Source organism: Numenius arquata, chromosome 4 (assembly GCF_964106895.1).
Source record: "Numenius arquata chromosome 4, bNumArq3.hap1.1, whole genome shotgun sequence".
NCBI classification, from domain to species: domain Eukaryota; kingdom Metazoa; phylum Chordata; class Aves; order Charadriiformes; family Scolopacidae; genus Numenius; species Numenius arquata.
The window spans coordinates 18,677,614-18,749,702 of NC_133579.1; positions in this window are offsets into that span (position 1 = coordinate 18,677,614).

Genomic DNA, 72,089 nt, shown 5'->3' on the forward strand with positions numbered 1-72,089 from the left:
ATAAGTTGCATTAAAAATGTTACAGCTAACATGAAATGCACTTTACCATCACTCTCTCTGGGCAATCCTGCCCCAAGGACTGTGTGTCACTTGGCTCTGTCTGAGCTCCTCGTCACATTTCAAAGGAACATTTTCATTAGTTCCTGGGTGACTCAGGAACCCAATTCATGTTTTAAAAGCAACTTGGGAACTAAAACTTCAGCTAAAGTCCCAGGAAATTGACTCTCAGTCACTTTGACACTTTTCCATGCATTCCCCCATGGTTTTGTTCTTAATTTGCTTGGAATATAATAGAAGCAAATCAGGCACTAAGGAATTGTGCCTTATAGAGACGCTTACATTCTAATGGAGCCTATGTAAAAACAAAACAGGCTTCAAATTCTACATTCCTCTAGGAAAAATGTCTGGGTGTCATTTTAGACTTGACCTAAGAAAGCCAGTGTCTTTTTCCAAGACTGGACCTATGCACACCAGCGCATGCCTTGGATCCACATCTGGACAAGGCGCACACAGGCAGTTTCCCTTTCTCCCTTTTAATGGTAGGGAAAGCCTGGGACTTGGGCCAAAAGGGAGCCCCAAAACACCCAATCAGCCCTCCATTACAGCTAACATCCCCTCAGAAGCATAGATACAGATTTGGCAAATGCAGGACAGAATTGATTTTACAATTATGAGGCCAATCACATCTTTCTCCTCTTTATAACTTGTCTTATTTGAACCTCAGAGTAAATCTTGCCCTTGTCAGCCATATTTTAAAAACACAAAAAATACCTTTCCATGTTTTTCAGCCTATTCTGTTCTTTGTTAATTCTACCATCTGAATATCTCATTGTTAAAAAAAAATCATATCTAAAGAAAAACACATACAAAAAATCTCAACCTGAAATGTTCCTTCTTCCTATCTCTATTTAATGCATGGCGGCTAACAAACTCATTTTCTCTTCTCTTTTCTTTTTGGTAATTAGCAGAACATGCGTGAACTGCTCCAAAGGCTACTGAAGTCAGTGGAATTTTTTTGCACCAACTTTGATGGGTTCAGATCAGCCTCAGAGCACTTAAATTCATGTTGTATTTTCAATTCTCTCCTGCCCAGGCTGCTTCTCATGTGGAGATGAGCAGAAATAGAAGTAAGCCCATTAACTATTCTTCTTCCAGACCTCCTCAATACAGTCAGAACTTTGTCATGATTTTAAATACCACGTTTGTGGCCCTGATCTACTTTTTTTTTTTTATTACTTAACCTTTTGGATGTGCCTGAGTTCACACAGTCAGGGACCTGCTCTTCAAAGATAAACAAATTGTTGGAGAACTAAGCAATACAGGAAATTCACGTGCTTTGCTACTGAATTAAAGGGTGGTAGGCCGAAAAAGTCATTAGTTTTAGTGACCACAGTGGGTTTTATATAGAAGAAAGGTTTCATTCCCTAAATTGGCTCACAAGTTATTGCTAATGAATGTCTAACAAAGATTCTTCTCTATAAAATGTGATCATTTTACACAGGAGATTTATCAGTCGAGTTCTTGGAGAGATTGAGGCATTGGAGTCTTTTAAAAGTCCATTTTTTAAGTCTCTACTCCACATATTGCTTTTATGACCTAAAAAGCAAAGGGACTCCACATGCTGTAGGGTTCAATTGAAATTATTGTTGGAACATAGGAATACAACAGTAGGACTGTATTCATCACAAGAGTTACACTTTTTGTTGCTAGAGCTCAAGAAAAGTCCGTAAGGATCAGAGTTGCAAGCCAGCTCTTTCATTTGCTCGTTCTTTGTGCCGCACTTTGTCTCTCCCTCTCCGGCGGTAAGAGGGTCACTTGGTGCAGGCAGCGCTCATGCCCGCTCACCTTGCTGAAAGTTTTCTGGCAATTTGTTCAAAGGTTTCCCTGTCTTGTTAAAATGCTAACGCGCGTACGGCCAGGCTGGTGTTCGTAAGCAGGGGCTCGGAGGGCGACGAGGTGCGGGCTCTTGCGTCCGTGGGGAAGGAGGGGCTCGCATCACCCACTTCTGGCATTTAGGGCAGGTGTAGGTTGGAGCTCCTGCAGTCAGCAGAGAGAGATGGGCATCTCTGAAGGGCGATTCACAGCATCTACATCAGGTAAGTCAGGCAAGGCAACTATTTCTTTAGCAAAAAGAAAGCACGGGAAATCTTTTCCTTGACTGAAGACCAAATAAGCCTTTCAAAACCCCCTTGGCAGGCCACATTACTACGAAGTTTAACATTATCCAACAATAATAAACACACACATAAGAGAGAGACCATGTGGCCACAAGCCGTATGAAATGAAGCAGTAGACCATAGCAGACCTCCTGCTGTATCCTCTGTATTGAGGCAGGAGAGGTATAAATACCTTACTCTTCATGCAGTGTATTACAGCACTCTAGCAAAGGAGTCTTGGGTATTAACAAAAGGGTTGTGCTACCATCGATAATAGCAGCAGAGTGAGAAAAGAGGAAAAATAGTAGACAAAAGAAATCATACTTGGATGCCAAGAAATTTGTAGTTGTGCTCACTCAGGACTAGCACCTCTATACCTTCAAAGCTACTCTGGGGAAGGCAGCAGTTTGCAATTGCCAAAGTTATTAGGCAAAAGGCATTGGGGCATAGGGTTTCTGTTCCATGGGACTGAGATTTAAGTCTGAATGCACACGTAGTCTTTAACAACAACCCCATCAACTGCCCAGCATCCCAACACACAAGTCTCAACACACGCAGAAATAGTGCAATTGTGTGGAAGTGAAGGGGGCACTGACTACGTGCTGCAAAGGGGTGGCCAGGCAATCTGCAGGCACATAGAATTAATATGGGACCAGCACAGCCTCAGTTACCTGAGAGCACAAGAGATTTGCCTGTAAGTGTCTTCCAGCAGTGCTCTAGTGGATCTGAGCTGTTACCGAGGGGCAGCAGCTCCCACCTTTTGTGCTTTTAGCTGCAGCTGGGCTCCTCCATGTCTTACTTGCTCCACAACCCCGGTAAGGTACCGATCATGCATAGGATGCCCAGCTGCATTCACCACATAAAAGGAGATTGGGAGGGGACACAGCTCTACAAACATGAAACCCCAGGTACATAAGGAGCTAGCTAGAGAAGCATAAGCAAGGTGGCATGCACGAGACTTTCTAGATGGGCATAACCTATGTTTCTGCTTTTATTTCATTTAAGGGTGTTATTGGTATTGTTATCCTCCCCCTCTACTCTGCCCTGGTGAGGCCCCATCTGGAGTACTGTGTCCAGTTCTGGGCTCCCCAGTTCAAGAAGGACAGGCAACTGCTGGAGAGAGTCCAGTGGAGGGCTACAAAGATGATTAGGGGCCTGGAGCATCTCTCTTACAAGGAAAGGCTGATGGGCTTGGGTCTTTTTAGTCTGGAGAAGAGAAGACTGAGGGGGATCTGATCAACACCCATAAATACTTAAAGGGAGGGTATCAAGAGGATGGGGCTGGTCTTTTTTCAGTAGTGCCTAGTGACAGGACAAGAGCAAGTGGGCACAAACTTGAATATAAGAAGTTCCATCAAAACATGAGGAGGAACTTCTTTACTTCGAGGATGGCAGAGCCCTGGAACAGGCTACCCAGAGAGATGGTGGAGTCTCTGTCTCTGGAGACATTCAAAACCTGACAGACGTGTTCCTGTGTGACCTGCTCTAGAGGGACCTGCTTTGGCAGGGGGGTTGGTCTGTTCCAGCCCCATATTATTCTGTGATTCTGTGACTGGTATTTGTGCTTTGCACAAACAAACTGCAAGACATTTAGAATAATTTACTGTATTTGTATAATGTACTGTTATTGTGTCAATCCTCAGTTATATCACTGTTGACAGAAACAAGCTGAGGACTGCTCTGTGGCACGTAGGCACAGCAGCACAAGCCAGCCTGTCTCTTTTCACCCTCCAGGGTAGCAGGGCCCTCTGCAAGCTGACTCCAAGGAACTGCTTCTACACTGTGCTGGCTCCCAAACTGTGACCAGCTACTGTTCAGGAACCTGACACAGGCCAAAACTGCGCCAGACCTTCCTGACTTAGCAGGATGGATGGTAAGAGGCCTGGGAAGATTCTGCAATGCTGACCAGTTTATTGGCACAGACATCTCCTTGACACTTGCATTTCCTGAAATTTTTTCCTCAATAATAGTACTTTTAGCACTACTTTTTTTTTTTTGTTTGTTTTGGCAGACACTACAACCAACCATGTGTAACCATCATAAGCAAACCAACAGTCTTCACCAAAACAATAGTCCATTCTGCTTCTTAGCCTGCTGCTGTTTGCCTTGTAAGTTTTGTTGGATACCATTAACGAGTCTTTGGATTACAGGAAGAGAGGCTAAGAGCAGAAGGCAGTTTGGAGACCTGTTCCAGACTGTATCCATTAAGGCCATAAGACAGGAGAGAAAAGGGGCTGTTACTCATGAACATATTCTAAACACTTTGCTTTTTTGAAACAACTTACTTTGTAATCATTATCTTGGCTCTGGCCCTCTCATTTAACCTCATCTGCCTGACTTTAAATTCATGGAACAGACTCGTACTGCCTTGGACTCCATGCAACTGGCTGCTGTAAGACTCTTGGACTTCTTTTTTTTATAAAAACATTTGATACCATTAATCATATTGCCATATGTAATAAATTGGCTGCCTGTGGTACATTGCCTCAAACTGTCACATGGTTCCAATCACAATTCTGCCAACTGAAAGTGGTTGTTGGAAACTCTGACTCTTCCTCTCCGGCGCCCCGATTGCGAGGTCCGCGGGGCTCTGTCCTGCTTGTACTGTACATTAATGACCTGCTGGCTGCCTCGCGGCACAAAGGCCAGGAGTTACAAGTATGCACATGTTTGTAAGTGCCGCTATACATAAGCGATAATCTGTTTGATATCAAAGTCACATCATTACAGAGTCAGCTTTTTGACAGCATTTGTGAGGTTTGAAGGCTAATTCAGTACATCTCTAATTTGCAGCTTAAATATCTGCCAGAGTGAAAGGTGGGGAAGTGGGGGGAAAGTATTAAATTTAGCTGTGTAAAATAATTCAGGGAACAAGAACACTGCTCCTGCGATTCGGCTTTTGCAACTGTCAGGGCTCTTGTCAAGTCACAGCTGGAATGCTGCAGATTTATAAGAACAATAGAGTTACTTGGGGGAGGAGGTGGGGAGAAAGGAATAAAATGCTATTTGTAGCACTTCAGCTAACACTTTGACACAGGTTCTTTGGATCTTTCTAAGTAGGCACAGACAGACTGGTTTAAATAAAAAAAAACCCACACACCACAGAAACCACAACTCCTGATCCTTTACCAAAGTTTGCCTTGAATCTTTTCTCAGAGCAGTGAAAGCAGCCTATTGACTTCAGAGCTGGGCCCAGAAAAACAGCACTGGTTTTGAATGTTGTGAAGTGTCTTTCTACGTGGCAGCTGGACTTTGGGAAAGGAAAGGTGGTTACTGTAATGAAATAATTAATGATCATTTGTATTATATTAGAGCCCTAGTCATGGATCAAGGCCCCATTGCATTAATTATGGTGGAAAGGCAAAATAAAACAGCTCCCACATTCAGATGGTCTTAGTCTGGTCTCCAAGCTCACTGACTTTGTTCTCCTTTTTTAAACCTTCTAATTCCTGCTGGCTCTTACTTGAAGAAAATACATAGATACTTCTGCGGATGTAGGCAAGGAGTAAAAGAGCATGGGGACACCTGCTGTCATGGATCCTTGGTCAGACCAAGAAAAGGAAGCCCTGTAAACCTGCAGGGAGAAGAGAGAAATAAAATACTTGCAGGGAGTCAACAGCCCTCTTTGGTATGCAGATACTCAAAACCTCTTGGCTGGACAAAGGAAGGGTGCCAGCAGCAGTGAAGATGCAGTGATATAAGAGTTTGCATGTGCCAGTAGACAGAACATATACATAGGACCCCAATGCATTCATGTATCAAGGGCTAGCCTTCTTTGTGCTACTTTGACTTTTCATATTATTCATCCTAGCTCGATTAATAGATACAAAAAACTTGCCATTTTATTGCTGTGCTCATGTAATGAGTTCAGGAGATATTATAACCCCCACACTGAAAGAAACTGGTGGTTTAAAGCTCAACAACATGAGAAACCCCAGACTCATGGGAGCTGCTATTCCAGCACTGGACTTTGGCCCTGGAGTCCTTGACTTCACTCATATATACAAACAGGCCCATAGCTGTAAGTCAAACTGGAAAAAAAATAAAATAATTACCTCCTCTGATCCACTTTCTTCAAGAGATAGCCAATTTGTTTTTCCAAATTGTTCCTCAGCTTTGCTTGATCTATTTTTCTTAGAAGATATTCTTTCCTAGGAAGTTACTCTGAGAGGATTTTTTTCCTCAGAGGTCTTGATCTTTCAGACCTTTATACCTGTGTTTAACTCAACATGTGATAAAAATCCCAGTTGTAGGATCATTTGTGAGAAAGAGACAAGCATGCACAAAAATGCTTACAGGATCTCAGATTCACAAGGAAAAACTGTATAGTTGTCAAGTTGAAAATGCACAATACTGAATCATGCTGTCAAAAAGCTGACACCTCTACAATGCTTGGTATCTTACTACCTACTGGTGACATTTCTGGGGGGGTTTGTTTTATAAAAAAAAAAAAAAAAACAAACAAAAAAACCAAAACCACCACACAAATGTTTCACAAGCCTTTCTCTGAAAACAAAAGCTCTTGGAAGACTACATGAAGCATTGCCAGGCTGACTTTAATGAACACATCACTTTCTGAAATGTATATAATCAAGGGCATAATTTTAGAGGTGTCTGTAGATGCCTTACAGTATTCCAGCTATAATAACCAAATAATGGTTTTAACTCTGCATCACACCCTTTAGTACCTCCACAGAGCACGCTTGTCAAGTGAATTGAGCTATATATGCTTACAATACTGTTTTGATGTAACAGACCAAATAGAAGACAGTATTAGTTTCAGCTGAGAAAAAGCTTCCATTTTTTGGTGTAGACTCATAAGCCTTAAGGGATTTGAGTGCAGAAGCTCTGAGCATTGCTGGAAACCCCTAATTACCAAACACTACACATCAGGAAGGAGTAAGCAACTAAAGCTACACCAGGTAGTCCCAATTTTTTTTTTTTTTTTTTTTTGCCAAACACCCTATTACTGCTATACCAGGTAGTCAGAAATATTTGCCAAACAGGTTACTAACTGGGACAAACAAAAGTCTCACTTGAGTTCAATGAATAGTCTTTAAAAAACAAACGCACACACAGAAAACAACCCCATACAACCGAAAGTTTTATGTCAATGCTCTAGAAAGCTGATCAGCTATCACTCAAAAGAATGAAACTTAATTTGGGGATCAGGGAAGAAAGAGTAATTCACATTCACTATTCCTGGGTACAAATACATAGAATTAACATTCGTCTTTGAGTATTTTGACAGATCTCTGGAGAAAAAAAAAAAAATATCAAGAAGCCACAAACCAAAAAAAAAAAAAAAAAAACAAACACCAAACAACTTTAATTTGCAGACTCTAAGATCTGACTAAAGCAGCAGCCCATTCTTGACTTGGACACTTGCTTAAACTAAAGCAAAAATTGCCTGATCCACTCCAGTAACTTTACACAGCATGTAAAAGTTTATCATATATATAGGGCCTTCATTGTGCAAGGAGAACACTGACTCCACAAATAAGATTAAGTATACACTTAAAATTAAGCTCATGGGCGGGTTAAGTGAAGTCAACAAGCCTTCTTTAAAGGTTAAGCATATTGTTTATTGGTATGTTGGATCAGAACGCAAGCATTTGCAGTATCTTGATGACAATGACCATCTTTTTCCTGCAACAACACAGCTCCTAGAAGAATAAGGCAGTCTGCCCAGTCCTGGGTGATGGACAGGACAGAGACAGCGACCCCTTGCCTTTTTATGCAGCTATTATCCAAAAAGGAAGACTCACTTTTTGCCTGCAGAAGTTTAACCATGTAAAAGCAATACACTGCAAATATGTGACTTCATTAAAAAGGGTTATAGCAGAAGCTACACAAGCCAAATGAGCAATAATAAAGAGAGAAAACTTACATTATTCTCTACCTACCAAGGTACAGAAAGAAAATCCACTACCAAAATCTTGCTTCAAAAGTCTATTTTTTAATTATCTCCAATATTTCAAGCCTGTTCATTGTAAGCAGAGCCACCTTTGAGCCATAGCCACACCTTGTCAATAGGATGCATTTATAAATAACAGCAAAAGACAGGTTCCTGAGGGATACCTGTTTTCCAGTAACCACACACTGTAGTTTTACTGTTAAGCTAAGTTATATTTCTAAAGTCTACCCATTGGCTAAACAAAGGAAAAATTTCTCAGCTGATTTCTAAGCTGAGAAATCCAGATCATGATTTTCAGCTACATGCTACATCACAAGAACAGATAAATTCAATAAAGTCCTGAGAACAAAAAAAAAATTTTTGTGTTTTTAATTCATATGTCAAGATCACCACAGCTAGAGAGTGTGGGTTTCCCTTTGTTTTTTTTTTTTTTTTTAGGATGTGCTCTAGCTGTCTCACATTATCGTATATAGCTGTTTATATATGAATAATCAAATATATGCAGTGGGGTAGAATTTTTAGATGCAGATCAAGAAGAAAGCACACAGAAAACCACTAAACCCTCTAGGCCTCTACAGAGTAAATTAAAGCACTTAGTGAAAGGAAATACTGGCATATATGAGGGCTTTGAATTTCAAATATCCTTCACGAAGTTATTAAAAAGAGACTCTACTGCTGAGAAAGAGACAAAATACAGCCATATTTCTTGGTATATCCCTTACAATTGCAAAAGAAACAGTCATTACGTTAGCTTAGACTCAAAGTCATTTTTCCATTTTTAATGCCTTATTATTATTGCAGATTTTTAAACTCCCAAAGAAGGCAGCAACTCATATAAAGGAGCTATTTGCATTCCAGTTTTGTCTTTCTAGCTGTCTGTCAATCTAAGAGCCATAGACTGGGCTTTACCCCATTTGAACCTTCATGGCTTTATTGCAGACTTCAGCCTGTATTGCTATAAACTGTGCACATGAAGACTGGCATTTGCCTCTCCAAGTGATTTGGCTCCCAAATTCCAAACAGATGTCTTGAAGCTCAGAGCCGTTTAAAATAGTTTTCTACTTGCTGGTCAAAACTCTGAGCACAATATTTCTTTCTTGTACTTAAGGGAGCCAATGAATACTCCTCCACAAAACTCCTGGGAGCATCATCACTTATAACATCTGCCTGGGAGTGGGCTGTCCCAGTGTCTCTGATGGTGCCGTTATTGCCTTCATCTGTTGAGAATAATTGCTCTCTTATCAGATAGAATAAGCTGTCTTCCTCACCTAGGAGTTGATGTTGCAACAGATGTCTCCTAGAAGGATGACCTGCTACTGAGCAAGCCAGCCCAGTACAGTCTCTGACCCAACATCGAGCAGGTTCTTGCTGCACCCAATAGCTGGCAGACCAAGCCAGCATTTCCACAATCTTTCCATCCTTCGTTGGTGTAGGAATCCTAGAGAGTCCCAAGGAGCCTTCAACATTGCAGTGCACACTGGTAGGTGGGGCACGACTCCTAAACCTGTAGACTGCAGAAAAACAGCAACAAAAATAGACCAAACAAAACAAACAAACGATCCAAAGCCCAGAAAAAACTGTCTTCTACAATGCCTAATCACTAAATACTTTACAGATCTCTCATAGCATTTCCTGCCCCCCCTTTACCATAAGCCATCAAAGAGGTAAATTGGTCATGACAAAACTCATGTAATTTGTCCAAGGTCAGAAAGTCAAATCTTTAAGGAACTAAATGTTACATTGCACTCAATTTTGGTGGCCTCTACTTTTGTGAAAATAACCCTTCCTGTCTTTCTAGTAGAGGTAGAGAAATCTCATGCTCTGGGAAGCTAGGCCTGGAACTAAACTCAGGGACCATGGTCAAAATGCTCTTTGGATTTCAACATTTTCCTGACTTTATCCAAACCACTACAACAGTCCTGCAATCGACCTACCTTGATAACTTTAACTGGGTCTGAAAACAGAAGACTAGAGCCATAAAAAAAAGAAAAGTATTTGAGAAAGGTAAAACCTAACTACAAATCTTTCTTGAGCCTCAATACTTTATTTTGCCTTCCATTCAAGAGCTCAACACATTTGATTTACTCCTGACTTTTCACGCCCTCTACCTCCCCACCTCCATACTATAACAATTCTTGGTTTCTATTTCTTTATGGTCTCTCTTCTCAGTACTCCCTTTCCCTAGTTCTGATCTTGAAGTATTCCCAGACAATCTTTACATACCCCTTATCAAGTGCCCAGCTGTGACCTTTGAAAGGTGTTTGTGTTACACGAGGAAGCCGGCTCCAGGGCTGTGGGAGCTCCCACTGCCCTGGACAACAAGCACAGAAGGGTGGTTAGAGCCCTCCATGAGTTGACCAGGATGATTACCACCTTGTGAGAGGAGCTCCATGCATATAAAACACCTCTGCACTTCAGAAGGAGGCTTCCTGCACATCTAAGCTGGCTGCAGGCTCTGGAAACTTGCTGCCTACCAGCTAGAATAAAGGCATCTTGCAGCATTCTTGCCTTGCAGTTCTGCTACAGAGAAGTCTTTGGGCTCCTCAGGATAAGAAACACCAGATCAGGAGAAAAACTACTGTGTTGCTTCTTTTATAATTCCAAGCCACACCAGATAGGTACAAACCCAATAGATGCTGCATGCCATTTTTTCTTGGCAAGCTGCAGAGCTGATCTGCACAGTGGAAGGATGACATTCCTGAGGCTGGGAAGAAAATCCGTTCAAAGCATAGGGAACCAGCTTTATCTCCAAGCACTAGTGTTGTATAAAGAGTGCCTTGACTTAAGTTTCAGAGCCAGACATATTTCACAGAAAAGAAGGAATTCGAGAACTAGTACTCTAAGATCATATATTTCTGTCTACTTCATAAATAAGTAGGAGGTTTTAGACCTTGGAGAAGAGAGCCACAGCAAGCAATGCAAAGACAAGACAACACTTTATGCAGGTCAGAACATAGCAGCTCTAAAGATGAATTAACAGGACAGCCATAGGGGTGTCACCTGGAACTCTTTTACCTTTAAGCCCTTATTTCAAGGGAGATGCATACGTGCACATAAACAAGCCACTAAGGAATTCAGTTTTAGTAGCACCCATCTGCAACTGAAATCAAGTTAAACTCACCCTCCTCCTGACCCAATACTACTACCCCCTTCTTGCTGATCACCTTGCAATGTCCTGGCTTGGCCTCTTCTTTGCCACTCTGAAGTTGTCCGTCTACACCTTCTTCTCCAAGATCTAGCTAGCCATGGTCTAGCACGCTGCTGGTTTTGGCTGCCTATTCCAACATCCACTTCCCCAGGGGAATTGGAAGCTCTTGAGTTGTTCTGATGAACCATTTTATTAGAGTCCACCTAAAGCTAAGAGTAAAGGTTAATGAACAGGGGACCCGTCAGGAAGCTTCTAGTCTCACAGGGCAATAGGAAACAGGTTCTAAAAAAGCTATAAAAGCCAGATTTACCTCATACCTTACAGAGTAAAAGGGAAACTACAGTGCTAAGTCAACACCAACAAACCTTCCCAGGCATGATAAGAACTTACCTTACAGTTTACCCCTACCTCTTTGTGAGAAGGCCTGCTTTCCTTATTCCTAGGCAGGAACACAAAGGTAACCCTACTGATACAGGGAAGTAGAGGGCACTAGGACTATAAGAAGTAAACAAACCACTGGAGGAGGAGCTAACACAGCATCTTTTCATTTGTAATCAGCAAAGCCTTTCCAGGCCTAATGAAATGAGAAGACAGCCCACAAAAGCTGTGCATGAGGTTTGGGTCTCAAAGCATAGCAACATTTCTTTGGTCCTCAAAGAAGCAAAGGTGAAGGAAGGGTGAATCTTTCTCTTGGCTGAGATATGCTCAGCACAGGGATAAGAGAAGGGCAGAATAAATAGTTTTTACTTCTTTTTAATATATGAGCATATTTTATTACACTATTTTTTAAGGTTTTCTTTCAGTCTTTTTCTGTGCAAGTGTCTGCTGCAGAAACTGGAGTAGGTACTTTTTCCTCTCTTCCTAATAGTACTATTTCCCAGATTTTGTGAAAATACAGTCTTCCTTCTGGACTATCTGACCCTTGTATAGTCTCCCTTAGGACCAACTAGCTTGTAGATTTGCACTAGCTTAAGTGTTTTTTAAGCTTCTTCTAGCACTTTGCGAATTCCTCTGAGACTCTTTCACAACTCTTTGAGGACCATGACACATAACCAAAAAAACCACTCTGGGCCTACAGTGGAGGCAAATGATTTTTTGCACTGCCTCCTACATCCTAGGTGCTGTACAAAGAAAAAAGGCAGCTCTGAAAGAAAGGATCATCTGATTATTTTTTTTTGTTAAACAAATGTCACTTTGTGTTTGAAAGAGCAAAATCGCTAATGTCTGTGAATGACTGCCTGTCTGTCCACAAACCCACAGACTAGGAGATAGTCCAAAGTGTATGTGTGTGAGTATGCTTCCTGAAAGTACTGAAAGCTTGATAAACTTCTTGTAGACATGGGCTGTTTTGATATTTATGCTTATAATCATCACCTCAAAACAAAACAATGCCAAACCCTGGGTTAGAAATGCAACTGCACTGGCAAATCTTGTCATATTTCAAGTAGCTAATTAAATGCAGACTTACTAAATGACTAGCACCAGACTACAGTAAGCTCGCTCAGTTTCTGGGCTCTGCTATGTACGTGTTCAGCAATAAAATGCTTCTTTCCCTCCCGATCTGTCAAAGGCAAGGGCAACGTATCATGAGTTACCGCTGGGGGAGGCGGGGGTGGGCAAGGAATGGTGGCCCAGAAGTTGAGGTGGGCAAACGTTTGATGATCCGGCTCATATGACCTAATAGACTGTGTCACTGCCTTTGGGAAATGCAAACCTCCTGACACATGCCCTTGGCTGGAAGGTCAGAATAGAAAAGACCAAGCTCAGAAAATGAAGCCCTCCAGCTGAGAAAAATAATCCAACCATGGACTGGTTAAAGCTTTATTTTTCCCCCCAACTTCTTTTTTTAAAAATTTTCCAACTTGATGTGTTGCTGTAGTGCGCTTCACATCTGATTAAATTAGTCACATTGCATTATGCCATATCAAATGTGACATGTTGCAATGGAATGTGAACAGCTTATAAAGATGCAGTGGCACCGCAGAGCTGCTACCTGCTTCCGACTCACATCGGTGTGTTAGGTATGTGTTAGCTCTTATGGGGCTCTGCAAGGAATTAAAGCTACTACACCCATATAGAGCACAAAGAAAGCATTAATATGATACTCCACCTTTCTTGGGGTAAACACCCACCCCCATGCATATGTTAGGTAAGGGAGGCATGCAAGGTCCAAATTCTTCCTTGTTATTAAGTCATGCTTTTGCAGCTGGTCAGTAGTTTCTTGCATGGTTACCTAGCTTTGCATCAAATTTGTAATCAGCTACTCCAAGAAACTCTAAACTACCTCTCCTGCAAGCCCCCCACACCTGCTTGTGATAATACCAGAGAACTATCTGATGAGGATTCAGCCCATCCCTTAAAAGCCCACTAAACACACTAACTAAAAGAAGATTAGCAAGATGCAGAGCATATAGATAATTGCAACCTATGGAGAATAGTATAGAGGCTTCATGTTATAGCTTATGTACACACAGTGAGTATTATTCTTGGGGCTGCAGAAATCATACCATCAGGAAGCCCTAAATTGTAGCTCACTTACTAAGCACCTCCTGTTCATCTTTTATCAGTGCAGGTCTTATGGGGCTCTGCAAGCAATTACAGTTACTACACCCATATAGAGCATAGAGAAAGCATTAATATGATACTCCACCTTTCTTGGGGTAAATGCCCACCCCCACACATAACAACATAGATGGATGGATTAGAGGAAATCAATGCTAAGTCGATCTGGACTAGACTGCTACAAATGCACAGCCTGATTTGTACTTGCTGTGGACTTGATGTTTCACCTGGGATTCTTGTAGGGTAGCTTCAAAGAGACAAGAACTGTTTCAGGAAGAAGGTCTGTTGAACTATCTACTTGCCAAAGAGCCTCTAGCTCATTGCCATTTTTCTTCCATGTGCCCTAGATGTCGATACCAGTATCCTAGATAGCAAATGAGTGAGCTTTCCTATGAAAGGAATACCTAAGCAGTTAGTAAAGCCATATGGTTGAATAATCCACACTAAAGGACCAGAAAGGGGAAGCGTAGAGGAGGCAAGAATATCCGTATTATTGTCTCCTTCATAACCTGGACTAGAAGCTAAGAGAAGGTAGTCAAGTTAATTACATTAAACCTTCTCGTACCCTCCTGGCTACACAGCTTATTCTATGTAACATAGTTTTTGTATGTATATAACGAAATATATTTTGCAAACTATGGAGAGTTCCCTTTGCATTAATCATCTGAGGATGTAAGTTTTTTATGTTATAATTATAAATCATAACCTTTTTCTTTTAAACGATACTGTGGGTTTTTTATGGTCCCTGACTCAGGACTTTTGGGGAGCTATAGCACAGCAGAAAGCTCTCCCTACTTGGACAAGGTTCCTGTGACCAAAGGAGTTTAACTAGATGGATGCAATGGGTACTCCCACAACCCAAGACCATGAGGTACTACACGAAGCTGAAGAAGTAGGTTGGCACAGCTGGGAGGCTTCAGTAACTCAGTCTTGGTGAGTCTGGTTGTAATGCACTTGCTCACTACCTTGTGTTCCTGGGGGAAGTTGTGTCTTTTCCTGTGCTGCTTTCACAGCATTCGTCTTTCTTGTCCTGGAAAGGGAATTGACAGGTTTTGACAACTTTTGTGGTGTGTCTGTTGCAGTGGAAGTCCTGTTGCCAAGGGTATCTGGGCACTACGTTGTCAGATAAGTACACAGTTACAATATATCTGTGAGAAGAATAGTATGTAGGCTATAATAACGAAAGTTGTATTCAATCTCTTAAGCACAACTTACTTTATGTTGTCTGATTTTCAGACACTTCATACCTGAAAGCATTCAGTCCAAACATGAATCCAAATTCATGTTCTGAATTTCCTGATGACATTGTTCAGAATCTTTTTTCTCCTAGTTTTCAGTGCTAACTGAGGCCAGGTATCCCCAGTAAGGAGAAGGGCAGGAAGTCATGGTGCTTAATGAAAAATTTGTTGGACTAATTAAAATTTGAGTTTGGCTCAAGAGCATGGCTGTATAGTTAAGAAGCAGCTAATATACCAGAGTGCCTAAACTGACAGACCTTACTTGGGAAAAACCCCAGTGTAGGGGTTCTCCAAGGAGCTGAGCCCACTAAACAATTCTAGGACCTGCTCTCCTTTGAAAGCTTTACAGAAAAAGCTGTAGCTGACAGGGGATATATTCCTCTTTACTTCTCGCACTCCCTGCAATTGGCTAGTTTTGAATCTTTTCCAGTGTGTGGTCCAGAAAGGGAGGACACGTCCCATGCACAGTTTGTCCTGGTTTCCCTTTTCTGTTTGTCTTTCTATGGTTCCTCTTTCTTCTCATTGAAATTCATACATATTTAGCAGATGAAATGAATAGTAAAATGAATAGTGAAAAGAAACTCTGTTGTAATTAATGCACATATGTAAAACCAATGCCTGCATAGCTGACCTTTCCATTTGTCTAAATTTGGCTGGGTATAAAAGAAACTGACAACACAATTTTCCATTGGTAATGATGTGTTTATGACTGTACTGAACTGTAACACCTTGTATTTTCTGATGGACAAATAGAGTAAGGAGGATAGTGATCACCAAACCAGCTCTGGATCTGAGGTAACCCAGTGCAGTACATCTCCAGAGGTCTGAATCTGTTCCAGGAAAACCAAGTTGTGCTCTCAACACGCCCTGGATTCAGCTTCTTGAGTAGTCCCTATTCTGGACTTTGAAAGAAATGCATCAAATACTTGGTCATATACTTGCACCTGCAGCATGTCTCATGGGGAGCAAAGAGCTGATGCTCTGAGCAGGCTGACGAGGACATGTTTCCAAAAGAGAATCCTTGGAGGAGAAGAGAGATGTCATATAACAATGTTTGCAGTTTTAGAAAATACTGTAATCAGCACCCTGTGAAGGGCAAGGCACAGTTTAAGACAGATGCCAAGGAAGCACTCTGGAGCTGCAGAGCACTGCTTCTGTACCCTGCTCTCCAGCTCGGACACGAGCTTCCTCCAAACCACGCAGAGCTTGTGCTGAAGCTGTGCATAGCATAAAAGGCACCACAAACTGGAAAGTGTATCTCATGTTGATCCTGAATTAGAAACACTGTTGCCTTCCTCCTAGGCCATGGAAGAACATACTTGCCATATGGCATCATCAAAATGGAGCGCCTCCCTTCTTACAGCCTTACTAGGTGACTACGTCCTATATAACAACGTGGGCAGACCTTTCCTGAGGCTTAGGAGGTAAGATAGTACATGGGTGGATGACCCGGACTTTGGCTGGTTGTGGCTCCACAGGAACGTGGCACTTCAGCAGCTGCAGCCTGGTTTGGGATTGCTGTGATCTACAACAGAGACGATGCTGGCTCCAGGCCAGGCAAGGATCTATGAGGAGCACAGCCTCCCACAACAGCCTCCCTGATTCTCCTGGCTCATGAGACGCATCCATACTCACTGGCCAGCCAGTAAAGATGGGGAAATTTGACACTGCACCAGCAGTAAAGCTAGGATTTTAACTGTCATTCAACCATTTGATTTGCCTAGAGACCTGGCATGCATATCTCAGCACCAGGGAAAATAGAGGAAATACAATTTAATACTGAAGTCACTGGATTGGAAAAGCTGTGACGTCTCTCTCCCTCTCCACCCACTTGGTTTAGTCTGAGAAGCAAAGCGGTCCCAAAGTGCTTCCAGAAATGCACGCGTGCATGCAGATGTGACGATGGCAGCATGGCCATTGCCACAACTGGAGATGTGTGAGCGTTTCCAGCCACCAACACAGCTTGCGCTGCAGAGGCACATACAGGAAGGCACACTGGGGAGCAGGAGCCGCTGCCCTTGTAGGAAGAATGGGAAGTTTAAAAAAAAATCCTATGCATTTTGACTACTGTTGCTGCTATAAAAAGATATGGAAACTAATGTTTGGTTGTTCCTGAGCTCAGAGAGCATGGCTGCCACTGGAGTGCTGGGCTGAACGGGGAGGAGGAGGAATTGTAATTAAGCCTAGCTAATATAAGGCCACAAAAGTAGGAGTGCAGGCATCTTGGGCTTCCTACAGCTATGAAGTAAGAGGGAGAGCGTAGCTCCTCCAGGAGCCATTTCAAGCCCACTGAGATGTGAATGGACTTCTGGGGCTTGTCTGTTTGCCCTGGGTTCATGGAGACCCCGCTGGTGACTTGGGCATCACAGTTTGGGTGAATCTGGGCCTTTGGGCTCAAACATGCTAACAAGTTACTGCAGGGCAACAGGGGACTATTAGGAAATAAACTCAGTGAATTTATGCTTCAGAAAGGCACCCTGATGTCTCCCCGTGTGCTGCTAGTGCTTGTCTCTCTTGGAGCTGCCTGCTGTCTGACAAGCCCCCAGGAGCTGCTTTAAGGACAAGTGAGGGGTAGTACCTGCTCTTTGGGGGCAAGAAAGCAGAGGCAAGGGGAGGTAAGGATGGCACAGGGCCACAGGGTGGACTAGAGGCAGATTTAGGATTGATGATTAGGGTTGACTATTTGTTCATTCCTCTTCCTTAACTGGTAGAGGCTGTTCTGAATCTGTCATTGAAAACAAAAGCAAGGCAGGCGGATGCTTTGTGAATGGGGGAAAGAAGACGCCTGAGGGATTACCTTCAGCTCCCTAGAGACACTATTTTTGAAAAGAGCATGATTAAGCAGATACTTTTCCTTGGTAACCGCCTATGTCTAGTCTGAGGAGTACCCAGGAGTGCTCCTGAACTCCCACAGCTGTGTGCTGGCCCCGGCTGAGCCCACAGCACCCCTCATGCTCCAGCTCCCACCAGAAAGGAATCCAGGAGCCCACAAACCTAACTCCAGAAAACAGACAAATACTGGCACAAGACCTCAGCGTCTTGACACAGCCTCTTGCCTGAAGAGGGAGGAAAGTAAACCTGGCTCAGAAGAGATGCTCCCAGTGCTTAGTGGAGCCTCTCTACACTGTCGCTGAAGTCCAGCAGCCTCCCACCTGTTATTTTACACTTCATACCCATGAAGCACATAACAGCTTTGCTAGTAGATATTCAGGCAACGTGTGAGGATGTTTTTCAGTTATTCACAGCTAGGCATCGAAACATAGTGCAAGCTAATCTGTTAGCTAATGAATTTGCATATACACAGGCTTTAATATCAAGTGAGATGCACTTTGTGTGAACTCTGTAGCTCTTATACAACATATTCAATTAATATCTGTTCATTGGTTTTAATAGGTTTCTCCTATAATGTTTACAAGACTGTATGGACTCTCTCTTTTGACTAATTAACACATCTTTAAATTCCTTTGACTAAAGCTTTTCATTGTCTAGTGAGCAATACTTTGATATATCAGGCTTTAGATCCAACTGTTTTGGAGGAGGAGTCATATGTTCATTAAAAAATAATCTTTAATATTCTGTCATCACATAGTAAGGCGATGTAGCAAGTCTTCCACTATGTCATTTGGTATTTTAAAAGCTGCCATTTCATTTGTGTTTTAATTTTAATGCTGCCATTTCACTTTATATGGGGAAATGGAGATAACTAATTTTGTCAAAGAGCTGATGGTTCAGAGGACTCCACCTTCACTCCAACCCTGACTCTACTTACAAGAAATACATAGACCCATGAAAACTGGCATTGCCTTTGTGCCACAAGACCGAGCACTGCTTTGTCGTGAAAATGACCCTTGCATGAAACCTACAGGAAGAAAAAAAAAAAAATTTAAAAAATAAAATTAAAAAAAAAATAAAAAAAAAAAAAAGAAAAACAGGATAAAATCCTGTACCATCTACCATAGCTTGTGCCACCAGAATTGCAGAAGAATGATTGGAGGCTCAGCTCAGTTTTCTGTACTGGAAAAGCTACTCACAGCCTTTACAAAAAAAACTGGATTCAGAGCTGATGTCTTCCAAACAGAGCTCCACATGGCCGTAGTTACAGAGGAAAGCAATGCCTGGTTTTCCTTGCAGGGAGTCCTCAGTATTGACCATACCTTTGATTTCCTCCTCAAAGTGCACTTGTGTCCCCTCTTCAGAGTACCTGGTTCTGGACTCACACCATCAGCCATGGGGATCTGACTCTTTTTAATTCCTCACTTCATCACTCCTCGGCTATGCCAAAAGATTATCCAAAAGAGAGTCAATCAAAGTAGATAGCATAGGTCTTTGTAAGAGGAGACCTTTGCTTTAAGGAGCAATGAAAACTTCATTTAAAAAAACACACAACTGGCATCTGATTTAGTAGCCTTTGAACTCAGCAGCCTGAGTGTGGAAGTTCACAGTATATGGCTATTTTTTCAGGTGGACATCACTGACACTTGGGGGTCATATTTTTCAGATTTTCTTTGCTATCATAACAGTAAGAGATTTCTTTTTAAAACAAGGAAAAATAAAACTGACACTCCAGAGAAAGTGAAGAGGACAATATGTCTCTTCTAATCCTTGGGGGGGCTTTTGATTTCAAATTGTGCAACTCAGTGGACTCTGAATCTTCAAGAACAGTTTTGAGTATCAGTATTCACTGATGAGTATATCACTACTAGGTAAATTGAAATAGATTCTGAAAAAATCTGTTTTACAATGCACTAAGTATTACTTACAATGCATTAAGTATTAGAGTGCTTACACATAAAAGTAAAAAAGCAGCAACAACAACACACGAGCTAACACTTTTTCATTGTTTTATTTCTACAGTGAAATTTAGCTCCCCACATGGAGAAATAAAGCAAATAGTAATATAGCTCCCTAAATATAGTTTCCATAATGACCCTATAATAAGCAAAGCTGGTGGCCTCATGTGTTATATAGTTCTATTAAAGAAAAAATGTGTCTGCTTATTAACTTGCCATACCCAAGCATTTTTGCTGAAGTTCTCAATACCAGGTGTCTGTCCAACCTGACTGGTTTTAAAAATCTCTGTCAATTTTTTTCAGCTATTTTATAATCTGCATTAGAAAACCAGTGAGGGTATTGTTCTTCCCAAATTTAGAATTCTGGTAGTCTTATCTTTTAGAGTTTTGAAGGCCTTATACTTCAATACAGAGGTCAGATATTTGGCAGGGTGTGACCTTTTCAACAGGAGGTGATTTACCACACAAACCCTTCAAAACGTGGTGAAGCACCAAGCTTCTGAATTGGTAGATTTTAGCAGCTTCATGTCTCAAGATCTGGTCCCTGCTAGGCATAGTCCAGCTAAAGATCAGCCAGGATTTACTCAAAGTTTGCAAATCTCTGGCACGGATGGGTTGGGGCTGGACTCTATGCAAGCTCCCAGGAGCTCTTTGGTCATGGTGGACCCCCAGCAAGGCACTGGCAGCCTGGCTCAGAGGCAGTTGTTCTCATGGGACCTTCATTTTCCCATCCCATTGGGAATATCAGAGCACTCAGAGCTGTTGAGGACCCTAAGAACAGCAAAGCTTTGAATTGATGCAGTGCTTTGTAGAATATATGTGTACATATTCACATATGTGCACACCATATACCTGAGGGGTATACGTATCCATATACAAAAATACACGTTGATTATTCAGAAAACTCTTCTGATTCTTTATACTTCATATTCAGTACTCAAAATTCTTGAATACTTCAGATCTTTGTTTCTGTGTGCCTTTGTTTGCCATTCATAAAACGTAGACAAAGGTCTTTCCTTGTTTTATGTCAGTGTTGTGAAAATCGGTTCCTTACTGTGTGAGGCCCCCCAGTACTGCAGCGAGGAGTCCCATAAACACATCCGCAAGGAGATGAGGAATTCTGTCTTCTGAGCAGGATTTAAATGTGGTGAGGTACATAAAACACTCGGCCACACACTGAATAACTAAAAGACAGCAATAGTTGTTCATTGTTTCAGGCACCAAGTTCAGCAAAGATCCCACGGTTTAAGAAACAGAATTTGATCGGCTAATGAAGAATCTTATTTAAACATGATATTGATTCCAGGACAGTCTGAATTCTGGGTTTGAGATCTTATGAGTGCTTGCTTAGGCATCTTCTTTTGTATCTTGTATTTTATAACATTCTTTTAATTTTGTTTGTCTGATACAATCTGAAGTATGAAGGATCACTTTGGCAATTAAGCTCTGCTGTTCATCTGTACTGTAGAATTAATTTCATTTGTGTCTGCTGAAAATGAATGGTGATGAACATACTTCTTTTAAAGCGTGCCAGTGTAAAATGACATTTAACATAGAAGATACCTTCAATTAAAGAAAAAAGGTAATGAATCAGGGAAGAAATGAACAAAAGAAACAGTATGCCCAAGGAAGTACTAATTTAGACTAGCAGAGGGCTGAGAAGAGCTATTGAACAATTTCATTATCACATCCTTTTCAAAGAAGGAAGACTCATGCTTTCCTATTTCATGATAATTGGATGAAGAAATGTGGGTGGGAGCAAAATTCATTGCAGAATTTGATGAATTATTTACTAATTAAGGAGAGAAACAGGATAGTATGAGCTATATTACTTTGATATGAATGTTCCTTTTATTATATTATTTATACACATGCAATTGTTGCTTTTATTAACTAAGAGGTTAATCACTTGAATGGGATGCTTTGCATTCTTTACAATTACATACACCAGCAAATTGGCTAATTTTATGTGAAAAAAAAAATAACCTAGCAATTTTTCTAGTACTTATCTGTATGGTGCAGTTTAATAACATTTTTGCACTGTGTAAAATGAATAAACCAGCTGGTCTCGTGTTTTGGCAGCAGCACTGCACATTGCAACATGGCACAGACAGGCCCAGGAGCCTTGGCTGGGGTTTAGGCACACTGCAGAGGTGATGACACACAACTCCCCAAGGGCTGGAAGATGAACCTGGTGACTTACTGTGCCTCCAGACAGGCTGTTTACGGGGCAGGCTGGAGGATGACTTCAAAGGTGGCTGCCTCATTTTTTTCTGCAGCTGGGAGTGCCATTTTGTTCTGGGGATATTGTTTCTGTAGCAAACTGATGACTGTGGAGACCAGATGAAATTAAAACTGACCTGCTGTACGCGTTAAACCCTGGTAGTGCAGCAGATGCAGAGAAACCCTCCCACACTCAGCCATGGAGTTTCTGGGGTTGAAGGACCGATCCTGTCTGCTGCTATGAGGCTTCAGTGTCTCCACATGCAGAGCACCACTGCCATTAAATTGCCCACGAGACCTTCACCCCGAAGCATCGGCCAGCTTGACACTGCTAAGCCCTTTGATGGTAATACCACTCTGCCACTGCTCCCCAAAAAGCACATCCAAGACTTTGTGGAAGTGCTGCTGTTCGGACAAGATCAAAATACTGGAACACGTGCCTGGAGGAGAAAGATTTTTCATCTGGACATCTCTTCATGTCTAGATCACCTCACCAGAACTCCAGAGGAGCCCACACTGTAGCAGTCCATACCACTTATAATTTATTTTTTTTTCCATACATACAGATTGTTAAAAAAATAACCGAACATGTGGTCTCCAGACAGAAACACCTACCTCTATTTAAATATATATAAAAATACGAAAGAATCTCTGTTTAGATTCCTCATTCATATACCCCACCCTTTCTTCCCTGATGCATATAAAGACATAGATATGTAAACTTCATTTGCTAGTCATTAGAAAAATGAGTAAAATACATGGTTTGGGTTGATGATGTAATAAGTTATTTAATGATTTTCACTGATTCAATGGAAAAATATATATTATTGTTCACTAGAGATGGGGGATGGGAGGTTAATATACATTTTGTTTTAGATATGAATCATTTTGGGAACATTAATGGAATTTTTTTCTTTCAATTGTAACCACATGGGGTTTTATTAAGTTTTAAAATGAAAAAAAATGCAGATGGGGCAGCTCAGCCATCTAGCTCACTTTTCACATCTTCATAGCACACCACGGTTCAGCCAAACCAAGCATGCATGACTGCAGCCCTGGGAAGGTCTGGTGAAAGCCTGAGCCCTGCGGTGAAGGAGGTCGTTCTCCACTGCCAGGAATAGACATTTTCTGCATTTATCAAACTCTTCCTTTCTCAAGAGAGCACAGAAGTGCTCTGACCAGCGTGATTGCTCTGTGTGAACATCTTTCTTTCGACATAAGTTACTGCGACACAGCTGAATATGATCCAGGAGCCCTCAATAGTTGAGTCCAGGAGAAAAAACATTCTTAACTTGCCTGAGTCTGAGATGACTGAACTTCCTCATTGCTTAGCAGCTGTATTTTGAAGAAGACAAGGGTAAAATATGAATATCCAACATGCCCAGAACATGGAAATGAAGGGGTGAGGAAGTAATAATGATAGTAGGTGAGAAGCATGGTCTGTGTGTCCAGTCATCCAAGGAAGAAAAGCGTCCTTACAGCAGAGAAGCATGACTGAACTTTGAATTGTTATCAGGTTTGGCTGATAAAATTCACTTTCAGAGGATGTCTCTGCACTTAGAAATAGATGTTCCAAACAGACAAACAGAACACACGCATAAATAAAATAAATAAAAAAATAGCATGGAACAGTAGTGGAAAACCTTCCATTTTGTAACATCAAAATGTGCTAAGGAAAAGCACAAGCATAGTGTTGCAGGCACATCTTTCATGGAGCTGTGGATTTGAAATTAAAAGAAGTTATTCAAATGAATTTTCTTTTACTTTGCTGAGATGCTTCATTTCAGAAAGATCACATGAAAAACTCCATCAAAACTGACATCTCTCTCTTAAACATTTATTCATTAACAAATCTGCCTTCTTTTTTTAATGGAAAATCCATCAATCAAGACTTTTTTACTTGCCCCTGCTTTTCCATATTTGAAAAAATCAATCCCCCAGCCTGGGCTGGGAACCAGACCCTCAATGCGGAGATGCACGAAAGGCTGTGTGGGGTACAGGGACCCCCAGGAATGGGCACAGCCGAGCAAGAGAGTTAGGGAGGTCTCGTCCCCTCAGGCACCACCGTTGATATTGTGCACAAAGGCTGGTTCGCTGGTTTGGGGGCAGCAGCAGGCTGACCTTTCCTTCCCGGAGCCTCAGAGTGTGGTATCGCAGCGTAAAGGTGGAAGGGAGGGGGAAGGAATATGTTTGTTTCAGACCTACCCCCTAAATATGCACAGATTCTCCTAACAGACTGATTCAGCCATGTAACTCTCCTATTTTGAGAGCTTATTCAGTTCAAGGCTGAAGGTTAAAGTCACAGGCTGAATCTGTAAAGAAGCTGAGCCCTGAGCACTGCTGCTAACCTGTAGCTAAGGCAGACAAAAAGGCACCCAGCAGTCGTGATCACCCCACTTGCAGGAATATGCTGAACCAGCACTTTGCACTTAATTTTCCCTCCTCTTGAAAACGGGTGGAGTACCTCAATGGGATAAGGCACTCTAATATGAGGAAAATCAGTTTTCCAAGGGATGGACTCACACACTTTGAAGCCTGAGGATGCCATCTGATGTTTTTTCCCCATCTTTCCTAGCTTTAAGGGTCTTGCATTTGGCTGGGTGCTGTGTGAATGCTACACTGGTCAAGGGAACCCGTTGTGACACTTCGGTATAGCTGGGCTAGCTATATTTTCACTTTTTAAAATGAAAATGTAATAACAGTCCATATGGTTATAATTAAAGAAAAATCCATTTACATTTTAAAATGCACACATTTTATTGAAAACAGCTTACATAAACACATCTGGAACACAGCTTTAGATAAAAAGCATATGCAAGGTCTGATTCTGTTACTGCTTATGCTGGAGTAACTCAAAAATGACTCCATCAAAGTCAGTTCACAGGTGTAAGGCCAATGGGAGATCAGAATCTGACCTAGGGCCTTTCATTTCAACAAACAGAATATTGCCAAGTTTCACTTCAATCTTGCAACTTGGAAGAGAGGGGAACTAAAAGTTTATAGCCCATATGAAGAATTATTGTATTACGAATAACTGAAGTTTATAGAAAAGTTGTTTCCAATGGTTAGACCTACGGTTCCACCCTCCACAAAAGCAGACAGAAAAGCAGGCACTGACCTCTCAGCTTCAGTAGGGTTTTATTGAGAGGTCTGTACTCCAGGCAATGTCCAGATTTCTTCCATGCTCTGCTACAAGTAGTCCACTTTCCATTCTGTCTTTCAGAGTTAAAAAGAAATGTAACTGCAAATGATTTTATCATATTTAATCAAGTGGACTCTCCAAGTACTTTGCGATCTATTGTGTGTTTTGCCAGACATTTTTCCATGGGCTTCCCTTCAGTTTCAGGGATTTGGTCCATGCACAGATAAATGATATGTAGAACTAAAACACCTGAAGCTCTCTGTAGATCAAGAACTGGTAGAGAGTACTGAAAATAAACATGTACTGAAATAAACAGGCAAAACAATCTTTCTGCTCTGCTCAGAACAGTACCTCAACAGTGACATAAAACAAGACAGATGGATTCACTAATTTGGAATAGCAGGTATTTTGGGGTTAAATGTATTCCCTTTTTAGCAGAATTCCAAAAAAGACAACCAAAACATTATGGCAGGATGTTAAACATGCAGTATATTGCATTATAGGACACAAAGCACATTCAAGACAAATACGGTCCTTCTTATTTTTGTAATGTATAAGTTCTGCATCCAGCAGGGCAGTAAATTAAAAACATTTCACTGAGGTAATAGTAGATAATTTATTCTGCTTTTACACACTGTTTTTAGCTTCCAGACACAGGAGGAGTAGCTCTCCCTTTGCAGCCAACGTTACCTCTTTTCCAGTGGGATATGCCTCTCTACTGACCAGCAAAGGCTCAAGATCTGTAAGATACCAGATTTGTAATTTCATTAGTAAGTGAAAATTAAAACCTTGTCATTCTGAGTGAGCTACGTGCTTTCATGCGTATGTGTACATTATTGTACTGAGACAGGCTCAGTCTATGTCACGTTGTGACCAACAGGACGAACATGTGTACTTGCACACTTCATTTAATCCACTGTTATAATGCTATAATTTCTGGGGTAGAATGTGGCAACCAGCTAGCAGTCCACCACTGTATTATGAACGCTGAAGAAAAACACTGTATCTCATATTAGAATCTCAGGGTGAATTTTAGGGTGGAAAGATTTAGTTACTCGGACTAGAATTTGGTCCTGAGACAAAAGCTGCCACCTTCACCTTTTGAAGCATGCCATGGGATCCTTAATGACCACAGATGGTCAAGACCTCAGTTGTATGTCTCATCTTAGAGAGAGAGAGCAGCCTTTATAGATCTAGATGCAACTAACTGCTGGCAAAAGCTGAAACTTTTACATTTAATGAAGCTGAGGATCTAAGAGCAAATAGCAACTATTGAACTTGTTATGGACAAACCCAGAGTCTGATTAAGTCCATGGAGCATTCACTCAAAAAAAAGCAGCCTGTTGTGGTTTACATGTCAACTCTCCTTCACTGTTAAAGAAATCACTAAGTTCTCTGTGGTCTGTGGACACAATAAAGGCATCTGCTCTGCGTACCAGGAGCAAAGACTGCACTTCCAGGGAAGCCTGTAAACTGCACTGGGAGCGAACTCTTGTGGGACTGTCTCAGCTGGATACTGACCTCAGAGAAACACAGCTCAAAACAAGACATTCGGCCTTTGCCATGAAATCACCTTGATACTGTCATTAACACAGCATAGCCTGCTCTAGGAGCCTTCCAGGATGGGAGGCGTAGCCTGGAAGCTCCGAAGCAAAGGATGATTTTTGAGAGCCCCCTGCCAAAGGAGTCACATGTCTTTCCTCTGGGATTTGTGAATTACCTTTCATGCTACAACAATAAGGAGTGTTATTTTAAACAGCTTTAGAGGGCAGGGCTGTATGGCAGGCCTGACAATGTACACAAATAATCCAGGAGAAGAAATAAGGCTGTATTCTGTGGGCTCATTTCCCCTAAAAAAAATATAACACTAGCAGCCCACTCTGGGATTTTTGGGGGTAAAATTCAGGGAGTGGAATTGGTGTAATTTGGGGTTTTTCTTCTGAACCAGGTCTGGATGTGTTGAATTCAGACCCACTAAGCTCGTGCAGTTTGCAGGCCACTCTACAGCTCTGTGATGTTTTTGTGCTTTGCAGTCATTTTCTGCTGCTCTGCTGCCAAGCTTCGCAATTAACTGGAATGTACAAACATTTCTCCTGGGTTTGACGGGAGCAGAGACCTGTCTGTATGCTGAAGGTCATGTGAGAAGTTTCGGCAGGGTGCACTGTCTGAAGCGACAGCCTCCTGACATCCCCCTTGCAACCCAGTGTGCTCATTCTAGATGTTTTTTGACCATAGTTTGGCTGCTCTCAGTGTTTATTTTGGAGCTGGAAACTATACCCCAAAGGAGAGCGGTGTTTTTATTGCCCAGCGGGAGGCTGAGCCTGCGAATCGGATCTGATCTGACTCACCACTGTAGGAGAGAAAACAAGCACATCCTGAGGCTCGATCCAAGAGTGGAGTCCTTACCTAAACCCCCAGCCCCAGGGAACTCCAAAAGCTTGGGTTTGGCAATCCTGGAGTCTCTGAAGAGTTATCCAGAGACTTCTTCCCATGTAGTCAGAGTTTCAGTCAGGAGGCTTCCTATAGCAATAGGGGAAAATAAGGATTACTGGAATTTTGCACAATTGCAAAATGTTGGGTTTTTTTGTAAGCAGAGTGTTCCCCTTCTGGTTTATTGTGCTTAAAGAACTGTTCTGGTTTATAATCCTTTTTAATTTTCTTAATGTATGAAAGCATACATTGGAGCATGTGTGGATCATAACGCACATCCATGTACAACATGGATGTATTGGAGCATAAATGATCTTACAGATCATTTAAAAGGTAAAATACTAGGAATTATTCATACCTAAGTTACACCTATGTAAGGGCAAAGTAACTCCAGCAGAAAACATTGATACTAACTCATACAAAGGAGCTACTCAGGGTTGTGCGTCTTGGCTGTCAGGCCCTCCCGGGGGGGGCTAAATTTGAAAACCTCAGCCTTAACTTCTGTGCACGTCTGCCCTTTGTGCCAATGGACTAAAAATAATTTCTCTGTCTTTGTTAAGGCGGTTTCACATCTACATATGAAAGTCACTATAAAATGTTAAGTATATTGTTACTGTTGAGCGCAGATACTGTTGACTTTGAAAGCAAATCCTATTCACTTTTCACCATTCAGAAAGATGATATTGAGAGAGTACTAAAATAGGGCTTAACAGAAGGTAACATGAAAGCTATGAAGGGGGCTCCAGGGGAAGTGCTACGCTTTCCCCTCTGTTACAGACAAAGGTGAATGAAGGGAGCAGCAAGACTAGCAGGAAGTCATATTTTAATGCTGGAGACATAAGAGAAAGACTCGTCTGAAAACAAAGTCTCTAGTCAGCAGGATGAATAAAATGCTGGGTTCCTTAAAAAAATAAGTTCCCAATCACAAAAAAAAAAAAAAAAGCCTCTTTTTTTGTTGCAATATTTAAGTCTTCTGCTCTTCTGAACATAGAAGCTCAGAAGTTACATGTCAGCAGACAAGCTCTCCACCTGTAGTTGCAGGGTAGGTTGGTTCCAAGATGTGATATGACAGACGTGTGTAATATTGTGTAATATTGCACAGGGGCTATTTTATCTTTCTAAAAGCCATACTGCATAGTACTGAACTAGTTTTGCTAGTCCCTCTGATGGATACAAAGTGCAAAGTGGTATCCATATGGCCCTATGGAAGTATAACATCACATTCCTCTAGCTTATACAAGTTTAATGGCACTGAATTAGCATGGGCTGCCCTTTGGTGCTAATTCTTCCTGCACTCGGGGGGTTAAAGGAGCTTCATACTATCCAGATGTTCAGTGGCTCCTGCAAATGAAAGATTAGCAATTTTTGCAACTGCTGCTCTTTCTTCTGTTCCCTTTTTAAAGCTGATATTTTCCTTAAGAACTTGCTTAGTATCTGAGTCAGAGGAATCTCTTCCCTGAGGTCAATCAATCAATAGGCTGCACAAGAAAAGGAACAAAATGTAGAGGAGGCAGGCCTGAGTTGTATTAATTTGTTTACAGGAATTGCCTTCCAGGGACCAATATATTCATCCCAGGGTTTCATTTTCCTCTGTGAAATAGGAATCAAACACAGCATTATTTCAGGGTATAAAAATAATAATAATAAAAAGGAGCCCAAATTTCTTCCAAAACCCGATGGTTTTTAGTGCTAGTGAATAAGTGCCCCTTCTAATTTTTCAGATTAGACCATAGGTAAGTGATGCAGGTATCAGAAATACAGCTATCTTAACTCCTACCTGCCACCAACAAGGCTTCCTGGAGAGAAATAGGAAAAATAGCCAAAATGAATTCCAATAAATGAATGCCAGTTTAATATCTACTAAGCCTGTCTTTTGTATACATAGGTTTTCTCAGGTTCCTGCTGCTGCAAGAGCTGTTCAAGCACGGAATAAGTAGAGTTCCAATGAGACAAAACCTTCTGCCTCAGCTGGCATTTAACAACCTGTTTTCTTGCTGCAGCTCAGCCAGAATTTTTCTAACCTTAACAGAATTGCTAGATTTCACATCTTGCCCTAATATGTACTTTTCCAGTGCTCCAGTTATCGTACAGGAAGCAATGAATCATCTGAAGCAGAAAGCGATGCTGGATTTGTGTTACTGGAACCATGACTGTGCTTCGTGAAACTTCCCTAATGAAGACATGCACTAGGCTGCTCTTGCCTCTCTTCCTCTGCCTTTCATGGAGTCCAGAAATGTACTGTACCTGGGAATAAGCTCCTTCTCGCATAGCTCCATCAGCTTCCACGGGAAAACTAGGTGGAGATACTAACACCTCGTATTAGTAAAGTCAATTTGGGGGCGTGCTGGTAATTAGTTAGTTGAAGAAAGTACTAGCTTAAACTTACAACTACTTGAATGAATTGCTTATTAAATTTAATGGGCACTGAGACATTTGTGTGACATTTATTCTCAGGGCCCTGAGAGCACTGCCAGCCTGACTGTCCATGCCCAGCCTCCCTGGGGCTTCCCACGGACCTGCCCATTGCTCCAAAGCAGTGAAGGCCCTAGACCTCAACATCCCTTTGTCTTCAAGGGGAACAGAACAGTTTGGGAGCATTGAGTAAAAGAAAAGAGACATTGTGAGAAAAAGGGTTCTTTTACAGCAGCAGACTCAGTTATGGACTTCCAAGGATTTCAGCGTGGCCCATCAGAGATAGACCTTTGTAGCCTGAGGCACACATCTAGGTTGTAAATGGTTCAGGTCTAGCATGGGCCATGTACAGGGTGGTCTGTGGCACACATGGACCAATATGTCACACATACACTTACTCGGTACTGCTCTGGGAGGGGAAGTTATTGGCAGGGAAGCAGTTGTGTGCTGGGAACTCAAGACCGTAGTGGAAAGTAGCTGCAGAATAAGTCAAATAGGTGAAATGCCAGTCTCTTGCAGAAAAATCTTGAAATTTTACCAGACTTCATGAAATACAAGAATTTCTCCTTTGCCTATACACCTACAGAGGCAGTAACAACCCCATTCTTTTTCACAACAGAATAAAGGATCTTGTAATCTGGGAATGGAGGAAAGGAGAAGGAGAGAAAGAGAAGAGTGCAAAAGGAATCAAAAGTAAAAAACAAGCGTCTTTCATCAATTTCACCAATGTGAGGATCTCAAGGGATGGAAGAGGTAATTCTCTAGGACTTCTACTTAACTCTCATACCCTTCTAGACATCTTTGACATGTTAGTCATATATAAACCTATATAAAATATATAAACCTATATAAAATATATAAGCTTTGCTTATATATTTTGAAGAGATCCATCAAATTTCATTGTGATGTGATCGGTTTAGCAATATTTTTTGCCAGATGTGGTCCAGTTGCATACATTTGTCTCTTTTAAGCAAATGTTTTATTTTAAGTCTGGGAGGTACTACCTCGCAAATTAAAAAAACAAAGCAAAATCTCAGCAAGAGAAGGGATAAACCTTAACGTGTTACTTTCTTCTAGCGTGAGAGATCCTGAAAGCTGTTTTTGTAAACCTCAGGCTTTGGGAAAGTAGAGGGAGCTCCAGTGGCTGGTTAAAAGGCTCCTGTCTTTTACCATTCCGGCAGAAGGAGCAGTTTGTGGATGCACCAGGAAAGACAGCAATGGGGGCAAGAAGCAATGGAAAAAGTTAATGATCAGATTGAAGAATCCCACTCTTGAAAACTAATAGCATTACGTCTGTGTCAGTGAGGCCTACAAACTCAATCAGAGCATAGCAAGTAGGAGAGTACGATATCTGGCACCACAACCTAATTCAGGAATTGTGACGAGAGGCAGGAATTTGGAGGGCACTGAATCAGCAGTGATGACAAACTCACCACAGGGATTATGCTGATCTATCAGACCATAGCTGCTCTTGCCCAGGCAGCTAGCTCAAATCAAAGGCTGTGTGGGTTGGTCCCACTAGGGTGAGAAAATCACGATGATCTGCTATTTTGGATATAGTTCCTTTCATTTTACAGAAATGCATGAAGTCTTACTTCCCAGAGCACGGGCAGAAAACCAGACAACAGGAGCCTGTTTCACTTTTTATGGCTCCTGGCTTCTTTTAGTCAGCATTCAGTCCCCAAACTCTCTCTCCAGGTAGCTGTTTTGTTTCAGGGCCACATTAGTAGTGGTCTTGCATCTGTCTTGTTTTACCTCACTGACTCTTCCCTCAGTTCCTCTGGTCTTTCTGCAGTTTCTCAGAGACACTGAATTACAGCCCGGTGTATCAGCCCAGAGTTTGCTGTGCCAGCCACCAGGGACATTGATTTGGTTTTTTAGCTAATGTGGCTTTGTGCAAATTTTGCTTATTTTTTGTTTTGTGAAAGGTTCCTTCTCTATCAGATCCCTGATATCACAAAAGGACACTTGTGGACACACTACAGCTATCTGAAAAGAAGGTGGGAGACTAGTCACATCAATTGAAATTCAGTCCATCTTGTGAGTAGTCTAAAGCTCTGCAGGTTCACTAAATCTTTTTTTTTTTTTTTTTCTGCCAGCTGTCCAGGGAAACAGATCTCTTGCCCCAGTAGGAAACATGTACTTGAATCTCAAGCCAGTGTCAAGAGATGACTTTATATCCACCACTACCTTGTAGGTTCCAAATGCAAATCAAATATTTGCAAGACCAAATAGTCTCTCCGTTTGACCAGATACAATGTGAGCTCCATCCCATATAACAAGCCTGTGCAGTTCAGAAAATATCTTGGGACAATCAAATTCTACAAAGGAAGCCATGGTCACTAGAAAAGGTCATGACCTCACCTCTCCCCTCCTTCTTTCCTCTGTACAGTGGGAAACCATTTTCTCTTCTCACAGTCAATCCCTGTTTATATTTCCCTTCTGCCACTCAGCTCAGCCATAACCCCACAGCACACTGTGTTCCTTGAGTCTGGCTAGCCTTAGAGCATGCTGTCCAAGGCAGCTAACAAAACCCCACCAGTGGGCACCTCAGGGCAAGAACAGTATCTCTGCCACATCACAGGCCTTACCAACCATAATTTAGGCAATAAAAATGAGAGTATCACTAAGAAAAGTCACCTTGGCTGTCCAGCTTCTTCTCTCCTTGAACTCCAGTGGCTTCTTGGCTTTTGAAATAATATAGCAGAGAAAGCTGGTCTCCCAGGCACTGAGTTTCTTCTGCTGGTCTCCAGCCAGCTGCTCTCTTTGCCTGCTTTCTCTCTTCATTGACAATTTATTGGCTGCCCTACACCTATATTTTTTTTTCCCTCTTAAATTTTATCTTTTCTGGGCAAGCCTTATACTTGACTCACCTGGCCATATATTTCCTCTGTACTTGAGAAAGAACGTGTCAACTGCAAGGAAAAAAAGAGATCCGTCCCTCACTGAACCTGCCACGGTGCCACAGCTCTGCCTGTTAACATCAAAATACAGCGTGCTTGGGAAATGAAACTGCTCTTCCATTTCAGTGCTACCTCCTGCTTGTACCTTTATACTTGCCTTATTTGGATCATCTCAGAAGGCTCTGGAGGATGGTCTCAAACATCCCTGCCTCCCACCTCACCAGTAGCCTCTCCTTGCGCTAGGCTCCGAGCTCACTTTCCCTATTTCCCCTTCCAGTTGCTATGCCCAGCAGCTCCCATGGGTATTCATTTCTATGCTCAGCTTCAGAAAGCATGTTTAAAATCACTTTACATTTAAATTAGCTAAGGGCCGTAATGTTTGGATTATGACTAAAGAGCAAGTGTGCAGTAACTCTTTCCTCTCCTTTGAAATTTAACATCTAGATTAAGGAAGGATGGAATTTTTCCCTTTCTGACTCTGCCTTCATCCTTTCTCTCAGCAGGTCCTCATGTCTAGCACCAGTAGGAATAAACAGCCTGTCCGTGCTTGGGACTAATCGGGACTGGCCACAGGATGTCACTATTACTCCACAAACATACGGAGAGTGAGGTGTTTGTTTATAGAAGGGCAGGGTCTGATCTTTAATTGTCTACAACTCATATTTTGCCAGTGTGCTCAGCTCTGGTGTGGTACTTCGGGAGACATGTCCTGATGCTCCTCAACCGAGCCACAAGCCCATGTAGGATTTCGCAATGTGTGTTAAGATGCAACTTGTGTGTGTGAGTGAGTGCACACACTAGCTTCAACTAGCCCTTCAGTTTGCCCTTCAATTTGCCCCTTCAAAACAGCCCTTGAATTTCACCTTGTATATGGGATTCAAACAACAGAAGTCAGCCAAGGATTGCTACGTTTCAAGCCAAAATCACATTAAGCCTCTGAGTATCAAATGGTTCCCTGTAAAACCTTAAATCAGCCTAGGTCCCCTCCAACACAGTCTAGGCTCGTAAAACTTATGGTAAAACTCAGTTTCAAGTTCATAACAAAACCCAAAGGCAGGTTTCAGGTTCAGTTTTGGATTTTGTTCTGAATGTTTGCCTAGTTCTGCTCAATGCAAGGTCACACAGACTGGATGGGGAAAGGCTTTTTAAAATGTTTCCATTTTCCAAAACAGAGATAAGCACATGAATGTGAGCTGGTGCAAGTGTGGGGTGAAAGTTTAAATGCAGCAGCAGATAGAAATGTCCATTCAGGAGAAGTAAATCTCCATAAGTGCAGACAGAACCCAGACTAAGTAAAAGGGTCAAAAGAAAACTTCCTCATCCTGGGAAGCTGACTATCAACATGTCAGCATGAGGACCTTTGTTTTCCTCTCCCTCTTGCCTCTTCAGCACCTTGTCCTTTCCTTGTTTCCTGAGATGTATGAGCTGCTGTGCCTCAACTCCGACATCTTGGGGAATCTCCAGCTCCCTTCCATGCCAGTAAGTTTTACTATTCACATCTTGTTCACAAAACATCCCAGTTCACCAAAATGTGTCCTCTGGTTATATATTATCCTTGATTTGCTGAACTCTGAGAGCTTATTCCATGTTTACACCTCACTATATTGAATTCAAGGGGTTTGTGGTTATTGGTACAAACATTATTTTTTTTCTGGAAAAGCATTATAAGGATACAGATATTACTAGCAACTCAGAAAAAAACCCCACATGTGTACAAATACTACTACGTTCTTAACTTGTGCCTCTTTTTGCAAAACTTGGGTGATGGACTGAGGTTTTCCTTACAATTTGGGAACCTTTTTGTTAGCACTGGGCATAATTTTTATCCTTTGCATAATGAGGTAGCTAAAACAGCAGAGGTAATCATATCCTATTCCTCTATAAAACAGGAATGTTCTTCTCAGTATTGGTTCAGGAATGCCTATTCTACAGTGCTGGTGCTGTGATGAGTAACAGGCAGCAAGTAACTCATGGAGAAGACTTCTACAGAAGATCAATTCAGGCAGACCTATCTAAAAATATCCTACCTGGGCAGGCTTTATAAAAGTTAGGAACGTTACTTTGGGAACCGAACTTCACTAGTATGAACTTGGTGGGTTAACATCAGTTGGACAAAGGCTATTAGAAAAATCTAGAAGAGGATTTCTTTGGTTTCTGTGGAGCAGAAATACAAAAATCTGTAAAAGTAGATAGTTTCTACCTTATCAGAGGTGGAGAGTGTCCACAACTCTTATTTTGGTTTTGTCTTTTTCTGTAGTCTCAATGCCCTGTCACCAAGTCCCATGGGCTTTAACAAGAAACCTGAGGCCTTGGCATTTGCTACATCTCACTGTTTAACTTGAAGGACACTTGATTTGGACTTTGCCTGTTTACCTAACTGCCTTCTGCCACCAAGAGATAGAAGGAGACATCATGAAGCTCAAAGACTTCCCTTCTGATTCCAGCTTCCAGTCAGAAACCGATGGATCAGAGAGGAGGCTGCTACCTCTAGGGAGGCACTGCTGCTCATGCCTGGCAGAATTACAACTGTCCACCTGAATTTGACTGTGAGAAAGCTTCCTTTTCAACCGGCTCTCTTTCTGTTGCTTTGTATACCTACTTAGGCACAGAAATTGAGCTATCAAAACAACTACAGCTAAAGTAGATTGAGAAACTTTGAGCCAGGCTGGTCGAAAGCTACGCAGGTAACGAGCTAAAGAAAGTGGCTGTTGACACATTTAATAAGGCAGAGAAGAAGGTTGCATTTTTCATGTTGTGGTTACCATCAATCTAGTAAAGAATTTGTAACATAGAGCTGGTTGGATGGGCTAGTTTCAGTTACACTGAAACAGCAGAAGTGGCATAGCTTGCCCTAAAAGCTGGGTGAAAAAGTAGCTGGTAGATACCTACACTGAACTGTGTGCTCCCACAGCTGTATTGGTAACAGCACTGGAGACAGCTAACTTAAAGCTAGCTGGAATATATCTCATGATCTGGCTTGTCACGTCCTCAGCCTACCTCTTCTTTGCTCCAGTGAGGCAGCCATCTACCACAGATCTACACAGATTGCAGTTTCTGTCCCCCTACTGCCCCAATGCCAGTTCAGTTCTCAGAGAAGGAGAGGCTCCAGCCACCACAGTGCTCTTCCCAACGCTCCCGTCAGCTCATGGGCCATCCCTGCAGGGAGGCACATACCATGTGCTCATCCCACAGCACACACCTTTTATTCTCTGTGCAGATAAGGAAGGTCAAGGTAGGACAGCAGGCAGCATGATGAGGTTGAGCACACAGGCCAGCTCCTATTTCCATTTTTTAAGAAACTGACTTTTAGCCATACCTGTGGTTCAGTTAATAAGGTATATCTATGTCCTGTCTCATTGTCATTAGCAATGATAAACGATTTTGAAGCCACTGTCACAGGGAGTTACATCATCTGGTCAGAACAGAGCATCTTCAGTGTAATCCACAAGCCTGACAGACCAGGCTTCTCTATTTTTTGTGTTTATCTCTTGTTCTCTTACGCAAGCACTTTCCGTGACAAGAATCTTCATTTAAGGAACCTGGTTAAGTTTTGCATTTAATACCACGTCCTTTATAGCCGAGCCACAGCTCTCAGAGCAACAAAGACATGTTGCTGCATCCAGCAACATCCCATTCAGCAACTCCATTCCCTTTCTGTCTGTCTAGTTGCAGTGATGATTTTACCAGTTTAGATTAGGCTCAGGATTCATAATTTGCATGACTTACACTTGTTATTCTTACTCACATCACACAAAGCTTAGCGTACAAAGAGGTACATCAGTATATCAAGATGCTTCTGAGGCCTTATTCCTCCAGAGGCAAGCATGGCAGTTCAGGTTAGAAATCACTGCACTGAAGCCAGTTGGGTATAGCAGAGATATAAACAAAACTGAACTCGTACTCCTTCCTTAGCAATTGCAGAGGAGTCTTAACCACTACACGTGGTATTTTATGTTGTGCCTTTAGACACGCACGGTAATATTTAAGCGTCTTATTTCCTCTTTTTTGTCTGTCTTAGACCCCTCTCTGTGTTTTACACCTTAAAATTGCCTTGCAGATACTAATGTATGGCTGTACGCTTGCATCCTGATACTAGAGGTCAATGAGGAATAAGGACACCTGTCAAATATGGTATTACCTGCCTCGTCTCTTTTAGCTTTGGGAGTAGCAGAGCTGCCTTGAGGTATCAGAAGAAAGCAGAGCAAGATTTTAAAAATCAGTCTGAATGCATGCATGGGCAGAGTGCTTTCAGGTGGCACTTCAGCACATGAGAATTTAATTGATTTTTCTTTGCTTTAGCCATTCAAATCACAAAACAGGTTAAATACAAATGTAATAATTTTACAATGTATCCACTAGATGGTAGCCTATCCTTATCCTTCCCATTTACCAATTACATCAAGACATTTTATACGATGATCAGTGATCCATCTCAAGAAATCTTATTGTCTATATTTCTACTGTCAAGGAGATACTTGCCCAGCTGATCCTAGGACATGAGCAGGTAAACACAACTTATAAAAATTCCTCCTTGTCAGAAATGCAATTGCCCACTGTCCCAGCTCAGATCTGGTGGAGGTTTTAGTATCCTTAGGAAGTATCCAAGCAACATAACCTACATAATGCTGTCATCTGCAGTTACATTCTTTTCATTACTTCAAATTCATAACAGTCATTCACATTGGTCAACACAGTGGCTTTCCTGCCTACATTGGTACCTAAAATTATGATATTTCTCATTTAATCATGCTTTTCTAGAGCATGATTAACCTTTTACTAAAGGTCAGATTCTGTACAGAAAGTCTAACATGTTTTTATGCATAATATTTTTGAAAGAGATAATCAATAGTGGGTCGATGTATAAGTCTTCCTCTGAGCCTTCCTGAAAAAGATCAGGACAGTCATGAATTTTTGTGTCTCCTAAGAAAAATGTACTTATTTGATCCGTTTTTCCCAATACAAATAAGAAAAGAGAGAGAGAAAGGGAGAGAAATACATTATTAAGAAGCATCATCCCGTTTCACAATGGTGTCTACGTACTGACAAAGAAAAATACAATTGCCAAGGACTTTAAAGGAGAATTGAAAACAATAAAGATTGCGGTATTTTGTGCTGTGTGTGGTATACACTGGTTGAAATAAAGGCATGCCACACAGCAGCTTTTCTGCTGTGGATGCCTCTAATCTCTGTCCTCGCAGTGCTGCCAGGTAGGAGGTCGCAGAGAGCAGCAGGTGTTTGACAGACCTTTCACATTAATGACGTTATATCAACATGCCACAAAATGTTGCAGCTACCTCTAATTAGCTGCATAAGCATTTTCTACTCATATATATATATATAAAAAATATCTCCCCAGCAATTCCACTCTAAGCTGGTTCCACCAGCCCCTGTGAGGGACTGCAGATGTGTCCGAAAGATCAAGGCTCTCCAAGACAGTTGACAGGTCTCAGATACTGAGGTTGAAGGTATTCAGGTGAAAACTTGGGACAGAAGACATCTTGGAGAGTCAGCATGAGCCCTGACTTATGTCCAATGCAAGGAGGTGACCATCAGCCATTACAGTGTGGCACAGATTGCAGGCTATTCTTAGCCTTGAAAGCACACTGACTAAATACAAGGATATTTCTAGAGCTGTATTGTCACGAATTTCTCTCCCAGAACTTTTTAAAAAAATAATAAAAATTAACAGACGCCTAATTGGCAGGATTCCTATGTGCAGATCTGGAATTGCCTTTACACCCTAAATTGTTTTTACTCAGCAACTGAAAATGCTTCCCTAGTTTCTGCATCTCATTTGTATGATACACGGCAGTTAATAGAACACTTAGGAGAGTTATTAAAAACTCTCATTCCATACCATCTTTGCCATTTTTATATTATACCAAGGGGAGTGAAGCTCACTAATGCAATACTAAAGCCCTTCAGAGTTCTGACTACTGTACTTTTCTTGCTTGGTTCATGTACCATGAGTTCATATAATGTGGTCTGAATGAAAAGAAGAGAAATATAATATAGAAGGTCTCCTCTGAATTAAACTTGTGCTTGGCCATTCCGTCAAGAACAGGTAGAAAGGAAGCTGACCAGAACCACATGGCGTGTCCTTCTATATTCATCTATAGGAAGGCAACTATGGTTAAATATTACACATTAATGATAAGGTATTTGTGCATTACCTACTGTGGTGGGTTCACCTTGGCTGGCCACCAGGTGCCCACCCAACCACTCTCTCACTCCCTCTCCTCATCAGGAAAGGGGAAGAAAATAAGATGAAAAGTTTGTGGGTCAAGAATAAGGACTGGCAGATTGTTCAACAATTACTGCCACAGGCAAAACAGACTCAACTTGGGGAAAATTAGTTTACTTTTTTTGCCAGTTAATAACAGATTAGGACAGTGAGAAATAAAAAACAAAACTAAAACCATCTTCTTCCCAGGCTCAGGTCCTGACTCTTCTACCTCCTCCTCTCCTCCAAGCAGTGCAGGGGGATGGGGGTTGCAGTCAGTTCATAATGCTTCATTTCTGCCACTCCTTCCTCCTTATGCTTTTCCCTTGTTTCAGCTTGGGGTCCCTCCCACAGGCTTCGGTCCTTCATGAACTTCTCCAACATGCGTCCTTTCCACAGGTTGCAATTCTTCAAGAACTGCTCCAGCATGGGTCCTTTCCCAGGGGGTACAGTCCTTCAGGAAAGGACACTTCAGTGCAAGTTGACCATGGGCTGCAGTCCCTGCCAAAAAACCTGTACCTGCATGGGCTTCTCTGTGTGGGCTACAGCTCCTCAGGAGCCTGCTCCAGCTTGGGCTTTCCATGGGCTGCAGCTTCCTTCAGGGCACATCTGTCTTCTCCAGAATGGGGTCCTCCATGGGCTGCAGGGGGACAGCCTGTTCCGTCATGGTCTACTCCAGGGGCTGCAGGGGAATTTCTGCTCCGGCACCTGAACCACCTCCTCCTCCTTCTTCCTCACAAACCTTGGTGCCTGCAGGGCTGTTTCTCTCATGTTTTTTCCACTACTCACTCTCACAGCTGCTGCGCAGTGGTCTTGACCCTTTCTTCAATACGTTATCACAGAGGAGCCACCAGCATCGCTGACAGGCTCAGCTTTGGGCAGCAGCGGGTCTATCTTGGAGCCAGCTGCAACTGGCTCTGTACGACATGGGGGCAGCTCCTCGTCTCTTCTCACAGAAGCCAACCCTGCAGCCCCCCTGCTACCAACACCTTGCCACGTAAACCCAATACATTTACCTTTTCATCACATCAAATAAAACTCCACGTCTTTCTACATTTAGGATAATTATAGAGTCGCTCGCCCTGCTGGACTAAAAGGGATCCCTAGTTGTTCTCTTTCTCCTCTGTCTTTGATGCACAGACATTACAGGCCTTATTACTACTCCTGGATAATTCACAGTCTGAAGGACTGTCTCCTTCATTTCCTACATCCCCTGCCAGGGATATCAAAATCCCAGAAGAGAATAAAATGGAGAAATGCAGCCAATTGCAAAATGTGCTCATCAGTTGTTAAATTTTAAGTGCTAATATCTGACACAAGAAAATGGAAGTCTGTGTAGTGTGATCTCAGGCATTTTGTACTGGCACATGAAGAATGCAGCTATGCTGATGTTTAAGGAGAAGTCCCCAAGCAGCACTGTTGATCATTTAATGAAAAGTTCTGCTCAGAATTTAATTGCCTTTAAAAGAAAAATAGTTGAACACTATCCTGATTTTTAAAGAGAGGAAAAGAAAGTATAGATTACACAGTCCCGCAATAAGCATCAATCATGTTCATGCTGCAACTACAGCATTCTGTACACCCAGTTTTTGAAAGGATATGGCAGTGGCAGGAAACAGGATGAATAAGAGCCTGATGTGGTTTCTGTATGAAAGGAGCCAAAGAGAATGGGACAGTTTAACACAGAGAGATTAATAGAAACAGGCAAACTGCTGTACTTAGAGCAGTACGTTATAAAGAAGGAAAATGACATGCTCATAGTTATCATAGAGTACATTGAATTATTCTGAAAGGCTGGTAAAAGGAAATACCTTCTACATACCCTGCAATTAGTCTCATTGTATCAAGATAATACCAATGTAAATCTCTGCTATGATCCAAATGAGGATGCTTCAGAGAGTCCAGCTCCTGACCTGCATCTGAACTTTATATCTAGAATAAACATGAATGTGTCTATTAAAAATTATTAAGACTTGTCAGAGAGAGAATATCTGTTGCAGAAACAAGCGTACACAAATGACATCTGCATTTCATATTTATCTGCTTCTCTGCACTATACATGAAGGCCACAGCCCCCACTTAACACGGCATCACTTACCAATGAAGTCTGAAAAAAAGAATACCTTTTCGAAGGGAACCTTTGCCCTTGACAGTGGCAGTGGGTAGAAGGGTCAGCAATGCCTAAATCCCAGTGCTTATGCAAACCCTGGTAAGTAGCAGGCAGCATCGAACAGTGCAGTGTGGACAGCTGCACCCATGCGCTCATTACATGCCATTGATCCTGCCATTAGGAACTCCCCAGAAGAACTCACGTCAACAAAAATTTCCACCTTGTTAAAACAAAAGGCCAGTCCCTCTTCCTTGGGTGATCTTTCGCCCCAGTGTTGGCATGCCAGCAGGACTGCACAAGAACATCCTCCTACCAGAGTAAATTGCAAAAGATGGTGTGCAATCAATAATGGTTTGGATTAGTGATAGCTACAGTGAGGCAAAAGCAAACCCCCACTGCGGACAAGCCCCAGCTGAGATCTATGAGGCATTCAAAGTGGGCCAGGATGTTTTATTGGTAAGGCAGGTCAATCAACATGTAATTGATTTTAATTAGCGCTCTCTTAAACTCTTAACATGCAGCCAGCTGTTAGCTCCATCACCAGCAGGTGAGTTGCTTAAAAAAAATAAATGTACAAAATATTTTCCTTCAACATGAAAACTTGAAAGTAAATTATTTCTAACCTGGTCCTTAGATGTAGAAACTTTTACCAGTTGTTCGTTAGTATAAAGGGCAAACATTCCAGCATCACTGGCAGCTGGATTGCAAGGTAGCTTTTGATCCTTGGGGGGCTAATCATCATTAAATAATGACATATAAACCCAAACCACATTGTACTGGGTAATCTTTCTCCAACGAGACAGTTACATCCACATAACACAGTGATGTGACTATTGATTACATTACAGGCTAAGCCACGGCTATTTAATTAATATCTGTTGAAGTCTACTGGGTAATTTGCTGAGGAGTGCCCTACAGGAAGCACTGTGGCAGCTGCTATATGTTGACTTTAGGGCTGGTAACTCTCTTAGTGACCAGCAGTTGTTCCCCAGGACCCTGGGAGGATGCTAGAAAATATAGGATCTCTGCAGGTCTGTAGGAGACATCTCATGTCTTGGTGCAGTCTGGGTGAGATTTACTCATGGGCCAAATCAGGTTGAAAATCTGCTGCTAAGGTAACTCTGGTTTAAGCACTCATTTTTTCTGCCTTAAGTGGTTTCTTTTGCCCCCACATTCCCTGCTTGTCTCCTCCCTAGTTTTGACCATCTCATGTGCTCTCCTCACTTTCTCTTCCCACTGCACAGTGAGACATATTACAGGTGAGGAAGTGATGCCCTAAAGTAAAGGTCCCTAAGTGTGTGCAAGTACCTCAGCCCTATTGATTACAGCCAAGTTTATAAACTAAATCCATTTAAAAATTCATGCAAGGTTTTAGAGCTGCAGCTATCAGTGCCAAAATCCCACATTTAGATCATCCAGTCACCACTTCTTAGTTCCTGTCTCAAACCCTTTAGGAGTTTTCTATGCAGAAGTGTCTACATCTTCAGTTTTAATTTCATTAAGAGCCTTGAAGGGCTGCCCTCGAGCACTTTGCTCTTGACAGAGCTGAGCAGGTTGGCACCAATTTCATGCGCCAGCCTGGATTTTGCTCATGAAGCAGACATTTCTCTACACCTCTCCTCTTTGCATGGCTCAACACAAAAAGCACTCCGAGTGCCAGCCAGCAAGTTGGATGCTACATAAAGGCCATTCAAAGAGCACGTGGGTAGTGAGGGCACCATTCCCTGTGCTGCTTTTCCAAGGTGTGAGCTGTCAGGGAGAGACAGAGGGATAATCCCTTCTCCTGCCAGAGAAAACTTGGAAGCAGCCTTGAGACAGCTAGGTGATGGCACAGGGAAGGGGAAGAGGAGCGCTCATTCCCTCCTGGGGAAGCTGTCCCGCTTAGCGTGGAGTAATCATGTGTGAAACAGGTCTCAGAGAGAGAGGAAGTCCTAATCTCAAGGAGTGTCCCTCAAGAAGGGGTGGCCCTGAATGCAGGTCTTTCTTCCAACAAGCACCTCGCTAGTTGAGTTTATAACAAAGGTGCATCCCATACAAATGGGAACAGCCACAGCAGGATGGAGAAGGAGCAGATGTGCACAGCCCCATGCACAGGGCACTTCACTGGCTGGTAAAAATCACTGTTCAAATCCCTTCAGGCAGCCAAAGAAATGGTACAGAGATTGCTCCCGGGGACCCAAGCAGGACGGCATCTGTACTGCGCAAGAGGGAACAGATCCTCCCTGGTCTTAGAGAGGCTCCATTGCAGGAGACAGCTGAGGACTGGGGCTTGTAAGTGGGCAAAAAAATTCTTTGTAGCATGAAATAGCATGCCTACATCCTGGAGCTGGTTGGACACTGCTCTGACATCTCTTGAACAGAGGCCAGATCTGCCACTGTGAACCCCATTCTGTCCCCAGTGTGCCAAGACTTTGTGTTTGCTGCAGGGGAAGCGTGGGTCACCAAACCCAGGGCTGCAGATGTGGCTCAGACTTCAGGAGCGCTAAGGAAAAGCATGCTGTGGAGTGTGAGCCCTTCTGTGCTTTCCCAGCAGGAGCTTGGCCACTTAGGACCTTCGCTGGTGGACATCTGGATGCTACAAAGAGCTACTGTCACAGGTTCTGCAAATTCATATCTGGGCTGAGAGCTGTGTACCTGGGTCCCGAGGAGCTTCCCATGACCTGGGCATCCAGAAAGTCTGGGGTGGAGCTGCAGGTTCGTCTTAAGCCTCAAGCTGGAACAACTGAACCACTTTTCTTCCTTCTCAACTCACTGGCAACAAGAGAAAAATGAGTTTCAGACCTGGCTCAGGCAGCCCCTGAGTTGTCGTAGATTTAATTCAGGTACACCGATACTATCAACTATCGGTACACCGATAGTCCACAGACTAAATTGCATCAAATATCTAGGACTACTGAGGAAAGGTATCTGGCATTTTTTCACATTTTTATACATGACAAAAATACAAAATTTCACTGAAAAAAAAATCATTTTGGTAAAGCTTTCCTCATTCTTTAGGGGGAAAAAATTGTTCATTTTCATTTGTCAAGTTTTCCTTCTTGTTTTTTAATGTGACCCAGTAATGGATTATGCAGGCTTCATCCCAGGCATGCAGTAATTACTCTGTGGATGAAGGATTTATAGTCAGGGCATGTAGTTGGGAACTTTTCACACACACTCATTTTCAAATACATAAATAAATAATCTCTGAAACATCTAAACTCAGTATTAGTAGCTGAATTAAAGTTGTATATTTCTGCAGTTCACAGTCCCAGAGCCTGAGGAAAGAGTAAGAATCACAGAATCATACAATACCAGGTTGGAAGGGACCTAAAGGATAATCTGGTCCAACCTTTCTTGGCAACAGTACAGTCTAGACAAGATGGCCCAGCACCCTGTCCAGCTGAATCTTAAAAGAGTCCAATATTGGGGAATCCACCACTTCCCTCAGGAGATTACTCCAATGGCTGATTGTTTTCATTGTGAAAAATTTTTCTCTCTTGTCCAGTCAGAATGTCCCCAGGAGTAAGTTGTAACCATTGCCCCTCATCTTTTCCACGTGACTCCTTGTAAAGAGGGAGTCTCCATCTTTTTCATAGCCCCCCTTTAAATACTGGAACATGGTGATAAGGTCTCCCCTAAGCCTTCTTTTCTCAAAGCTGAACAAACACAATTCTCTCAGCCTTTCCTCATAAGGCAGGCTTCCCGGTCCTTTGATCATCTTTGTGGCTCTTCTTTGGACCCTCTCCAGCCTGTCCTGACAGGACACAGTATTCCAGGTGTGGTCTGACAAGCGCTGAAGAGTGAGATAATGACTTCTTTATCTCTGCTGGTTATGTCCTTGTTGATGCAACCCAGCATCCTGTTGGCTTTCTTTGCCGCAGCAGCCCACTGTTCACTCATACTGAGCTGCTTGTCCACCAGGACCCCCAGGTCCCTTTCCACAGAGCTGCTCCCCAGCTGGGTAGATCCCAGCTGGTGCTGCATTCCTGGATTATGTTTTCCCAGGTGCAAGACCTTATACTTGTCCTTGTTAAACTTCATAAGGTTCTTGCTAGCCCACTCTTCCAGCTTATCCAGGTCTTCTGCACGATGGTTTTCCCTTCCGAAGTGTCCACTTCCCCGTTCAGTTTGGTATCGTTTGGTAAGAGAGTGTGAGACATTATAAAGTGGCAGAAAAATACTGAATTGGTTGGAAAAGCTGCCTTTCCCCTTCTGTACTAGCACTTCCTGTGAAGACCACCCAGCATAGCTTGGCTTTGGTATCAGAACGGCATTAAAATGTAATTGCTACAAAGGTGACCAGCCTGATACATGGACCCATGTTGTGGGGACCTTTTTTCCTTGGGCACGAAAGAGAAGGGGAGCCCTTAACAGAACCAAGCTGAAATGAGGAGGCCAGGGTACATGGTCCAGGCCAGCTTGGAAGAAAGGATGGGCTTAAAAGCCATGTTGTGCGAGATCCATTTTGCCCCCTTTTTCACTCACTTATCATCACCTACACAATGTCTAGTTAAATCCTTATGGGGATAACCACCACATAGATTCTTTCTGGCAGCTGAAGCAAAACTTCATTGATTTGACAGCATCTCAAATAAATCACATACAGATCTAGAATGCAAGATTTCCCTGCCAAAAACCACAGTTTTAAGGGAACTCAAACAACTCCATCAGTAGCAACTGATACAGGAATGTATAAAGGGAATATATAAAGCAGTAAAAAGCTTTTCAGGGGGGGGGGTCAGAAAATTGCCTGTAAGAAACGTGATAAATGCAGATTTCAAAATGCCTCTAAATTTGATTGTGCATGGAAGTTGGTTGAAACAGTGAATTGGACCAGTTTTGAAATCTTAAAATTTTATTTCAGCAACAAGTATTTTCTTATTTGTTCAAAAGGGAGAAGGGGAATGGCACAAGATTGCTCATAGAAATTTGGAAGACAGTCTGAAAATAAGTCTTGGTGGTGTCAACATGGACTTTTGTAAGTTTTGTATGCCAGGCCCAGCCAAGAAGAGACCCAGTTTAGGCACAGTAGAATGTAGAAGATAGCTCCTACCTGGAAGAGCTTTCTCTGACCAGATGAGTTTGAGACACAGTCTTCTTTGCCATTTGGTTTAATGATGTCTATAAATGTATAAAACAGTTCCACTGTTACTATTATTATAGCAGTATCATAATTCACTATTTGATCTACAGCTCTCACTTCACTACTGCTCCAAGAAATGATGCTGAGGTGGAGAAGCAGGCTGAGTCTCTCACAAAGTGGTTCCTTGCTGGAGTAGGAGGTGTGTGACTGGAAGCCAGAGTCAGCTCCTCAGTCTGCTCCCAGGGCAGATAGTTTAAACAGGCCTTGAGCATGGAAATAAATAACAGCTTTAGAAAGTTGGGATGGGTTCATCAGCTCTAGCCCAGGCTCTCTCAGACATTACTGTCCCAAATGCCCTTTCAGAAGCTCATCAAGTGCCATCTTCGAGTCTGGTAGGCCCTTTGACGTCACTGTTAAAGGGCTGATCCAGAGTCTAGTTTTGCTAAAGTCCTTTTTTTTGTGGTTAACTCCCTCCCAGCTTTCATTTTCTGAGCAGAAGCAAGCCAAAATCTTCTAGTCTTTTCTAATGGGAAGAGCTCCCCAACTCCTCATGCCATCCTAGCATCCCTTCACAGCATGTGTTTCAGGCTCAGTTCATCCTTCTTGAACTAGGATGATCCAAACTGTATGCAACATTCCAGTTTAAAACCATTTCACTACTTAAAAGCACTTGTAAATAGCAGTTTACCCAACTTCTTTTTCAATTAGGAACATAAGATATGGTCCCAGGCCCCAAAAGCTCTCAAACCACCTCTTGCACTAAAAACACACCCAAGAATATATGGCAAGACCATTGGTGAATAAAAAATTCTAATGCCCTCACTTATGAGCCGTTGACTTTACACTTTGGTTGAGCTAACAACTCATTGAAAAGGGGATATGTGGATTCATTTTTTCAGAATTAATGTATTTGGTGACAGTTCTAAGCTGGTGGTTACATTCCCTTGATCTCTTTTTAATTTAATGTGTGAACAAATGAGTCTTCATGCTAGTCTTCTGAAATTATCACGTTGGGTTATCTGTCAATATATGTATTGGACAGTGTCTTTGTTCAACAGGTGTGCTGTACATGGAAAACTATTAATTATTTCCTTATTTTTCAGGATAATGTTAATTAACCTTCATGACAAATTAAGACCTTCCCTACTTCAGTAGTCCCACACCGACACCATCTCAAATGTGGTAATAACTTACAACTGATAAAAGAAACACCAGTCATCTAGTGGGTGGTCTCTAAGCAGGGAACCAGAAGACAAACTAGTCCTACCTTGCTTACTTTCCTGCAATATGAATGATGATTCTCTTAGCCCTATGTTTTTGTGTATGTGTATTTTTTTCTTGCCTTGCTTCCTTGTATTTTAAGGTGATTGGGGCATATCAAAATGTATTAGCAAGCAATTTGGTACAACAGGTATATAACCATAGAACAAAATTATCAGAACTAAGGACCTGAGAGCCACACTATTAATCTTTTTGTTTGTGTAGCACATTTTATTCTATGCATTTCATTCTAGTCTGATTCAAAGCACCAAAATCCCCTTAGGAGCCAGAGCACCTATGTTTCTGCTTCAGCTTTACTCAGAAGCAGTCCAGTTTGTTCTCTCTGAGACCATTGCAAACCATACTGTGGTAAGCAGAGATGGTCAGAAGTCTTGCTTGACAACTGTGCTCCTGCTCTGAGCTAAAACAGCCTTTCATTGCAGTGTATATTGCAAATTTCCTCAGCTTTCAAAAGCTAAAGCAACATAAATAACCTGGAAAGACAGTGCAAATAGCAGTACATGAACAGAAGAGAGACAGAATAAAGGTATGATCCACATAATGAAAAAACATTAGACCAAACCTTTGCACAAAGTCAAACTTATTAACCAAATATATCCATTTGGGAATGTTTGCAATCTTGATAGAAAATGCTGGAATTCCTGAAATTATAGCTTTCTGAGCTCTTCACCTCATGATAACTAATTTTTTCTCCTTTGTTGGGACACAAAACCAAATATTTAATGCTAGGATCTAACATGAGCCACGGTTTCCCCTTTTCAGTCAGCTCTAACAAGTTCTTTTCTATAAAAACATGCAGACTAGTCATTTTTATAATTTTCTACCAAACATTTTGTTATTTTAGATTGTGGGTTTTTGTGGGTAAATAATTTTGGACACATTGGGCCAAAAAATTGGTATTTATATCTTGCAACTCCAAGAAAGACAATGGCAAAAACTGGATCAGAAATATGGTCTTCAGAGGTCTCATCTCCAGCACCAAAGCCATCCAACCAGAGCTGTTCCTGACAACCAAACCAGGGCTTGATCAGTGGGAGTTAAAAATCACAGTGATGCAAGATGCATCTCCTCCTTCCTTCATCAAATACTGTAGAAACTTGTTGACATTTTGGAGTGAAATAGGAGAAAGTTATGCTGAAAAGTAGCTTATTCCACAGAATTCACTTATTTTACTTGAAATCTTCTGCTTTCCTTGGATTTGTTCACCTAAGTGGTAACTTGTGAATCTATCTCATTAGGCATTTGCTTTTTGCCATTAGGTGTGGAACGCTTTTTGACAGCCACTATCGCACAGGGTAACATTTGTATATAGTAAATGGAGGCTTAGCAATTGCATATCATCCTCTACCCCGGAGAACCAAAAAATGATGATTCCTGATGCACACAGATGGCTTTTTATCTTCAGGGAAATACCAAGCAACTCTCTTTGCACCAGCCTCTGATGCTGTTAATGTTCATAATTACTATATGTTTTCATAACCGCATATTAAGTTTTTTTTCTTCTTTATGAGCATTTTCATTAGCCTTTGTTTACTTCCTAAAATGAACCCAAGTTCATTTTAGTTTGCTGCCACACTTTCTTAACTTTTCTTCACACTTGTAATTACCAACGAGTTGCTTTATTTTAAGCTAGGCTAAATGTCTGGTGAATGGCACCACCTCCCTGCGAAGCTGGAGGGGCCAGAGATTTGCAGATTGTAAGCCAGGTCAGGCACCTGGCAGCAGACAAAAGGTCCTGAATAATCAAGGCTGGGTGATGGGTGCCCAAAGATTGTATCTGCACAAAAGCTTGGTTTTCTCGGAACATTTACCTGTTGATGTCTAGACTACTTTGTTTATAAAAAAAAGATCAAAGAGTGAAAATAATCTCTCCCTTCTGAGGCATCTAGATGGAGGATGAATTCAGCTCATCTTCTTTGCACAATCAAGACATATCCGGTGGTATATCAGATGTACTGTGCACACACCTTGTGAAGGCCTCAGGAGTAACGCAAACCCAGGAGCTTATATATGAAAGCAGCGGGAACATTCAGAAAGACAATGTTTCAGCCTATCAGTCTTGATAAAGGCCCAGATGGGTAAAAATGTCAGCTTTATGTGTGTTCCAGCCACTCTCAATCAATCTACTTTTGTATGTAGGTTACTGAGTGTGTCTTCCCCAAAGCCTTGAAGGCTTTAAATCTTGTGCCCAGAGTGATGCCATTATTTTCGTGATAAAATTGATCCAGGCAGACATCAACTTTCATTTTCATGGTATCAGACTGGTGGGATTGTACTTTTCAGCTCAATGGTTCTAGAAATTCACATTGCAGTGGTGATGTATTAAATTGATTCTCCTTTGCTTTATATATCACTAAAGCTGCACAGGAGGAGTTTTTTTCCTTTCTGCCCACATTTGGTATGATGTAACTGAATTGCTCAAAACTGGGGGAATTAAATAAACTTTCTGCAAGGTTGTACAGTGAGTGCAATTAGTGAATTATAATTCAATCATATTATTATTATATATATTATATAATCATATCAGCCTTCCAATATCTGAAGGGAGCCTACAGGAGAGCCAGAGAGGGACTCTTTGTCAGGAGATGTAGTGACAGGACAAGGGGTAATGGTTTTAAATTGGAAGAGGGGAGATTTAGATTAGATATTAGGAGGAAATTCTTTACTATAAGGGTAGTGAAGCACTGGAACAGGTTGCCCAGAGAAGTTGTGGATGCCCCATCCCTGGAAGTGTTCAAGGCCAGGCTGGATGGGGCTTTGAGCAACCTGCTCTAGTGGAGGTGTCCCTGCCCATGGCAGGGGGGTTGGAACTTGATGGTCTTTAAGGTCCCTTCCAACTCTAACCATTCTATGATTCTATGATTCCATGGTTATTAAAAGCACTGAGAAGGATTCAAGGATGATGGGAAAAAACAACATTTTAAGGCCTGATATGTAGCATGCCTTCTCTGTTTTCTTGTCTTTTCCCACAGCTGGTTCTGTCCCTTTATTTTCTTTTGGAAGTTCCACCTCTACTCCTATAGCCTCTACTGCCATCATAGACTGTATTTGTAACTCACCTCATACATGCTTTTTGTCTCCTTCCCACCTTTTCCCACTTCTCTCAAAATATTCCTTATGAACTCCCACCTCTTGTCCATCCCAAGTAGACTTTCCTGTCTTTCCAAGACAGGAAAGTCTACTCTTTTCCTGTTCTTTCCAAGCAGGCTGTCCTGTCCTTGGACTCTTCACCACGAGTACCTTGCCAAATTCTCATACAATAGCTAGGCTCTCACAAAAGTGAACTACAGGACAAAAATCATTACACGTCTTCACTGCTCAAAAGACAATGGAAGGAAATGCAAGAATGTAACAACCTCTCTTCAAGGAAGCAGCCAGAAGGTTCAAGTAGATGATGTCCAGTTAGACTGTAGTTTTCATAGTGCGCGGGGTCCTTGTCAGTCAAGCAGCATGCTGCGATGGGAAAAGCAGAAAGCTTTTCTCCACACTATCACACATCTCAAAACCCCTGGGGATTTTCAGGCCACCAGCCAGTTTTGTTTATATCCATCTTCTTGTTAGACATTGAAATAATCTTTTCTGTGACATACTCTGAACTGGAGGAATTTCCCCACAGACTTAAAACTTGACTGATCCATAGGGAGTTCGTCAATGAGTGGTGTCTTTCTGTCACCTGGAATTCCATTCTATTTTACCCATATTCCTTCTCAGAAAATGACTGCAACATTAAATACTTTTTAAGGTTTTTAAACTTTTCCCGAGGATGTTATGGGCATAAACACCTCAGTATTTATATGCTAGTGCCATAACATCTCCATGCATCCATGATACCTAAAATTAATATGTTTGTTACAGGGAAAATAGCATTCTCCTTAAATCCTCAAGGCATTGAAAACATTTCCAGGGGATGTGTTTTGGTTTTTGTAGAACCCTGCTGCTTCCATCTCTATCAAAGTCTGTGACACTTCTCCTGAGGATTTGCTTCGGCAGAAACACAGGTGTTAATTCTCAGCAACTCTGTGTCCGACCCGCTGTGAAAATTACAGAAACTCAGAGCTGTTCTAATTTATTCTGTGCTTCCCACTACCTCCGAGGGAGCAGCTCACAAGCTTTGTCCCATTTCTTCTCCCTGTTTCCTTCCCAGATGTCTCTTGGACTTTACAAGGGAGATAGAAGTCACAATGCTGCATATCTACAAAAAGGAGGGAGTCCCTGAGTGCAACAGCTACGTCCTACTGTGAAGATCCACTGTCACCAAAGCCTCTTAACCTAAGCAAGTTACTACAAAGGTTCCCTAAAGTAGCAGAGTCTCAAGTCCATTTTCTTAATAGAAATAATTTTTCAAGCAGCTCGTGGAAGTGGGAGTAAATGTTGATGTTCAATTCTAAAAGGGTAAGATGGAAAATTCCTTTCTTTACTAAGCAATGTTGTATCTATCCAAGCAGACCTTCTATGCTTATCTGAACCGGGTAAGAGGATTAGACGGTTATATACATTTCCCATTTCACTAGCCTTGTGTTGGAATTTCATAGCTAAACTCCTCCAGTGTGAGTCTCTAATTTAAATAATACTGGCATATCACAACAAATCAAGCTTCCCTTCCCAGGACCACAGGATGCCTTAAATTCTGGATCCAAACACAAATTGCCCCAAAGTTGTAAGTTGTTTTTACAGATTTATGGCACAGGTTACATTCCACTGTACGTGCCCTAGAGCACAACAAAGCCTGATTTTTCAGTTGGCCCTTATGAATTAAGGATAATTATTACTCATGATTAACAATACTAACATTTCTGGAGCATCCCTTCTCACTAAGATCTTGATCCAAAGATCACTGAAGCTAGAGGAAGGACTCCTGCTGATGTGAATGGTTCTCACATTAGATCTGGGCACTGTGGTTGATATAGTTCAAAATGAGAACTCAACACTTGGGAAACCAGTGCAAACTAAATCAAATCTTTTGAGGATGAGTCATCACTAAACTCAACTCTGCTCAGTGACATTTAATAATAGCGTTACAGATTTCCCAAAGTAGCCTTTTATATCTGCATAAAAATGTAAAGAAGCAAATACTGAATCAGCTTGTTGTATAATGAAGAGGGTAGAATTGTGCGGCTTTTACCACCGTGATTCTTTTATCTCCTTTCAATTTAACATTCAGAGTTGGTGCTTTTGAAATAGAAGGCAGTTTTCTTAAGGGACAACAACACTGCAGGGCTTGGAATTGTCCAACTGAATAAGAATATTGAGAAGGCTGCATACATCTCCCAGTCAAACACTTCCAAGTAACCATCATTGGTAACTGAACACAGTCCCCCAGCCCATCTTGATGTGAATATGGTTCTCAGAAAGTACTGGCTCTTGCAGTACTGTTGCAATAAAAATATTTATTTATAGACTTTTAATAGTTTCTCTGCCACAGCTGCAAATTGTGACTTCATTCTCATGCCCCACTAGGGCATTATTTGCTTATGGAGAAAGTACAGAAATACAAGGGAAAACAACCCATTTTAAAAAAAAAAAACAAAACAGTCTATTTGATTTCATCACTTGGATGCACTATTCTGGGGCTTTCCAAAGGATGATGTAAAGTATCAAACTGTTGTCCAATATATCCTGCAAGTTCTGGGATTTCAGATGGGCTGGTAGGTACTAATTTCTCCCAAGACCATGACCTGCTGCTGGAAGAGAAGTGATGCTGAGTTCCCTAAGGTCAGCTCCAGTGGGAGATAGAATCTATTTTGAAGAAGTCATCAGGTGCACAGATAAGTGGCATTCAGTTCACTTACTAGGGTTTATTGGTGGCTACCAAGCATGATGAAACCTCCAGCTCACAAATGCACTAGGCTTTCAATTGACAGAAGATGAATGTTTTTTCTGGTTTTACAAGGCAGCACATGATGATTCCCCAAGGCTCTCAGTCTTCACTCCACTGAAGTGAATGGGAGTCTTGTTGGGAGCAGGACAAGGTTGGGAGCATTTAAGTTTTTTCTGTTTTTCCTATGCATCTGCATAGGCACATCTTTCCTCCCTTTCTACTTCTTCCATATGCAGTTTATTTATTATCTTTCTTGTCCTTATTTTAATGAATTATTTTTATTTGAATTCTATTTTTTAGCTGCTTATCACCCCAAGTGCCTCTGTAGGAGAGTGGGGCATACTGTGCCCTTTATAAATTAAGTATTAATTACATGATTAATTATTATTATGTTCGGTTCCCTGGAAGGTTTTATACAAAGACAGTTAAAATGCATATATTCTCTAAGGTACATCTGTAGAGAGATTATGGACTTCATGCTTATACAAAGCTATTGATTTCTCTCATGTACTCTAGTCTATAATACCATGTTCTGTTCTGAATAGACACTAGTTTAATATGTTCTTCCTCTTTATGATCAAGTTTTGTATAGAATGTTATGGAAAGGAAAATAAGAAAGCCGCATAATTTCTCATATGTAGACAGGAGTTTGTTTCCTGAAAAAAAAAGTTCCCTTGGGAAGCAAGGAAATTGTACTTAACCTTTGTTTTCATTAGTTGCTTTATATTGCCATTTTGCTTCCATGCAATGCAATGATGACATTAATGAACCTTGCAAGCAGCGAAAGGATTTGCACTTGTAGGTGAACTCATAAGAAACCTTGCAGGTATTTTTAAGTAAGGTCTGCTTTGGCTGTCATTGCCACCTCAACAACAGCCTTGGGCCATGAGGAGTTTACACTCTAATTTATTTATGCAGTTCTCCTTCAGAAGCTGAAGAGCAGCGCCTGCATGTTGGAGGGTGAGTAGAGCCCTCCGTGGGCCCAGGAGGACCCTGCGCTCACCCCACCACTGGAGCTTCACAGCATTCAAAGGGAGGACCCTCTCTCCAGCCACTTCCTCCCCTTCAGTAAAGCTAAGAAAGTGGTTATGAAAACCCTGAAAGAAAGAGATTAAGTGAGAGCTATGGAAATCCAGGGTGACAGAGGGGTGCAGACGGTATGGGCTGGGGACTCTTCTCCATGGAGCTTCTCCAAGAGCAGCTCTCCAGCAAGGCAACCCACGCTCCTGGGGGCTACAGATAATGAAAATGGGGCTCCCTGTACCAGGGAGGGTTTTGCCACATCCTCCTCCCATCTGACTCAAGCACTGTTCTGTTCCTCCTCCTCCTGATCCTCACATGGAGATGGCGAGGGGGAGGAGATCTTAGTTAAAGGATCAATTTGAGAGAGCAATTCACTTTCTCAGCAGTACCTGAAGTTTATCGAACTTTATCGAACCTCATTGCTACTGTCATAACATACATTCATCAGCAATAATCAAAACAATATGAAACCACACAACATCCCCTCCCTGAGGAAAGGGGTATTCTGATTTATAGTTTAGAAATATTTTTTTAAAAGCCAAGGATTGTCATCAATTCCTCTAAAAATGATCTTGCCTGACAACATGCAAGTAGAGAAGTGTCTCCTCCTCATGCAAGAGCATGGATGCCATTCGCCTCACTGACAATTAATCCTCTGCCCTGGCAGGACATATCCATCTGCTCATATGTCTGTCCTTTAAACCATTTGATACTGGTAAGTTTAGCTAAACAACCTCGGCACCATTAGTCAATTGGAGACTGTGTGCAATTCTTGTAGGCATTTTAGAAGCTTTATTAAAACCTTCTGCTGCCTTTCCTGTAGTCTGTGGGTACTGGCAGGTGACAACAAGGTGGACAAGCACATTGTGGTACATATTTGCACTGTCATTTTCTTTTTTCTATCAGTTCTTTTTTAAAAAAAAAGATATTGTACAACCTTTGGTTGTGCAGTAACAGCCTTTCATTAAATTGGTCATTTTATTGCAAACCATGTAATTAATCATCTTCTGTTACTTACATATGTTTACATGCAAAATAATAAATTATCATATTAATAACTATGGTGTGATGAGGGCAATACTGTCTCTCTGAGTTGTCCCAGTGGCCCAGGAGTCAGTATCTACCTCTGATCAGGTTCAGACTCCAGATTTTGTACAGATTTGATACCAGAGCCAGTGTATTTATGCTTTAAGACTGTTTCTCTCTTGAATATCAGGCTGGGGAAGAGGTTTTGTGTGCCTGTGCCTGCACTCCCACTGAGACAGGTTAGAAGCCAGGGAGACGAGGCTGTTCTTTCATCCTAGCAGCAGGGCTAACCACTGCCAGGCGTCAGCCGCTGCTGAAATGTGGTACAGCGGGTAAGTAAGAGCAACCCTCCGTAAAACGATGAACTAGCACAATCCAGCTGTCACCACTGAGTTTGAAGTCCCATCAGAGAGATGGAAAAACACTGCTAGAGAGCAACCAAGTAAGTCATACTTTAGGCACTCAGCAGACCAAGTAACTGTCGCCTGGAGAGAACGTCTTCAGCTGACCTACTTGTGTAACGGGAGCTGAAGTCCTGGTTTGGACTCCTGCAAGGAGCCAGAGCGAAAGCAAAACTTCTTCCTTCCAAGCACCTTTAACACTTGAATGTGAGTACTGCTGGAGGGGGATGCCTTCAGTCCAGAGGTTACTCCATCCAGCAGAGCTGGTGCAGGGAAGGAGGGGTGGCAGGAGACACGAGGTCCGGGGCCCAGGGGCTGAGCCAGCTGCCCTCGCTTGCCTCCAGCACCTAGACTTGAGGCACTTTCCCATTACACATCCTGCAGTAGCACATGAAGCATCATCCCAAAACACGCAGTGTGTACTGAACACGGTCAGCAGAGGCAGAAAGTGGCAGGAGAGGAAAGGCGTCGCAGCCATTGCAATGAGGGAGCAGGGCCCACAGAGGACTGCGGCAATAAGTGGGAGCAGCAACACCTCCACCCCCCTTCTCTGGGGCCAGAGAGATCATCCTCAGCTCCCAGAGCCTGGCCTGCAAGCCCAGAACCCCTGTCCCCCATGCAAGGGGGCTGCTGGTGAGGCCACCCTGCCGCAGTGCCACTCAGCAGCTCAGCCACATACCAGCCTGTGCCACCACTGTGGCGGCACATCCCGGAACGGCCGTGGCCCATGGTAAGTAGCGGTTGAAAAGCAGGGATGTTCATGGGCTCAAACTTTAAGCTCTGTCCCCTAAAATGAATTGGAGGCATCTGGCTGTTTTGCTGTTGGTGGGTAATGATGCAGCCCCGTCGCAAGTCCAGATGTGATTCTACATTCCTGCAGCTGTTCTGGTGGGAGTTTCAACACCCGAAACATCTGCTACTGGGAATCAGAGGCACGGTACTTACATGATCTTTTAGGGCTGTTATTTTTGTATGTTTGCAGTTTTGTTTTTTCCTTTCCTTTTGGAAAATATATTTTATTTATGTAACATCATTTCCCATTTGTCCGGCAGTGACCGCTCCCACAGTGAGAGGGGATCCCCACATAAAGTTGTGCTACGCGTCTGCAGCACCAGGAGCCAAACGCAGCAGATTCAGGGTGTCGCAAATGAAGTTTATGGGGGTTGACGCTGCAGAACATTATGGTCTGTCATGTAAATATATATGTAGGGAGCTGCTAAAATGAAGTCATTACTGTCTGCTGCATAAATATGTATTTAGACCATCTTAATAATACAGAAACCCCCATCTATCAGATAATTACATATTTAGACTGTGGGAGAAAAGGCTGTTTTGACATCCAGTATTTACTTACATCCATTAAAAAAAAATAAATCATCAAAGCAAAAGAGATGAGAAGACCATACCATGACTTTACAAGGACAATAAAAGGAAGATGAGAGTGTGCAGAAGAAAGTGAACTCTAGGCTGTGGGGAGGCAGTAATGTCCAGACTGATCTACTGAATTTTGTAGGGGGAAAAAACACAGTCTGGCTGGGACCTCTAAATACCAGGATTAATCCTGAAGTGAAAGTTCATGATTATATTACTCATACCCATTAGAAACAGATTTTCTAATGGAAATGCTGACTTTGCACTGTAACACAAGCAGTCAATATTATAATTTCTTATTTCCTGTTACCATAGACAGTTAACACACTAAAAAGAAACAGAGGACCTGGAAAATTTATACAAGAGACCGCGTCATGCCATTTGTCACCACGCTGTTAATTACACTTCAATTCCCACTGCGTGACTCGGCGCAGGCTCGCCAGCCCCCTGCATCTGGAAGCCATCCCCTGCCCTCCTGCTTCAGGCAGTTAATCCTACACCTTTTAGGTGCTGCAGAAGACTCACCACCCTGCCAAGTCTTCTATGTGCAGATCAACTCCCAAACATCCATGAAAGTCATCGTGCCTCTGGTCCTCGTGTTACCCTATAGAAGTGAGGCACCGGGACGCCACAGTGGTGGTCACAGGGCTGGTGGGAAGGACCAGAAGGCAGCACCAGACCCAGGGAAGAGGGGGGGAAAAGCCAGAGCAGGGGGTAGGAGAAGTTTGGGACATCAAGGACAAGGTGGTATGGGTGGCAAGAGAATGGGGGGAAAAGGCAAGGAAAGAGAAGATATGAAAGGTAGGTCAGAAAAGGAAGAAAGGCAGCCTGGAAAAACTGCCTCCCTCAGAAACGTTGTCTTATTCACGCGCTACGTGGTGGGGCTGCCTGGAGAAGAGCCACTTCTGGACAGAGTAAGGGCTCCTGGGACAAACTGGGAAGCCCTGAATTATCCACCCCAGCATAGGGAAGCAATGAGGTAATGGAGCTGAAGGGGAAGGAGGAGGAGTGGAGGGAAAGGCACATCAAAGAGATCCAGCAGAAATATTATCTTCTTTTGCAGTAGAGGAGGAAGCCCCCTTTTAACTTTTCCATGTTTTCTTTGGATTGTTTTCAAGCGAGGCACCCTGGCTTGTGTGCTACGTCTCAGGCGAAGAGACTGCAGCAAAGCAAGCCTGGCTTCTTTCTTTGGCATCTCAGTTGGCAGTAATTTATATTGCTGTTCCTCCTTAATAAAATCCATCGTGCACTCCAAAAGAGTAACTAGGACACTTAGTTTTTATTCCACATGCATCTCATTTGTCTTCAGCAGGTTCTTCCATAATCTCATCATTATTGCAATCACCCTCTGAGGACAGCTGACTTGCATTAATCAGCTAGGCCTCTCATCCCTCACTAGATTCTTTACAGTTTTACTGTGCCCTTGGGCATCCTAACTTTACTTGAAAAATTAATAAACCTCCCCTCTCTTATCTTACCTTATTAATGTCTGTCTTTGTAACCCATTATCCCTGCATCTCTTCGGTGACCATTTGAGGATGTGGTTACCACCAAAGGATTGTGCCCTGGTGAGGCAGCACACAAGAGTGCCCTACATAATTGAAAAAAAAAAAAAAAAAGAAAGAAAAAAAAAAAGAAGGGTGGGGGTGATGAGAGAAAGAAGGAAAAAGACCATAAAAACTTTCAAGTCCAACATCATTGTTTACAAGACAGAGTAAAAATATGGGAGTTGCTAAGAACCCAATATAGGCTATTAAGACTCATCAAATAGTTCCTTCTTCCCTTATTCCTCTTTTCATGTAAGCAGCCCCTTGCTCTGCAGCCCCCCCATGCACACCCCACCACCCACCCATCCCTTGCTGCTCCCCTTCCCTCTCATGCACCCTATTAAACCTGACTCGTTCATTTTAGATGTTTTGAAATCCTGGTACATTAATCACTTGTGTTTGCACACACTTTATGTGGGTTGTTGGTCATGGTCTGTAGCTATGCTGGCTGTCTCCCTTGCTTACTTAAAAGTACAATCCAATTGAAAATAAAGATTTTGCAGGTTTGCTCATTTCACACAGCGATAGCAGCTGGTAAGTGTCTTTTGCAATTCATCAGAGGCCTCCCAGACCACCTGCTCTTGGCATCCTGCAAACAGCTGGCTCTGTGTAAGTACCATAAGCTATTATCTTACTCAATAAATAATGAAATAAAGAAAGAAAGCAGGACAAAACCACGTCTTTGCAAATAACACACATTCATGACTAGCCACCTCTCCTGTTTCAGAGAAGAAGAAAATCAAGTTAAGATCCTTTGCTGGATTTAGCAATACCTTATGACAGAAGATGGAGATAAATCAACACCAATACGTAGGGCTCTGTGTTTTCTTTCTTTCGTTCTTTTTCAAACCTGCTCTATTTCTGAAAAGGCCATAGGGAGTTTTTATGAAACTTCAGCTAATGTCACCAGATGTCCCACTATTGAGAGGTGACTCTCAGTCTTTGAAAGACTGCCCCATTTAGATTTTTTCAAAATGAACTTTTGTCCTCTCTTTCTGGTCCCAAGAGCAGATACGAGGTCACTTCCTCCTCTCCAGTGCTCTGCTGCTTGTGAGGCTGCTGCCAGGTCTCCTCCAGGCTGGAGAAGAGCTGTCAGCTTGTCGGGCAGGAGACGGGCTGGAGCTGAGATTGGAAAGGCCATGGGCTGCCAGAGCTGGAGCACGAAACGCATTCCTGTGACTGGGAAGGAACTTCAGAGGTGAGAAGGAGGAAGAAGATGATGGAGGAAACGGTGCCAGAATATTCCCTCTGAAGATGAATAAAGGCTTTAATAGGAAAGTGCTGCATTTTGGGCACAAAGCCTGTATCTCATAAAGACTTTTATTTTTTAATCTATGAATTCTATGAGGTGCATCTAACAGATTTCTTGCACTGCAAACAAAGGCAATAAATAAATGCAATCTGTTGCATGAATGATTCATATCAGCACAATTTAAATTTAGGGTCTGATTTATCTTATTTTTTTTTAAATGGCCTCCTGTTTTATGCCTGCCATAAACCGAGGATGCGAGAGATGGCAGTTGGAGACCTGACTGCCTGAGCGGCAGAGAAATCGGGGCAGTTCAGTGCCTGCCACGGTGTGCAGGCACAGAGCCACTCTTTCTCCCGCAGAGGAAAGCCTTGCTCGGCGGGCAGTCTCATTCCCTTTAATGGCAGTCCTCTTGTAGTAAGGTATTAATCACTGCGAGAGAGGACGCCTGACCCCAGCTCCTGTTATTGCAAGTGAGGACTGTGAGAGGAGTGTTTAAAAGCCAGCTTTTAACATCCTGTAAAAAAAATAACATGTGATGGTTTTCAGAATGACTATTTTCTCCCTCTTGCTTTGCAACCACCGTACAGGATTTGCTACTGGAACTGCGGACAGATGTATCATCCCCTCTCCTTAAATCAGACAGAGCAGCTGACTCCAAAAGTGGGGTGGAAGGGAAGGAGTCCTCGTTTGATCCCGTCTGTGCCAGGCTGCACAGCTGAGCTAGCACTGGGATGGTTTAGTTTGCTCCTGTTGTACATCAGTGGTGAGTCAATACCTCTCTGACACGGCGTGGAGCCAGAAAGGGGGCGAGGCAGGTACTCAGCCTCAGAGACATGTTTCTGATGGGACCCTTAAAATCCTGTGACTGACAGGGCCATGCCACACACTTCTAACAAAGCATTTAAATGCCCCAGTAAGTCCAGCAAACGTGCATGACATCCCTGCAAGTTTTTCTGTTTCATTTCAACCTTCCTGCCCTTTCCAATCTCTTTCTCCTCCCATTTCCAAGAGCGGTCAATTCCAGAGGCCAATTCACACCTAAACATGAGATGCAAGCAAGCCTGCCCGGCACTTCCCTCTCCTTCGGGTAGATGCTGGGGACAAGCATCCACAAAGAAAAGTCTTAGAAAAACCCTGGTGCAAACACCACCAGTGGCTAGTTTGTGATAATGCTTTTCAGGACTGGCTTCCAAGCCTGCCACATGGCAGACCATCTCTTTGGCCGTTGCTATTCCAGCAGCAGGGCAGCTCATTTGGGGAGCATGGCTGGTACGAAGGGAACCACTCACCCCAGCCTCCACAGGTGGTGTTTTTCTGGTTAAATGGGAGGGAAGGAGCACTGGGCTTTGACAAGTGTCGAGCACTTTGGCTGCTTCGATGAATCCCACAAGGTCTTGGGAGAAAAATAGCAGAATGGGTGGCAGCACCTCTTTGGTTTTCAATGGGATCTGCGGAGGGTGGAGAGAAAGATCTAAATTGGTCGCAGATACTGAATGTTTTGTACCTCCTCTTTGGTGGCATTTATGTGCTTTTGCCACTAAGGAGGTGAATACTATCCTACTGAACATTATATGGTTTCTTGTGCTTGCACTAAACTGGAGCCTGAAGCAAAAGCTCAGACCTAAATGTTCCTCCATTCTGTGTATCAGATTTTCTTTATGCCCTATATCTTGCAGCTTTTTCTCTTTTTGCCACTAAGCATTTTCTGAAACTTGTGGCTAGAAGCTATAGTTTTTATGATATTTTTAGTACACTGCATGGTTGTTTAAAGTGCACCTTATAAAACTTCAGTCCTCAGCCAGCTCCCTATAAACTGGTTCTGTTTTACATCAACAGGCTTCAAACCTTCCTTGCCATTCCCCACCCTCCCCTTTTAATAACGAGGCAATCTATAGCAACAATTTCTCTTGCATGTGCTGATGCAGCCTACTCAGAATTCAAGACAGGAGGCTTTTACTTTACTTTATTATTTCACCAAGGCTAAAATCCTCCAGATACTATTTTCATTTTTAAGAGCAGCCTGGGTAAACACTGAAGATGGAATTAAGAATTTTGCTCTTGACAGAAAGAAGCTGGAATAAAATGAACATGGGACATAGTATAACCTAGCCAGGAACCCGAAAAAATTAGCTTGCAAAAAAAAAAAAAAAAAGCTAGCAATTCATTATGGGCACAGGCTCACACCATCATAACTCATGCTCCAAACATCCTGAAACACATGGGCAGCTGAGATTTCATTTCTGGTCTGGCCACATCCGTGGTCAAACTGGTCTTTCGATATTAATTTTGAAGAGTTTGGCTTTGCAGCCAGGCCAGCAGTTTGTGCCTTTCTATAAAAAGCAATGATGGGCGAAGCTCGAAGAGTACGAGCTTTGGTTCACATCTGTCCTTCAACAGCAAGGATATTTCTTTGAGAGTTAAGTGAACTACTGCAAGATCTGCAAAAATGGGTTAGAACCCCCATGTTTTTTCAGATGATATTGACTGCTTCTTTTCCATCAGGATGGAACTATACAAGTATCGCCTCCTGCATGATACTGATGTCTCTAATTCACATATTCCAGTACTTCGATTGGAGATTGCCTAGAACACCCAGCCAAGGGCAGAACACCACTGCAGCAGGCACATGGTATATATATGTAGTAAGAATCTTAATGTTGCTAAAAAATAGCCATCAGTGAATCCCATTCATCACTTTTGCACCAACCTCAGTGGGGCTTCTTTTGCTTGGATGGGAGGCACATGCTCGTGAAAGTGGAACCTCGTGAGACTAAGGATGCCAGAAGGGAAGTATTTTTACTTTCTCTACCATGATGATTGTTATTATCTTGTTTCAGTGTTATTTTCACTGAGAGAATGGAGTATCAAATTCTCGCTTGTGGAAGTTCTTCCTAGTCTCTTCTGAATATCATATTCCACTCCAGCACTTCAGCACTTGCTTCCTGTTCTCCAAGCATCGTCATGCACAAGGCAACATGTTTTTCAAGCTGTCTACTTTAGTTAAAAACTAAAAGTAAATGGAGGGTACGGAGTATCAATGGGAGGTAGCACTCAAGCTGATGGTGCAGCACTGTTAATTACACAATACTTTTATTGAGCAATTCAGTGGTAATTCTTACTGCTATTCCTCCTTAATAAGATCCATTGTGCACCATAAAATAGTAACTAGGACACAGTTTGTATTCCACATGCATCTCATATCTCTTTAGCAGGTTCTTCCATATCCATAATCTCATCATTATTACTATTACCCTCAGAAGACAGTTGACTTGCATTAATCAGACAGGCTGCCATTCCCTTGCCAGATTTTCTGCAGTTTTATTGTGCTTTTGGACATTTTAATTAACTTGAAAAATTAATTAAAAATCTTACCTTATTAATATCTCCTACCTTCCCACTACTCGGTAATCTATTATCACTGTTTATCATCACTGACCATTCAATTCCAGAATGGTCTTGTAATGGGAGAGCACACCAGAATGCCCAGGTAATGCTAAAATGATAGGGTGACTCTGAGACGTCTTAAAAAGCTCAATTTGGTCTTTTACTTAAAGAATACATGACTGTCGGAGAAGTAAAACCAAACTGCTACAGCTCATTAAAGACTATTCCAATTCCTTCCCACTCGCACTTCAGCTTAAATGCTCAGATCTTTCTTCTGTTCTTATACAGTTGGTTGGAGATTGCCAGAGAATGGAATGAATGAAATGAAGGCCAACTCATTTAAAGATGCCATGACACATCCCTGAAACTTGGTCACCAATCACATTAGTTAGAGTTTTATAATTTTCGTTATGAAAAAAAAAAATAAAAATTAAACAGGGAGCTATAGAAGTTAATAAGGAGTCCATGAAAATTACTCCTAAAATATATGTAGTTTAATAGAGCAAAAAAGCCTTTCTACTGATATTTTTAAACAAGCTACAGAACTTGGTAAAGAGCAGTTGCCCAACATGAAATTCTTTAGGATGGTTTTAAATTCTCAAGAGGCTGTAATATTTTGGACAAAAAATACAGTGCTTGGCAGAGAGGGTATTTTTCATGCATTTTGTTCTTTTCTGCCATGCTTCTCTCAATTGCTCGGCACTATTAATATGATTAAATCATGATTGCACTAGCATGAGCAGTTCCACCGGAGCCAGCTGGACTAACAGCAAAGAAGAATGCACCATGCCACAAGGGTGCCCAGGCTTGTCCTCAACATTTCTGTTTGAGGTGCCAGCTGGGATCTCACCTCTGTTCTATGGCTCATACAAAGTGTGATACCTGGACTGAAAGATTTGGAAGTAAAACAGCAGATTTTTGATTCAGTGCATCATTATTTTGAATCGTCTGCTTCTAGTGACCTCCCAAAGATATGTCAGTGGAGTCACTACATTTTACCTCAGCTTTAAAACTTACTGTTGTCTTTTGTTAAGAAGGGCCAAGAGACACCTGAGCCAGTTCCACAGGTTTCAGGAATGGGAATCCTCAAGCTGCTGAAGTGATAGACGATCACCCTCCTTGCAAGGGCTCGTCTCCTTTTTCCCTGGATAGGAGAGAGACAGCACCTGCTACTGTAGTCATCCACATAGGGTTTCTATAAGGAAAATAAAGACATGAACCCAGGTTCCTACAGATATTGTTTGTGATGCTGAACTTCTTTTAGAAAGAAATTGCATTTGCTGGAGACCTGGTGAGATTCAAGCTTCACTTTCCTAACAGTAAGGAAAGCTTATCCCATGGTAAAGGCAATTGGCTCATGGCTTAGGAGACATGGGTTAAATCCCACCTACGGGCATCCTTTATGTGCAAATAATTTAGACATTGCCTGTCTCTGTCCCTTGCCTGTAATCCCTCACCTGTCACCCTCACCCACATGTAGCCATGTAAGCAGCTACAACTAACACTACTGCTCAATGGAGAGAGCCAACAGCAGGGAAGAAGTCAATTCATTATTAATAATCAAAAAAAAAAAAAAAAAAAAGGAAAAGTTAAAAGTTCCCAGCAGATAAACTGCAAATATTCAGAGCAAGCACAGCACACCTGCAGCTCCTCCTAAACAGGACAATTCCAAGAGCTCTCCGTAAAAGAGAATGATCCAAGAAAGAAATACCTAAACTGCCTGTGGTTTTAGTCCTTCCAAGAATAAAGAATTTGTTTTTTAATTGGTGCCAGAGTTTCAAGCACAAAGACATTCACCCACTTTTCAGGTGAGTAAACACCCAGATTACCAGAAGACAAAGAAAAAGGAGTGACCAATATAGCTTAATTCCTAACAAAAAGCACTTTGAGGTAGTTTAAAGCTGCACATCCTATCACAACCAGGAGAGAAGCTTCTGAATTATTTACTAACCCTAGGCCTTTCAAAAGGAGAAGAAACTCATTGCCCGGCTCCATGGGACTTAGATGAAGTTGTGTGGGTAGGAGTATTAGATATTTATTCACCATGGACTTTGATAAATAATTTACCAGTTCAACTGCGTCTAACAAGATCGCTGAATGGTGCAATCTCTGCAGTAAGCAAATAGAAATGTTTCCTCTGTCAACTGCACAGGTGAGGTCCCAAACTCATCAAAAGAAATCCAGGCTGCATTTTGTAAAAATGAACCGCGTAGCCAGAAAGCTTCATGGCAGTGGACAAAAGTATTCTGCTTCATAATTACCATTATGGACCCACTCTTACCTGGATACGGCAAATTCAGAGGATTATTAATATAAGCCTGGACTACTGGATCAGAAGGACCCTCTGTCCAGTACCACAATGCTTTTCACACAAAGGTGTCAGAGAGATGAGGAAAGTGTCTTGTTCTTACAGCGAACGAGCAAAAAGCTTACGAATCCTTCTGCTCAAAACTCAGAGCACTCTCAACCGTGCACACAGAAGGGAAGGAAGTTCTCCACTAAAGCTGCTAAATGTACAGAATCAGAATCTATGCGCGTTCCTAAATAGTGTATCTTTCTCATTCTTTTTAAATAGGTGGTCCAGAGGCCTTCTTTAAACCCCCTGTCCGGCTCTTCTTTTGAACTAACCCCATTTATACTCTCGCAGTTGCCTGTGCGCATTGTCAAGCAATAGTGACATCAAGTGGTCTAGCTTAGCTGAGCGCTAGCATTTTTGTTCCCCTGCTCATCCCGAGGGCAGATATCGATCGTCATCAATCCTTTGAGTAAACAGATCTGAAATAAATCCAGTATCAGACATTTATCCTGTTGAGGGTATTGCTCATCAGCTTGATTTAAGTTATGTTTATATGTGACTATAGTATGATTTACAAGAGACCTTCCAACTTTTCACTGGATGGTAGTTTAAAAGTTCTCTATCAGAAATATACCTGTACAATCCTGACAGTAAGAAGATTAAAAGCCACCTTCTCCCATCTGATCTATAGTACAGGTAGACCAATGCAGCAGAAATGAGTATTATTTATTGTTTGTATTTCCTCAGTGCCTAGTATCCACCTGCAGAGACCAGGGCTCTGTTGTGCTAGACACTGCAAGCACATAAGGAAAAATGTTTCCAGCACCAAGAGACCTTGTAGTCTCCCTGATGAGAAATTAAAAAGGCAGAAGCCGTCAGCAGACAGGAGAGCACAAGACTATGAAGACACAAACACAACACAGCAGTGTAGTCCTGCCCCATCAGCTTCCTAAGTAACAAGACGGAGGTATAAAACCCTCTTTTATGGCTACACAACCCCTAAAAATATAAAGGCAATTGTGATGGCAAAACCACCACTGTTGGCTGAAGGTATCTGTCAATGGAATGAACTGCCAGAAGAGATCCAATAAATCCAAGGTCTAACCACTGCCTGTGGCCAAAGCCAGACCTTTTTCCTAGTGATACCCACAATGGCAGGTCTACCTCTGCTTCTCAAAAAAAAAAAACAGCTGAAAATGTTTAGCCTTTCCTTCAAACCTACCTCTGAAGAGTTCAGAGAGATATGCTAGCTGGAGAGTACAAACTCAACTTACGGGATTTTTAGCATATCCACAGTGATATATTCAGTTTGCTATTTCTTGTGAGCAATAAGTCACCTGATACACTTGGATGGCAACAAATGCTACTTCAATGAACTCTCCCTGAATTCTGAAAGTTTTCTGGGCCAAAGGGTTAAATTCATAAAGGTGTCCATTCCTCAGATGACCATCAGACAGCAGGGCATGGAAAAGGAGTTGCTTAGCAGACAGCAACCCTACCACACACGTTCTCCTCTAAATGACAGACTTTATGAGCCCTTGAAGCTTTAACATATGCATCCAATCCCTTTGGAGAGAGGGCTTAGCACAGCATATGAGGAAGGTGAGCATATGCTAGTGCATGAACTGAAGAAGTCAATACAGAGAAATAAGGATAGATGCTTTTGAAAGGAGAATGTTTTCCTCCACACTCCTTCATCAGTGACTGTGACAGTGTATATGAAGTATACTTATCATCTTTTCAGAGGTACCTTCGGGTTTCAGCAGCAGTGGACATGGCTGCAAGGCAAATTGGGGGAGGTGATATGAGCATGCCAGCTTTAACCTAGTAGTGGCAAGCGTAAGATCGTGGAAGACACAAGATAACACACCTAAAAAGGATGAATAAGAGTGGTAAGAAGGAGGAAGGTGCATGATCGGGGATGCTTTTGCATTCCACATAAAAGGTGGTGGTCACAGCCATATGACTGCACCGTGTCTCTAGCCTGGTTGCAGCTGTCCAACCTCCAAGCTAGTCACTGGGCACATACCCAAGTCCTTGGTTGCCAATGGGTGTTGAAGCCTGTGCAGTGCACCTTCAGGGCTAGTCATGCTGGTTAACTGGCACCTGGCACCGATTCCTCTTCTTGTGCTAAAGTCACACCTTCAGTTTGCTGCGGAGGTACATCCGTGGCACAACTTGGTTCCTCTGCATCAGAACCACAATATGAGAGGGATGGATTTTCTGCTTGAGTAAACCATAAGAGGCTGGGTTGACTATGGTCTTGCCCCATGTTTCTTTCCTTTATCCTAACATTTAAATGGCCAGATTGCCATTTCTTCCCGCTATATCGAGAAGTTAATTGGTTTACATACCATTATCTACTGGTAGAGCCCTCATATGGGTTCCCGAGGCCCCAGGTCCAGCTGAACAAAACAGTAGTGTCTCATGGCACACAGCAACATGCTGCACACCCAGAGTGACCTGTATGGCACACACACAGCAAACACAGTGCCACATCAGGGAAAAAAGAGGCCTTTAGAACTGTGAGGCCCAGATTCTGGGCCCCACCGCCCCGTGCTGTAAGACAGCCCTCATTATTGCTGAGTACAGGTGCAAGTGAGAGAACATGTTCCTCGTTATTAGCTATTCACCATGTGTGCTCCAACATTCATTAGTCTCCTGTTTAACTAGAGTTATTCAAGTAAGGAGCAGAGACAATACCATATGACTTATGTGAACACTCACACACCGTGAATAATGAATAGTGAATAGCCAAAGTGAACCTCTCACTGGACTGAAAATGCTTTGTCCAAGCTGTTTAACAAATACTTAGGAATAATATTCCCATTGACAGAAATTGGATCTCATTGAGGAATAACTGATGCACGCACAGAAGAAAAGGAAAAAAAAATACCCCTCCACATCCCCCCAGTTTATTGAATTTACTCACAGCGAGTAATCTCAGCAGGCTCTACTTTCCTGAGACTATGGGAATCCTCCCTTGGATCCACAAAAGGATAAATAAATATAAATAGCTCTATATATCTACACACCATCCATTTTTTTGTTACTGTTATGGCTTTTTGTAGTTTTCTAGACAGTAGTAGTACTGAAATAATTTCCTCTGACAGCAGACTGTTAGATGGAGGCACAGCGGAAAAGTAGGACGATGTTGCAGCCACGCAGGGGCTCGTTCACCCGTTCAGGTTTCGAGGGGAGGGATGTTCCTCCCGGTAGCAAGTTGCCCAAATAGGATGCGGGGACTATGCAAAATGAATGGAGATGCCCGGGCACGGACTTGCTCCGTCATTTGGGTCTGTCAGGGGATGACATTTACTCCGGGTTTCTCATGTTGGGTTGTCATGTTGTGTCAAATTCAGTGCTCGACCCAGAAATGAGAGGTGGCAGGATCAGAATGGTGAGACAGCTAACAAAGAAGATTACATGAGCTGGAAATCATCTCTTACAAAGCAAAAAAATAAAACTAAAGCTAGCTATATCTCCTGGGTTTTATATTAATAACAGGTAGGCTGGGCAGATATGCAGGGGCTGTGCATGAACGCATTGGATAGCAGCTTGAAAACTGCTCCAAATGGCTTAGGGGAGCTGCTGAGAAGAAACTAATGTGTAAGACTTCCAATGCAATCAAAACCCTAACAGACTCCGAAATGGTTGCATCTTCTGCATTGTGTTCTGCCACAAAGTGCTGTGAGCCTTGAATTAAATCACAGAGACACAAGCTGAAAGCGAGGAGCTGTAGCCACAGCTTGATCCTAATGTAAAGCTTACCTCACCTCACCAAAAGGATCCAGGATTAGCGTTATGAGCCAAATTTTCACATCCTCTGCACTCTGGCATAGCACATAGCATCATCCTTGGAAAATATAAGACCTACTAGAAGTAGAAATATATCAACCAGGATGTTGAAAAAATATCACCCTTTACAATCAGGATCAACTTTTGTTCTTAACACACCTCTTTAGTCCATTTTATTTCATATTGCTCTGTTTTGGTTTTTGCACAGGAGCCATGGGTAGTGCTGCAAATAGAGGGGAAAATCCCAGGGCTGTGTTAAAAAAATTCCAGATGTAAAGCAAAATGGATTAATACACTTTTCTACAAAGTGGTAAAATGAAAACACATCTGATGGACTTCCACACAGTTTGCCTCAGGCAAAGAGCATTCCATTAAAATAAAAATACATTTGGTTAGAGCAAATTAAATGTTCCCAAGGAGGAATAGCTTGAGGTCAAAGGTGAAGCCACTTTACTTGCACACATGTTTTCAATCTGTTTGACCTCTGTGATCAGCAAAGCTCAGATGTGCAAAGGGGAAGAAGCTTAAAAGAGATTGGGAAGATTAAAAAAAAATAAAATACAAAGAAATGCATAAAAGATCTGCATAACATAGCTGTAAACTCCCTGTACTGAAAGAGAAAAAGTTGTGAGGAGTTTTTTTCTGTGATCCTTCTCTGGGTAATAAAAGACCTGGAAGATCTTGACCATATTGCAGAATATTTTTTCTCATCAGCTGGGACAGAAGAATCACTCTTAAGCTGTTGTGGCAGGGATTTGTGTGGCTGATGGCGAGCATGTCTGAAAAGACTCGAGGGAAGTGGATCAAAAAGAAGAAAAAGAGCAAGTGAAAGACTCTCTGCTGAACCAGTGCCCCGCTGCACACACGCTCCCCACTGAATGTGCTCTGGCTGCTCTCTTGCAGGCAGGCTTTTGGGGCAGGTTAGTGCCCAAGAAACCAGGGGGTTGGAGCAACCAGGCAGAGCACAGCACCCTGCCAACATGCCGGGTGACAGCTTCCAAAACAAGCTTCATGGTGGCTTAAATCCACAAGGGAAGAGCAGTCGTGCCCTGCCTCCTTTATAAGACTAACCTAACCAAAGGTCTTATTCCTGGACTCCAGAGAGATCTGTCAGGCAGGGAAAACAGGGTGGGTAGGGAAAACGGGGTTGTGTGTTTTGCCTCTCAGCTGCCTCCCTTCCTCTCCTCTCTCACAGATACCATGAGTCACAGTTCTCTTCAGCACAACGTGAATGTTTCGAACCTGGGCTCAAGTACATCCAAAGAAAAGCAAAAAAATCAAAGAATCCTCAGCTGAAGGCTCTTCTGGATCTTGCTCCCTTCAGCATATATAGCTCAGAATGCTACAAATGACAGACCCTTTTATTGCCAGCCATGGGTTTATGATGCCTGCTAACACCGAATGCTCACTGCCCTGGCAGGCGGTGTTAGACTGGCTTTCCCCTGCGGCTGGTGCTTGAGAGAGGAGTCTCTCAGCAGTGGCTGTTCCTTGCAGCCAAGCCTTAATCAGGTCAACAAGAATGGATTTTGCTTCTCGCTCCCAATGAAAGGCTGTCGCATGAGCAGACTAGAAGTCCACAGATCCTATGGACAAACTAGACTTACCCAGGAGCCACGTTTGGTCAGATTGCTGTTTTGAAGCCAGACAGTTTAGCTACTTGGTATTTCACAACTCATCTGTTTGCTATGGGTTAGCAAATCCATTGGCCCCTCTCCATCTATGACAGCTGTGTTATTGCCTGTGTCACTGCAGGAAAAAAATAAGTGCTTTACATCTTTCCCAGGTTATTTCTGTGGACTGATCCATCTACAGCCCTGTGGCTGCAGGTTGCATCCCCAGTGGCTCACTGTCCACCCACATGCTAGCAGGCACCAGTGCAACCAGTATATTTGCTGTGCAGAGCCCTGGGCTCAGCTTGGGGCTCAGGGCTTGTCTATGCACCCATTCAGACTCAGAAGGTTTGAGTGGCATTTCCACTGGGACTTTCAGCACTGTCTTCTCAGCTGCTTCAAAGCAGCAGATAGATAGATAACCACAAATGCGTTTTTCAAAAGGGGAGCGTGTCTACATCTCTACTAACTCCTGATCAAGAAAAGCAGCTCTGCGTTTGTCACAAATCCATGTTCTCACTGGTCCTGAAATCCCAAAGCCAGCACTTCAGCCAGCATGAATGAGAGGGGCTGCATCAATTTCAAATATATGATACGGGTTAAAATAAGCTGAAAATCTGGGAGGCAGTGTTCAGAAAGTGCACGACCACCTCACGTGGGCTTCAGCTGCAAACCAACCCCAAACTTCTGACTGTAACTCACCCCACTTGGAGTTATTCCCAAACCTCACACCCCTGAGCTTTTGGACAGAGGGGATCTTCAAATCAGTCTTGAACCATCTGCAGGATCAATGCTATTTACGCCTTATCCAATGGCAGCGGAACACCCAAAAGGGGCTTGCTACACCTTCTCTTGGAGAAGCCAGTATCTGTGAGGTCGGCTTTTTTATTAACAGGTAAGTCCGTGCCATGTGAGGAACAGCAGAATTTACACTTGCCATCTGCAAAATGAATTACATGTTCC